This window comes from Macrobrachium rosenbergii, chromosome 3 (assembly GCF_040412425.1).
Source record: "Macrobrachium rosenbergii isolate ZJJX-2024 chromosome 3, ASM4041242v1, whole genome shotgun sequence".
In the NCBI taxonomy this organism is placed as follows: Eukaryota; Metazoa; Arthropoda; class Malacostraca; order Decapoda; family Palaemonidae; genus Macrobrachium; species Macrobrachium rosenbergii.
Window position 1 is genome coordinate 85,143,953 of NC_089743.1, and position 72,089 is coordinate 85,216,041.

General features: G+C 38.0%; 2 protein-coding genes and 1 long non-coding RNA gene across 7 annotated transcripts in view; all 3 read left to right on the forward strand.

The window, feature by feature from the left end:
• The window catches only part of LOC136826645 (atrial natriuretic peptide receptor 1), a 137,913-nt gene extending 120,243 nt beyond the window's left edge, over nucleotides 1-17,670 (forward strand). The window contains exons 13-23 of one of the 2 annotated variants that reach the window (XM_067083984.1): nucleotides 486-563; nucleotides 1,678-1,857; nucleotides 6,760-6,925; nucleotides 8,690-8,845; nucleotides 9,574-9,742; nucleotides 10,854-11,003; nucleotides 12,531-12,654; nucleotides 13,087-13,155; nucleotides 14,595-14,868; nucleotides 16,055-16,149; nucleotides 16,644-17,670. In XM_067083984.1, the coding sequence (XP_066940085.1) occupies nucleotides 486-563; nucleotides 1,678-1,857; nucleotides 6,760-6,925; nucleotides 8,690-8,845; nucleotides 9,574-9,742; nucleotides 10,854-11,003; nucleotides 12,531-12,654; nucleotides 13,087-13,155; nucleotides 14,595-14,868; nucleotides 16,055-16,149; nucleotides 16,644-16,706 (1,524 nt within the window). In that variant the 3' untranslated portion in view covers nucleotides 16,707-17,670. Of the gene's footprint in view, nucleotides 1-485; nucleotides 564-1,677; nucleotides 1,858-6,759; nucleotides 6,926-8,689; nucleotides 8,846-9,573; nucleotides 9,743-10,853; nucleotides 11,017-12,530; nucleotides 12,655-13,086; nucleotides 13,156-14,594; nucleotides 14,869-16,054; nucleotides 16,150-16,643 lie in introns of those variants that run through there. The other variant, XR_010849673.1, reaches the window with a different exon arrangement.
• An 11,972-nt stretch (nucleotides 17,671-29,642) lies between these two features.
• On the forward strand, nucleotides 29,643-55,343 carry LOC136826650 (neurofilament heavy polypeptide-like). 4 transcript variants are annotated; one of them, XM_067084010.1, is made up of 9 exons: nucleotides 29,643-29,808; nucleotides 38,096-38,191; nucleotides 38,750-38,797; nucleotides 40,192-40,242; nucleotides 40,407-40,457; nucleotides 43,107-43,160; nucleotides 46,075-46,173; nucleotides 48,665-48,736; nucleotides 53,113-55,343. In XM_067084010.1, exons 2-9 carry the CDS (start codon nucleotides 38,098-38,100, stop codon nucleotides 53,985-53,987), a joined length of 1,344 nt encoding a protein of 447 aa, XP_066940111.1. In that variant the 5' UTR covers nucleotides 29,643-29,808; nucleotides 38,096-38,097; the 3' UTR covers nucleotides 53,988-55,343. The 4 variants fall into 4 exon arrangements, with proteins under 4 accessions (XP_066940111.1, XP_066940124.1, XP_066940104.1 ...); XM_067084003.1 differs by having other exon boundaries at nucleotides 29,654-29,808; nucleotides 40,404-40,457; XM_067084023.1 differs by lacking the exon at nucleotides 43,107-43,160.
• A 12,856-nt stretch (nucleotides 55,344-68,199) lies between these two features.
• LOC136826674 (uncharacterized) overlaps nucleotides 68,200-72,089 on the forward strand; it is a 15,297-nt gene continuing 11,407 nt past the window's right edge. Inside the window, exons 1-2 of the long non-coding RNA XR_010849683.1 lie at nucleotides 68,200-68,310; nucleotides 71,629-71,718. This is a non-coding gene — a long non-coding RNA (uncharacterized lncRNA). The remainder of the gene's footprint in view (nucleotides 68,311-71,628; nucleotides 71,719-72,089) is intronic.

Consider the following 72,089-nt stretch of genomic DNA (forward strand, 5'->3'; position numbering starts at 1 on the left):
TCTAAATTCAACTTATGTAATGATAATATCCCGGTGTTTTTACTTATGCATACAACTTCGATAAAGCCACCTTTCACCAATCTGGGATAAGGCCTAAGTCAAGGCAGGTTTCCTTTATTTATTTATTTATTTATTTATTTATTTATTTATTTATTTATTTATTTATTTATTTATTTATTTGTTAGTTTGTTTGTTTGTTTATTTACTTATTTATTTATATATTTATTTTGCTGTCTTACTTTCTAATCTATGAAGTAAAAAAGTTGATGTTCGTATTTTTCCAGCCGTGAAAATCACCTCTTGCTGCATATAATGAATCTAACCCTTCGGGCCAGCCCTAGGAGAGCTGTTAATCAGCTCAGTGGTCTGGTTAAACTAAGATATACTTAACTTTGCATATAATGATGAAAGTAAAATCATGTTTTACCACGGATTCAATATTGGGTATACGCAAACTGATTTATATTTCTTTCTTCATCTCTCAGGGCGTGACCGTTGCCATCAAGAAGGTGTCCAAAAACAGAGTGGATCTCGGGCGTCCTATGCTGATACAGCTGAAGAGGGTGGGTTATCCTCTTCCCTTCTTTCTTCGTAGGAAAGGGAGGGCATTTGCTCTTTGCATCTACGTTGTGTTCAGTCTTACACTTATTCATTCTTTTCAAAGTGAGTTATGTACGTAACTTGCCAAAGCTCACTCTCATGAAACTGAATGATCAATGTCTCACGATCATTTTAACATCAAGAGCCAATATTTTTTGCAAATTCTTCGTCTCTGGCACCATCAACGATTCGTTGTGCATCGTGTTCGCTATGTTTTCTGGTTGTAATTTAAGACAAGGTCATTTTTTCCTTTTTTGAAAATTGGCTTCTGAACAATCTTCATCCATGAATGTTGCGTAAAGGTATTGGTCTATATATCTCTAATATGAGTCAGTGGTTACATTTCCAAACCTTTTCTGAATGAAAAATCTTGTCCGCCTTTCTGTTAACAATTTCTTTTCCCTTCAGGAAATATTTTTGTTTGACTCAAAAGCGTCCTTGATGTTTACTAACTTTTTTACTTTTATTTTCCGATTAACTGTTTATATCCCCATTTATATGAAGAGAATTTCTTCTCAATAAACAAAAGATTCTCACTAAACGTAAATCACCAACTTTTAGCATCTAAAGGACCCTTCGTCCGGTCATGGAAAAGGTTCGTCCATGGATTAAGCCAGGGGTTCTTAACCTTTCGATGATTCCAGACCACCAATGGATTGTCCAATATGGTCCCATACCCCCTTCACTTGGCTGTCGAAATAATTATCACCAATCCTATTATTTGCCAGTATGTCTTCCAAATATGTCAACAGCTTGAATTTCCTGTACTTTAGATATGGATTGCCAGGGATAGAACATAAGCATTGATAACTTTATTATACTTTTTAGTGAAAGCAAAATGAAGTTACAGTCCATTAAATAAAATAAATACCAGTACCCAGAGATCGAGTCCCATACCCCCAGCATTTGGTTCCCATACCCCCAAAGGGGTATGGATACCCCCGGTTAAGAACCCCTGGATTAAGCATTCCCAATCCTGATGTTTAGAATAGACAGATTCGCCCCCATTTATCTCGACAGAGAATTCCCATTTTGAAGATAACATCCTCGTTAAGTTGCTATCATTGCATTCAGCAGCTGAAGGACCTCCAGTACGACCACCTAGTGCGTTTCATAGGAGTGTGTCTGGACCCTAATCCCTACTGCGCCATCTTCACCGAGTACTGTCCGAGAGGATCTCTCCAGGACATTCTGGAAAACGACGACGTCCAGTTGGACTCCATGTTTAAGATGTCCTTGATGCACGACGTCATAAAGGTGAGATTCGCTGATTCTTCATTAATCTAATTACAGGAAGGAAACCACAAAATACCTCCTTTATATTTCAGCGGACTTAATCAGGGGGACCTGCTGGTTATGACAGCTGATAAAAGCTGGTCTGGATTTTTTTTTTTTCCACCAGCCTTTATTTAAAGGTGAGGTACGGTGCTAGGACGCTTCTTTGCTGAAATTATACCGAATGTGCGTATCGATAGGAAATCGACTTTTGTTGGGTAGGAGATTGCGTCCATTGTAATATATATACTGTATATATGTATATATATATATATATATACAATATATATATATATATATATATATATATATATATATATATATATATATATATATATATGTATTTATATTTCTATATATTTGTATATATATATATATATATATATATATATATATATATATATATATATATATATATACAGTATAAATATATATATATATATATATATATATATATATATATATATATATATATATATCCCAACTGGCAGACCTACAAAACATGAATATATAAAACGCTTCCTAAATGGAATTTTATACTGAAACCTCAGTATCTCAGGGAAAACTAAACTAAAAGGAAGCTCATATTAAAAAAAATAAAGATGATATTGTATTGGGAACATGCTTTACACCCTGTTAAGTAAAAGCACAACAAACGAAGTTAGTGGCATAACAGCCCATACCTACAATCTCTTATATTTTTTTCTAACCGCCTTGTTAGCGTTCATTTGTGATAAAGTGATCTGAAGCCATTTAAAGGTATTTTGCTGCAGTGCAGTATTGCTATTTTCTAGAACGCAGTAATCGTATGGAACACCTATTTGTCTAGAACACAGTAATCGTATGGAACACCTATTTGTCTAGAACACAGTAATCGTATGGAACACCTATCTGTCTAGAACACAGTAATCATATGGAACACCTATTTGTCTAGAACACAGAAAACGTATGGAACACCTATTTGTCTAGAACACAGTAATCGTATGGAACACCTATTCATCTAGAACACAGTAATCGTATGGAACACCTATTCGTCTAGAACACAGTAATCGTATGGAACACCTATTTGTCTAGAACACAGTAATCGTATGGAACACCTATTTGTCTAGAACACAGTTATCGTATGGAACACCTATTTATCTAGAACACAGTAATCATATGGAACACCTATTTGTCTAGAACACAGTAATCGTATGGAACACCTATTTATCTAGAATACAGTTATCGTATGGAACACCTATTTGTCTAGAACACAGTAATCGTATGGAACACCTATTTATCTAGAATACAGTTATCGTATGGAACACGTATGGAACACCTATTTATCTAGAATACAGTTATCGTATGGAACACGTATGGAACACCTATTTATCTAGAATACAGTTATCGTATGGAACACCTATTTGTCTAGAACACAGTAATCGTATGGAACACCTATTTGTCTAGAACACAGTAATCGTATGGAACACCTATTTGTCTAGAACACAGTAATCGTACGGAACACCTATTTGTCTAGAACACAGTAATCATCTGGAACACCTATTTGTCTAGAACACAGTAATCATATGGAACACCTATTTGTCTAGAACACAGTAATCATCTGGAACACCTATTTGTCTAGAACACAGTAATCATCTGGAACACCTATTCATCTAGAACACAGTAATCGTATGGAACACCTATCTGTCTAGAACACAGTAATCGTATGGAACACCTATTTGTCTAGAACACAGTAATCGTATGGAACACCTATTTGTCTAGAACACAGTAATCGTATGGAACACCTATTTGTCTAGAACACAGTAATCGTATGGAACACCTATTTGTCTAGAACACAGTAATCGTATGGAACACCTATTTGTCTAGAACACAGTTATCGTATGGAACACCTATCTGTCTAGAACACAGTAATCGTATGGAACACCTATTTGTCTAGAACACAGTAATCGTGGGGAACACCTATTTGTCTAGAACACAGTAATCATATGGAAACACTTATTTGTCTAGAACACAGTAATCGTATGGGAACACCTATTTGCCTAAAACACAGTAATCATATGGAACACCTATTTGTCTAGAACACAGTAATCGTATGGAACACTTATTTGTTCAGAAATACAGTAATCGTATGAAACACCTATTTGTCTAGAACACAGTAATCGTATGGAACACCTACAGTATTTGTCTAGAACACAGTAATCGTATGGAACACCTATTTGCCTGTCAAACTCTCTCTCTCTCTCTCTCTCTCTCTCTTTCTCTTCTTATATATATATATATATATATATATATATATATATATATATATATATATATATATATATATATACACATGCACTGTAATGTTTTTGAATCCGTAATCCTGAGCCTGTTAAAGGTATTTCACAATCAGTGATATTCGTTTGTTATGATATACGAAAATTTACTCAGATATAATGATAGCATAATGAAAAACAAGTCAGTTGCAGTTGTGAGAACATCTTTCTGTCTGCTAGTGTACAATCCCTCTCTCTCTCTCTCTCTCGCACGCACACGCGTATACACACAATGTATTTTTGAAAACTGAATATCAGTTCTGTGCAAATGTATTTGAAAATTCCAAATTTTTACGATAGCACCGTCCAAAGTACGTCAGTCGTATGGAACGTGCGCCGCCTGCTTAGTCAGCAATTTCTCTCTCTCTCTCTCTCTCTCTCTCTCTCTCTCTCACGCACACGCGCATACACACAATGTATTTTTGAAAACTGAATATCAGTTCTGTGCAAATGTATTTGAAAATTCCAAATTTTTACGATAGCACCGTCCAAAGTACGTCAGTCGTATGGAACGTGCGTCTGCCTGCTTAGTCAGCAACTCACGCACACGCGCATACACAATGTATTTTTGAAAACTGAATATCAGTTCTGTGCAAATGTATTTGAAAATTCCAAATTTTTACGATAGCACCGTCCAAAGTACGTCAGTCGTATGGAACGTGCGTCTGCCTGCTTAGTCAGCAATTCTCTCTCTCTCTCTCTCTCTCTCTCTCTCTCTCTCTCTCTCTCACGCGCGCATACACAATGTATTTTGAAAACTGAATATCAGTTCTGTAAATGTATTTGAAAATTCCAAATTTTTACGATAGCACCGTCCAAAGTACGTCAGTCGTATGGAACGTGCGTCTGCCTGCTTAGTCAGCCTCACGCATACAGCGTATTAGTGATACTTTATTCTAAGTCAGTTTAAGATATTTTACAACATTAATTCAAATAAAGTAAACTACACAGTGCAGTAATAGAGTATTTACCTTTTTTTCCTTTGCTTGTATGCAGAAGCCACGAGGGGAGAACTGTCAGCGACGTCTTGCGTCATTTCAGAAGCGATCGTAGCAGATGTTAATGACAGCGCTTTCAGCCCTAAATAAAAATAAATAAGTTTTCGGATCTAAAATATGTTCATTAATAAATTATTATTCATTTCCAAATATATGATAACAAAAATCAGATGACACTTCCACTTTAAGATTTGTCTTTATTTGTTTCCCTTTAGCTGATTGAATTGTTAGATTATATAAGTTTTAAAATAAAAACTGTTGAAATTCATGAACATGGCTAGATCAAATACATGCAGTTAGCTGTCCCAGAGATATTTAAACGGTCAGTCACCTGCGATGGTAACCTTTGACCTTTAACTAATCTCTCCCTTAATTTAATCATGTTTAAAAGGCCACCTAGTAAATGTTTTCACCAAAATTTACCAAATTCTGAAAGATAGTTTTCATGGCATCTTACTACCAGATCTTTGCTCTAGATCTCTGACTAAACGCCTTGACCATTTTTCTTACACTTCAACATCTCAAGAAAGTTACACTTTATGTAATCCTGCTTACGAGCAAACTAACAAACAACGCAGAATCATAAATTCCTTGTTAAAAGCAGTAAACGGCAGCTAAGAAACAGATACAGTAAAAATCTAAAGTAAAAGTTACAGTGCAGTTTCATACAACACCAGCTTCTCCAACAGTTACATGACGACTGATCCTCAGTTTTGCATTAAAGGGAATGAGAGATTTAAGTTACAAAATGCTGTGACACTGTGACTCCTCTCTAGAATGTTGAGACTCTTGCTCTGAGAAAGGAATGCTAGATTTCACTCTAGCTCTAGAAATGTTGGTAATAAAGGCAATATCATAAATTCTTTATGAAAATGAGGTCTCCGCAACATGGCGAGAAACGAAATCTTATAACAGCCATGTAAGGTTTGTTAACAAAGAAAAAATAGAAAAAGTCACTTCTTGCCGTTTTGTTTAGGAAAAAAAAAGATAAATGGATCAGTTAACAATAACTTCTTTTGGGATATGGACCACCAACGACAGAAATGCCAGACCAACGCTTCATCCACTCATTCATGGAAGGTATAAAATTGTGGTTAGGTTACCAGATATGCAATTGTATGTGAAGGGGAACGTAGTAGACACCACTAATTTGCTTCCCCATAAGCCGTTAACTGGTTCATTAAATCTCCTCTCAATGGACCAGAGGTGATTTATACATTCCAAGCAGCGGTTCACATCCCCTAGGGAAAGGTTGTTGTTAACACCTATTTTCAAGCGATATTTTCTACGTACAAAGTATCGTTGGGTGATGTTGTTCTCCAGATCGAATTTTTTTTTCAGAACTGATGTCAGTTATCTGAAGCATATGTCATTACTATTACAACCGCTTTGTCTGAATGATACGTTTCAACCGCTGTGAAAAAAAAAAATATCTTGGAGCGGAAGGTAAACACTGCGTAACTACCAAATATCCAGAATCATTACGTACATTAATTTCTTTTCAATTACAGATTACGCACTGTATAGATACTCACTTCGGATAACACTTTTCTTTTTTAATGGTATGACAGGGAATGGCCTTCCTGCACTCGAGTGAAATACGCACCCACGGGAATCTGAAGTCGAGCAACTGCGTTGTGGACTCGAGGTTTGTTCTCAAAATCACTGATTTTGGCCTCCACGGGCTGGACGACCGAGAGAGGAGTTACAGCTCGGATTCATACGCTTACTGGAGACGTAAGTGTTTAGTGTTAACCTGTTTTGCCAGTTAGCGTCTCGAAATATTTGTATGTGAAGGTTGAGTAGAAATACTTCTAGGTAATGAACTTTCATCTTTTCATTTTTTTGTGGTTTGGGAGCAAATAGTGTTCGGAAAATTATGGTGTAATAAAATATTAATACCCATGGCAACGCCGAGTCCGCAGGTCCACCACAAGGACCCATGCTGGTATAAGGCCAACTTCATCTGACTCAACCAACAAACCAACAAACCGATATAAACTCAGCACACATAATACACTCAGGCATACATAGCCTACAGACAAAAGGCTGGCTTGATCATTAACACCAAAAGTGACTTTGAAGATTTCTGTCTTCTGTGGTTACATTCTCGGAATATTTTTAAGTAAGCTGAATATATATAAGTGAAAAATGCGCCGAAGTTTCTTCGGCGCAATCGAGTTTTCTGTACAGCCGCTACAGCGTATAATCAAGGCCACCGAAAACAGATCTATCTTTCGGTGGTCTTAGTATAATAATGATGTATGAGCTTGAACATGAAACATTAACCACTGCCCGGTGGTGGCCTGTCCTATATTGTCTGAAGCACGATTATGGGCTAATCCTTAACCTAAATAAAATAGGGCATCATTGAGGCTAGAGGGCCGCAATTTGGTATGTTTGATGATTGGAGGGTGATGATCAACATAGGCAATTTGAGGCCCTAGCCTCAGTAGTTTTTAAGATCTGAGGAGGACAGAAAGAAGTGTGACAGAAAGAAGTGCGACAGAAAGAAGTGCGTGACAGAAAAGTGTGGACAGAAAAAGTGCGACAGGAAAAAAGTGTGACAGAAAAATGCAGACAGAAAATATGCGGACAGAAAAAGTGGACAGAAAAAGGGACAGAAAAAGTGTGACAGAAAAAAGTGTGACAGAAAAGTGTGGACAGAAAAAGGTGGACAGAAAAAGTGTGGACAGAAAAGTGTGGACAGAAAATGCAGACAGAAATATGTGACAGAAAAAGGTGGACAGAAAAGTGACAGAAAGTGGACAGAAAAAGTGGACAGAAAAGGTGGATAGAAAAGTATGACAGAAAAGGGGACAGAAAAAGTGACAGGAAAAGTGTGGACAGAAAAAGTGACAGAAAAAGTGGACAGAAAAATGCAGACAGAAAATATGCGGACAGAAAAGGTGACAGAAAAAGTGACAGAAAAAGTGCGGACAGAAAAAGTGTGACAGAAAAGTGGTGGACAGAACATAGTGACAGACAGGCAAAGTTGGTACAATAGTTTTCTTTAAAGAAAACTAAAATTATTCAAAGGAAGAACTGTTTATGTTTTACTATGCCTCAAATGGCAAACAATTGGATTTTGATAGATATATGAATAAGATTGTTTGGGGGCGGAAGGGATCTTTTATCGGGTCTTCCAATATTTATCATTCAGTCACCTCATTTCCCATTTTTATTTTTTTTACTTCTCAATTCTTTCATCAAACTCTTCAAGCTATGTTTTTTTCTCTGCCATTTACTTTACCTCCGTGAAATTACTATGGTCTATGTACTGTTCATCTTTCATTTGATCACCCTCGATAGCCACTTCTTTATATTTATAATGATGATATTCTACAGTTTGTCCCGAATTTTCCATCATCATTTTTATTCCCTTAAGCCTCTTGGTAATTCTAGGTGTTCACCTCAAAATGTTCGTTGTTTTCGTTCGTCGCCATCTTTTGCAAACCATTTTCAATAACTAACCGTAAAACTCACTTTCTTTATCATCAGGGAAGCTCTGGACAGCGCCAGAAATCTTAAGAAGCATCAACCCTCCTCCCGAAGGGACCCAGAAGGCGGACGTGTACGCTTTCGCCATCATCGTTCACGAGGTCCTCTACAGAAGAGGTCCCTTCTACGTCAGTTTTGACGATTTCTCGCCAAGGCGTGAGTATTGCCTCAAAAAAGTTTTTTTTTTTTCTAACCGTCTCGATGAACGAAAGCTGAATATTTCTATGATTAGCTTTGGGTAAAATATGCTTCATGTGTTGGATGGACAGAGAACATAATATAGAATTGTCTACATATGTTCTTGTAAATACTGATATTTAACTGGCACCTACTTTCTGTCTCATTTTTGCCGTCCTGTTGGATGGGCTACCTAATATAAAATTATCTCCATATGTTATAAAATAGTGTCGTTTAATTGGCACCCATTTGCTGCCTTAGTTTTTGGCGTTCTGTTGGATGGACTGGTAACCTCTTATAGAACTGTCTACATATGTTCTTATAAAATAGTGACAGGTAATTGGGACCTAGACTCTGTCTCAGTTTTTTGGTATCCTGGCTTCGCATTGCAAGAATCGTGTGGCATGCTATGACAGTAAATCTATTAGAAAGTTTCCCCACAAAGTGTTATGATAATTGCGTTTATCAATAGATTTGGCACATGAAGATAAGAAACACGAATGTGCTGCCAATCTGGCACTAGGGACTGTAATGGCATTCTCATTTCATTATAAATGAGAATGTAAATATATGTCTGGTGATTCTGTCGCATCATTGGGTAAACATACACGACTTAAATAAACAATGTAATCCCAGTTATGTCTGTATACATCTCTCCTTTATCTGTATGTGCAGTTAATCTCTAAATCAGTTCCTGCCATCTGCAGAAATCATCGAAAATGTCAAAAATGGGGGCTTCCCCGCCTTCAGGCCTTCTACCGAAGACGAAGCTGAAGAGGAAGAGGTCATTCAGCTCATGAAGAGGTGCTGGGCGGAGGAACCGACTGAGAGACCTGATTTTCATCAGCTGAAGAACATCATTAGGAGACTTAATAAGTAAGCTTGTAATAAGGTATGTATATATATATATATATATATATATATATATATATATATATATATATATATATATATATATATATATATATATATCAATTTAAGGGTAGAGGACATTACAGATATGCTAAGCGACTTTATATCAATGTTTAGTACTTATCAATTACTTATATCATCATTTGCTTTTTAAAATGAAAATTAAATTCTTGTAAAATCGTAAAAACAAAACTATGTTAAGAATTGAAAAGAAAACTTTTGGTCTTAGTTTTTACGATTTTACAAAATTTTATTTTTCATTTTAACAGCCCTGATGATGTAATTAATTTGATAATTACGAAACGTTGGGATAAAGTCAGATTGTATATCTGTGTGTCCTCTGCCCTTCATTGATGATTTTAAATATGGATTGACTCCAACTCCTCTGACACTAAGATATATATATATATATATATATATATATATATATATATATATATATATATATATATATATATATATATATATATATATATATATATATATATATATATATCAAATAAACAATGATCCTTACGTTATAAAAAGAGACAAATGTAATCCCAGTTATGTCTGTATACACCTCTTTTTTATGTGTGTATGTATACATATATGTATCTGTATACATAGTACATGTGTGTGTGCACAGATTGGCCATACACTTCGGCCATGGCCGAGAGCACTGATGAATGTTTTTGCTAAGGCCCTTTATGCGTTTCAAGAAATAATAATAACACACACACACACACACACAATAATAATAATAATTACTTACTGGCCCAGGGCCATATCCATGGAATATACAAATACACACACACAATCTAGATATTACGGTAACACGATAAAAATAATTATCGGTAGTATCCACATTGCTGCTGGAGAAGAGAAAAAAATAGAATTCATAATAACGGTAATGACAGTAATTATATGGATAATAGAAAAAAAATTTTAAATGATAAAAAAAAAATACAGATTGCAGACGACTAATTCCCATCTGGAATAGACTACAGCAAGACACATTTCCCAGACAAGACATCAGCGAAACCCGCAATGCATCCACGATTTTTTCCTACTGATTCATCTCTCATTTTCGAAGGGGCAATGAGAGCGGGAACATCTTAGACAATCTGCTCTTCCGAATGGAGCAGTACGCGAACAACCTCGAGGCTCTCGTGCAGGAGAGGACGGCCGACTACTTGGAGGAGAAGCGAAGATGTGAGGAGGTCCTCTATCAGCTCCTCCCGAAGTATGTTGAAATGGTAATTTTTGTTGTTTGTTGTTAGCGCTTGCAATCTTGAGGGATATATGAATGGTTATCTCGCACGCTTCTACAGTCCGAAGGTTGCAGTAAAAGGCTTATTTTCGGTTCTGTCCCTCCAAATAGATTTCTGGGGCGTAAAATTGTCCAAAATGCTTCAACTCTTCTACATGTTTCTGATATCTTCATGGCTCATTTCAAATGCCTCTTGTGATTGCAATCTTGAGGAATATATGAATGATTATCTCACACACTTCTACAGTCCGAAGGTTGCAGTAAAAGGCTTATTTTCGGTTCTGTCCTTCCAAATAGATTTCTGGGGCGTAAAATTGTCCAAAATGTCTCAATCTTCCACGTTTATGATATCTTCATGACTCATTTCAAATGCCTCTTGTGATAATCACCAGTTTAAGACACTAGGATTCAGCAGAATACAATGTCCCCATAAAATAGCATCATTTACTTTTTCAGGTTTTAGCTCTACAATCAAATACGATTTAGGAAACAATGTATGGTGGTGCAATGTAATCGTGCTCGCCAATATGTGGAGCCGAAAAAGTAATTTTCCAGTTACTTTTTTGACTGTTATTAAGTTGGTCTGCATTAAAATAATTACTAGTTTTTAACAATATAGAATTTATCAGTAATATTGCAATAAACCATATGTCAGTGCTCAACTTACACGAATACCGTATAATTTTAGACAAAAAATATACATGAGCAAAATGTACAAAATAAACGCAAATGTTTTTCCTTGTCAGCAACTCAGCTGGTACAGTACGTAGCCGTCCCATTATTGCTTCAGACACCATCGATGATAAACCTATGTTGGTTTTTCTCTTATTCTCTTATTATTTAGTAAAGGAATGTCCACACTGAGAAACTTTTCTTCATTTTACGTACGCCCCAACGAATGAGAAGGATAAAAGATCTTGACCCTGAATTCCAACTTACTAAGAACTATCACCCTTCGAACACAAAGGATATTAAGGCCACACGTGCATACTAAATAAACCCTTATATATAATTGTACACACTGTTTTGAAAATATATTTTAGTTTTCTGTAAAATAAAACTATTGAGACGGCTATTTGTCTGTCAGTCCGCACTTTTTCTTCCGCCTCAGATCTTGGTGGTTCACATTGAGAAGGCGAGGCTGCAAATTGGCATGTTGATCATCCACCCTCCAATCATCACATACCAGCTTGCAGCCCTCTCAGCCGCAGTCGTGTATTATTTTATTTAAGGTAAAGAAGCTATGATCGCGTCTGGCACCGCTATAGGTGCCAACAACAGGCCACCACCGCCGTGGCTGAAAGTTTCATGGCCGCGGCTGAGAGTTTCACGGACCGTGGCTGAGAGTTTTATACAGCATTATACGCTGTACAGAATACTCGATTGCGCCAACGAAACTTCTGTGCATTCTTTTACTTGTTAAAGACTATCTCCACCCACACATATAAGTGCACATGATCTTGTAAATGCGTCTTCAAATCACACTTCTACACTTTCCAGATCTGTGGCGAGTCAGCTGATAGCTGGAAAGAGTGTTGTGGCAGAGACCTACGACTCTGTTACCATATACTTCAGTGACATAGTGGGCTTTACTGCACTTTCTGCTCAGTCGACGCCTCTTCAGGTTCGTGATTGTTATGGGTACGAGGCTTTGTCATTTTTAACACCCAGGGAATTGGCTAGAAACTTGGTAACCGATGATTGTGAATTTGTGCATTTTATTACTTCTATAAAACTAGTTCAGGTCAAAAATGTGTTAGTAGGATCAACATGTTATTTCTAACATCGTGATACTCAGATCACTAATGTTTCTCTCGTATTCATATGTATACCAACAGTAATTCACTTAATTAACTAACAGCACTTTAGCATAACATTTAAATAAACAAAATTACACTATTACGATTGTGGATATATATATATATATATATATATATATATATATATATATATATATATATATATATATATATATATATATATATATATATATATATAATATGTATATCTCATATATACAGATTTATATTTATACAAAAGATTTTCTCATTTCCAGGTCGTTGATCTTCTGAACGATCTGTACACGCGCTTTGATGCCATAATCGAGAATTTTGATGTGTATAAGGTGAGCTAAAGCAAACTCATTTCAGTTAATATCAAGAGCATATTTTTTATCGTAACTCTAATTCAAGTAGAGTTTATTTGTGACAAACTTTGCCGTTAAAGCCATTAAGAGTCTAAAATAACTTTAACAATTATTTCTAATTACTGTAATTGACGAAAGTTAAATTGTGGCATCCATCATTTCCATAAGACACGGCTCTTGATAAAGGACGAGAGGGCTGGTATTTATTTTATCAATAAAACCACTTAAATGATGATTGATTTATCAAATTTAGGCTATAATACCGAGCACCAGAACACTGTCAGCCATTCAGGTCTTAAGGCAGTGAAAAGATTAAGAGATCCAGAAAATTAATACGATTGAGCACAAGTATCTGAAGGTCGAACTTGGAGAAAACGACACCGTTACACTAAGATGCAACAGTTAGAGAGACTGGACAGCCAAACTGAAGGAAGAAGGCGGGACTGGAGGTAAAGTAAAAGGCCAAGAAGTCGTTGCAGCCAGAGGCCGACCGGTCGCTGCTAACACCACTTAGTAATGCCTACAGTGTACCACGTAAGGTGCAATGACGGCACTACTGGGAAAGCCACTATTACTTTACTCCAATCCAACAGCTCTGTCCCGAACAAGAAGACATCTTTGGTCTAATTCAAGCGTCCTCAATCTGAGGCTCTCATGTGAACACCCAGGGGTTTGCAAAGTTTCCAAAGACTATTAGAGACTTGGTGAAAATATACTCAAGTCTGTTGTTGTAAACCCATCGGTTCTGCTTCTATTAGCGCCATTTGTAAAATGAACGAGCTTTTCATCTTATTGATCTTATTTTCACTGTCAGATGAGGAGGGGTTATGGGTTGAAAAGTTGAAAACTCAGGTGGTACTTGGCGAAGGGTCTGTTTTTATTCATTTTTGGGCGAGATGGGCACTTAGCACAAACACTTCAAAGCACCGGACGAAAGTGACCAGACGCATTTCGCTCCTATTGTGAGTGAAGTGTCTTGGGATTATTCGGATGAAAGGTTCATTTTTGCATGCATCAGTCCAACCTCTCAGTAGGCATCAGCTTGACTATCTAGAATTTGCTTAGTTCATGTTTTAGCATTTGTTTATTTTAAAATTTTCGTTACAAGACCACTAAATTATATATTTTTTTTCTTCCTCGAGTAAGCATATAGAGATGATTTTCTTTTGCGCGGTGAAAAGCAACTCACGTTCTGAAAGACATTCATCGGTTCATGTGCAACTTTTATGAGAATAACTCTGAAATTACTGTCGTCATTTAGTAAGCATTTTATTCATCTACATTATTAATATTCATGCCAAAGGAAGTCTGTCTATGTCAGTGCAAAGAGAGCTGGAAAACCCATGTCCGATAGTCTTTTCTTGTCTCAATGTCACTTGATTTTTTTTTCCTAAACCATCTGCTCTAAACACGCGCAGGTCGAGACCATAGGAGACGCATATATGGTAGTTTCGGGACTTCCTGTCAGAAATGACACTTGCCACGTCCGCGAGATTTCGGGCATGTCCTTGGCTCTCCTGAAGGAGGTGGAGACGTTCACCATTCGGCACAGACCTGAGGACAAACTCAAACTGAGGATCGGCATTCACACGGGACCGTGTGTGGCGGGGGTGGTAGGCCTAAAGATGCCGAGGTACTGTCTCTTCGGCGACACCGTAAACACAGCTTCGCGGATGGAGAGCAACGGATTGCGTGAGTATTGTCAGCGTAATGTCCTTCTCCGTTTGTCTGCTTAACTCGTGAGTTTAGAGATAATAATATATCTTGTTCATTCCCCTGTTTCATTTATAAAGTCCCTTTACGCCCAAGTGTTAGAGTAACGATGTGAAATCTGCGTTTTAGTGTAATTTCTAACTTCTGACAATTTTCAGTAATTAGGAGATTCCCGCCTTTATTTCTGAGGCTATATCTGATCTTAAGAAATAATTATGTTATTACGTTAAAAAACTGTTTTATTATGCCATATAATCATTTCAAACTAATAAAAAATCAAAGAGACATGGATCAAATTGTAGAAAATGATTGTAAAAAACTATCAGTTAAGTCCATCTAAAAGAAATAGCTGTTATTGAAACATACTAACAGAAATCTATCGTGGTAACGCTCTTAGAGGCATTTCAGTGGCGATCTATTTCCAGCTTGTGTAACAAGATATTTAGCTAAATTCCAACTGGAATATATCTTCCTTAGCAGCACCATACCAAATTGAAAACTTTTGCACGAATTTGCACAGTCGTTGTCAACTTTTTTATGATACAATATGCTTCTTTGTAGCATAGTTGGCTAAGTGAGACCTCACTCTCACGACTGTGCGTGGGTTCGAGTCCCAAGGAGGAGGGGGGGAGGACGTTCCCTTCTGGATTCAAGGCATATGGTAACAAACTTGTACAAAAGGCGTGGGGAAATGAAATTAAGAGGTCATTTTGGCCATTGGAATGGAATGAAATATGAAATATAGACCAAAGGCCAAGCGCTGGGACCTATGAGGTCATTCAGATCTGAAAGGGAAACAGAGTAAAAAAGTTTTAAAGCTGTAACAGGAGGGAAACCTCGCAGTTGCACTCTGAAGCAATTGTTAGGAGAGGGTGGAAAGTAAGATAGAAGAAAGAGAATATGAACGGAGGTCCAACAAAAGGAATGAAAGGGGTTGCAGCTAAGGGCCGAAGGAACACTGCAAAGAAGCTCGAGAATGCCTGCAGTGCACCACGTAAGGTACACTGACGGCACTAACCCCCTATAGGGATTGTGGCTATGACAATATAAATTTGATATGTTTCCAAGAAGCTTTAGCTATCCCGCTTAACAAAGATCACCAGCACCCTAACAAAGTGTAACTTTCTGTAACCTTTCACTGACCTGCCTCTCGTTTTGTTTCCAGCACTCAAGATCCACGTTTCTCCAACTACTTGTAGTTTGTTATGCCAGCACTACCCCTCCTTCGTTTTAGAATGCCGTGGAGAGGTCGATATGAAGGTGAGAGGCACAACACAGTATTCGTTTTAATTCTAGTTTTAGATGAGAATGTCTTGTTCTCATATCATTCCAGCTTTAGAGAGCTGACTTGTTGTTATCGTATACAATTCTAGTGGAAAACAAAACCCTTTTTTTTCTAGTTTCACAGAATTGTGGTTTTGAAATCATTGTAAATGTAGACAGTCCCCATATTTTGGTCTTATGCAATACTGGTTTTAAATGTGGCTCTAGCTTTAATGGCCTATAACATCAATTTCAGATAACCCATCATTGGTAGGTCTTAGTCATTTCTTATTCTACTCTTATGTTCCATATGACAAGTATAGGCACTGAGGACAAACCTTCTGCATTCACCTAGATCTAACAGCAATTGATAATTATGTATCATGATACAGTTGTACATATCCTTCCTGGTGGAAAAAATGGACAGTACAGCACTGTAAACCTCTGTACAGTCTTTCATATAAATCAGATTTTTTCATCTTTATTTCCAGGGCAAAGGAAGAGTCACAACTTACTGGCTACTGGGAGAACGTGAAGATGATTCAGTGACGTAGCATATTCTGAAAATTGTGCTCTAAAATTATGTGTTGTAATATAAAGACGATCAGTGTATAAGAACAGATGACACTAGATGTGGCGCATTTCATTTGATTTGTAAATGAAAGAAAAAGTTTGTGAGAAAAGGATAGTTAATGAGATTATGAACTCAGTGAATTATCCTTCAGTTTCCGTGTGATGTACAAGCAAAGAGGTTTAACCTTGGACAAAAGTGCTAGCCTCAAAGATGATTATGTCATTTCTGTGTAATATTCCTAAACCTATAATCACAAATGCGTGTTTGCATATATATACATAAACACACACACACACTATATATATATGACATTTTTTCAGACCATGATTTATATCCAATCATGAAGCTACAAATGTCGTTTAATCTCAAATTCACGCTACTTTGGGAATATCCCCGATGGGGAATTATCACCGAAGGGGAATTTATATGTGATAAATGGATCGGTATTGCCGGGTCTCGATCCCTCGACACAGTTACCTTCCAACGACTCCAGTCGACGGTCTATCCACTGAGCCATCAAGAGAGGCGTAAGTTAATGCCGAATCTGCTGTACTTGTTTACCCGTCGAGAGCGGGAAAATTGTACTTAGCTTCGGCATTAACCCACCTCCACCATGTAGCTCATTGGTACATTTAGAACACACAGCTCTTATTATGAAATTTTCATCACGCCGTGATTTAATACAATCATATATATATATATATATATATATATATATATATATATATATATATATATATATAGTATACAGTGTGTGTGTGTTTGTGTAAACTCTTTGAGGCTTTAATATTCCACTGATAAAAAATTATTAACGTTGCATGTTAACGTTGTTCCTGAATTAACTATCTTGTGGTCGATGTTTTCTGTCTCCTTGTACAATTTCCAATTGTTTCAGTGTTAATAATACCATGAAAATATTAAAAAATACAAAGACAAAGACTAAATCAGTTTGTTTCATGAGAACCTTCTGCTACCCTAGGATTTCGTCATTAGGAATAATACAGTTAATGAAAGAGGAGATGGGAGTTTATTGAACTCAACAGATAAAAATAAAGATTCCTGCTGATTAAACGCAAAGTTAGTTATTCTTATGATAAAAGGGTAAACCCAGAATCTCTATTGTTTTGTATGGGAAGAAGGCTTGATCGTCAATCATTTATAAGTATTCAGTTTCACCTGGAAATAGATGATAAGGACAAGTCTTCTCTCTGTGGAACTGAACTGCTGACTTGTGATTTGCAGATCACACTATATCCACCAAACCACAGGGAAATAGAATGAGTGGAACTAGATACACTGAAAGTTAGGAAACCTACTGTACCCATATATATGGTTTTACCCTCTCCACAGCCCATCTACTCACTGTTGGTGGAGTGGGCAATGGGTAAAATCACAGATATGGGTACAGTAGGCTCACTATGATTCTAAAGTTTGTGCAGTAGCATTTCTGGTGCTGAGTGCATATAGTGTTGGCCTGAAAAATCACGGGTCAGCTATGCTTTAAATCCCCAGAGGAAGTTGAAAAATCACGGATCTGCTACGGTTCAAATCCCCATAGAGTAAGTTGAAAATCAGAGTCAGCTGTCGTTCAAATCCCCAGAGAAGGTTGAAAAATCACAGGTCCGCTACAATTCAGATCCCCAGAGAAGGTGGAAAAACCATGGGTCAGCTACAGTTCAAATCCCCAAAGAGGAGATTTGTCTTTATTATTGCCAATAATGTTGCCGTAGTCAACATTTTTTCTGTGTTGACCCCATGTTGCTGTCAGCAGTGGTTAACTTTCCATCATTTTGTAGTCATAAAACCATTACTAGAAAGATGGTCTACACTCTATTTCTGCCATTATTGTTACTAGAAATTTCCACTTTGCACTTTTTTATTGGTGCATGTTAGAATAGTAAGAGTAGAAGATCTCAGTTCGCAGGGTGGGGGTAGGAGGGAAGGCAATAGCCAATACATAACAAAAAGATATTTGTCTTTTAGATATGAGCTTTTGATGGGTAAATTGAAGGGCATTAAGCATTATTTTTGGGAAGATTAATTTAACTATTCGGTCTTTGTGGCCTCTGACATTTTTGAGAACCTGAACAGCTAAAATCTTGCTAGAAATGAATGGCTTAATAATACTTCAAGCAAAATAATAACAAATGAATATGAGAGTGGAAAAAGATTTGGGATGACGTTGTGTCTTAGAGGCATATAATTTAATAGAGTAACATGACCTGAATTTCCAGTTTGGAAAAAAGCAATTGTCTTCTGAGATGAACAGCAGAAGAAGGCTGGGAAGTGAATGTAAAGGAAATATGAAGGGCTGAACCACTGGCAAAAGCATAAACTGCACTGCATGAAACAGGAGAGGACAATCAATAAAGGTAAGTCATAAACAGAGCTGTGAGAAACACCACTGCGCTGTGAAAGTGATTACATATTGCACTGGGAGCACTTACAGACATAAACAGAATAAAAATAAAGCTAGTAAAGTTTAAAGAGAAAAATAATAAACCCAAAACCAGGATGTCTGGCTGGTGGAGTCTTGTGGTGTAGGCCATCAAATGCTTTTGAGACATCCAAAACTGTGATAAAAGACTCTCAGTAGTCCTGCACAGATGACCAAGTACCAGTGAAATAAGACTCAAGGTAAACAGTAGATCTGGACTTACAGAAGCTATACTGGTGATCAGAAGAAGGAAAATTGGAATCACTGTTTCTAAGGAAGTGGAATATATCAAATTTTCAAACATTTTACCAATAGAAGTAGATGAACCATCAGAGTGGAAGTTGAAGGAGAATGTGACCACCTTCCTTTTACAAGAGATAAGTATTAGGAAGAATAAGTGAAGACGTAATAATCAGGAAAAAATGGCAGCAAAACACAAGAGCTAGTTTGTCCATTAAAGAGCAAGCGTCCTGCAGTCCCTATGAAGGGAGAATACTGGGAAGGGTTATGTAGGAGAATCAATATTAGGATGATGTAATTAAAAAGTTGGACTTACGAACATTCTTAAGAACGTTGTTGACGAAGGGCTGGAAATCTTTCTCCATAGGAGACAAAATCAAGATATCAGGTGTTCTTTAAAACTAGTAAGACTCTTGGGGCCATGTATACTTATATGCATTTACAAAAAGCAAACTAAGACTGGAGTAATGGTTAGAATATTGTCTATGACTCATCATGCCATCACCACTGGAAGTGGTTTGCTGTGCATTACAGCCAATGCCTGGTATGAAAGCAAGATTAACTACAAATCGTTTCAAGCAATCTGAGCAAAGACGCAATTCGAATGTTGGTTTTAGAGCCTCCAAATTTGAACCCTCTAGATTGCGCAAAAGTTTCCATTTAATATTAGTATTGAAGATAGCAAGTCAGACATGGAGAAATTCAAGATTCTTTTTTCTGAGCGCTATAATAGTTTAGATTTGACAGCTGATACGGGTTATGCCAAATGATTGTTGTGATGTTTTTAAATATATGTGTACATTAGAAATAAATGCATGGATCCTGTAGGGCACCTTCGTGGGACCAGATAAAGATTACAGTAAAATAAAGAGCAAGATATTGTATATGTCCTCCCTCTCCTCTGCACTGTGTCCTCTTATTCACTGAGGTAATGAAATGGCAAACAGTGGCATGTTATGAGTGAATCAATTATCCATCTCAGAGAGAAATCTATCTAATATGTCAAAATAGATTCTTTTGCACAATACCTCAGGAGCAAGACTTGTATTGTCCTCACTCACTCCTACAGTTGAATCAGTTAAAAAGTATTTTAACTTGGATGAGACCTTTTGTATCAATCTCATATGCAGCAGAAAAAATCTTAGCCTTATCAAAGATATCAGAGAAACCTTTCATCTGTTCTCAAGACCTGTAGTTCTTTAATAGCTGACTGCATGAGAGAGCAAGTCAGATAGCAATAATTCTTTGCTTGTAGCTGGTCTGACAAGCTGTTGGCAACTAACTTCAAGATTTGTTCTGCAACATGAAGATTTACTACAAACTGAAAGGCAGCAACTGTTTGTAGAGTCCACTGCTTCAGCTGCAGCTTCTGAATCAGAGCCTTCTTCAACTTTTGTGAAGCACTGCTAACAAACTTCCATAACGAAGCTTTAACCCTTGGCAACTGACCGATAATAGTAAGAACATCTTGTTATAGCAGGTCTTTCTAATGTCAAAACTTGCAGGTCTTCTGCTTTCTGTGCCTCTATGAAAAGTTGGTACCTTGTATTTTGTTAGTTATAAATGTGTACAGTGTGTTAATAACTGAAAAGAATGAAGAGAGACCATGATATTCTTTACACAGTCACCCAGTACCAAATTAAGTATGTGGGCATGGCAATGTAGGCTATGTACACTGCTTGGGGAATTTTATCTCGTAGTCGTGCCTGAACGCCACTAAAGCATCCACTCATGACACTTGCCCCATCATAGCACTGTGCCACACAGTTTGACCAAGTTAAACCAGATTGTTCTATCCTCTTATATATAAATCAGCTAAACTGGCTGCATCAACCATTTCCATGTGATATGTACCAATGACACGTTCCTTCACAACTGTTCACTAAAGTACCTAATAAGAATAGCCAACTGTTCTTTTTTTGACAAGTCTTTTGTCCATCAACCATAACAGAAAAACTGAGCTGATTGTGCTTCCTGCATATTGTGTTTGATATGAAACCAGTAACTGATATTAAGTCATTCTGATACTGAGGACTAGTGTAATGGCCATATCGTCTATCTAGCTTTTCTTTAGAGAAGGATTAGATTCTGCAATGAGCTCCAGAGTTTCTACAAAAATTTGAATATAATGCATTATTACCCTCCTTATGACCACGAAAAGACAATCCTTGCCTTCCCAGTAAAGCAGCAACTTAAAAGAAGTTTTACATGTTCCCTGTTTTCCTCAATCTCCTTGTTGCCTGACAGAAGATAAAGATGATGCTACAGACTCAGGTGGAACCTGACTGAATACCTTTGAAATTACAACAAGCTACCATACAGTTAATGTGTCTCTGCCAGCCTGGTGTTGCTTGCCAGAGCTAATATCTTTCCCATTTCTTTCTCATCCAACATCACAAAACGGTCTCCTACCCATTCCTTCACCTTTCGAACAGAATTTCCAGCAAAATGCCTGCAAGGAAAGCAGTAACAAGCATCTTGCACAACTGAGTACTCTAACCAAGAAACTTATCTAAATAGATACTTGAAATTTTCGGTTGTTTGGATTACTTGGGTAGTTTTGCAGCTTTGGCTGACCGGGCTGATCATATAAAGCAGATATATCAGCAACTACATTAATCCAGTGCGTGATCCTCCCTGTTTTTCAGTTGGCACGACAGTATGATCCAATACAGCCTCTGGTTTATCAACAAGAATATTATTTTGAATCCTGAACAGGGGCTGAAGTAGTGGCTTTATCTGAATCCTGAACAGGGGCTGGAGTAGGCTTTAGCTGAATCCTGAACAAGGGCTGAGTAGTGGCTTTAGCTGAATCATGAACAAGGGGGTGGAGTAGTGGCTTTATCTGAACATGAATAGGGGCTGAGTAGTGGCTTTATCTGAATCATGAACAGGGGCTGGAGTAGGGGCTTTATCTGGAATCCTGAACAGGGGCTGGTGTAGTGACTTTATCTGAATCCTGAACAGGGCTGGAGTAGTGGCTTTATCTGAATCATGAACAGGGGCTTAAAGAAGTGGCTTTATCTGAATCCTGAACAGGGGCTGAAGTAGTGTCAAAGTTCAACTGTACTGTCAGAATGTCGGGACTGTCAGTTGCCTTTAGAGTTGATGAACTTGAAGATCTCCATGGTTCAACTAATAAAGTGGGTATATTTTCATATTTATATAGTTGTGATACCCGGACATTGCCCGAAAAAATATAAGAATGATCACCTCAATTCCATCCCAACCTATGCTCCCAACCCTCTTCCCACTCCCATTCCTATTCCCGTTCCGGCCTCTGTTCCCTCCCCTTTTTCTACCATCTACATCTTTCCCTCTCTGTCCCCCATTCCCACCCACATTCCTGTTCCTGTTCCCGCTCTGTATATAGCTGGGAGAAGGAGGGGTGATATAGGTGAGTAAAAGGTAATCTATGGTTGCAAACTACAAACACAGAATTTGCTTACTTTGTCAAATGCTTGGTTTTGTATTTTGAAGAAATGTCTGTTTCTTTTGTTTTTTCCCCTCTAGAGCCTATTTTCTTGCTGCTTTCTTCGACCCTGAAGGATGCTGCCGACCACTCATACTGCTTTCACAATCTAGTGATATAAAACAAAATAAACCGTATCATTATATCTATATAATGGGAACATTGCAATAATTACACTTCCAAAAATCTTGAAACGATTAAAAGATCGAATATATCACAAACTAAAAATGCCATTTTACGTTACATGACGCTTAATGTTAGTTTTAGGTTAGGTTAGATTAATACTAACTTTCTGATACGAAAGGCCATCACTTAAATGGTGTTTGCAAGTTGTAACTTATTGAAATGAGGCAATAGAACAGAAATTGAAGGAAAATGAGGTTATAATAGATGAATGAGACAGAGGAGATATAAAGAATAAACTGAAAGTCAAAGAGAATGCAGAAAATAAAACAAGAGGAAAGAAAATGTCAACAAAACGGCAAATATGAAAAATGTTTCTTTGATACGTCAGGCCCAAATGCGTATGCACAGAATTTCAGAAGGGCAGGGCTTCATTTGAATAAAAAGGGCACTCCCTAGGCGTAGTACTCTAATTAAAATAAATTATGTTAAAAAGTAACTGACGTAGATACTTGCCACAAATCCCAATGAACTATAACCAGTCTATAAATTGTCAACTGCTTTTAAAAGATACCTAGGTGTAGTACTATAAAAATAGTAAAGATTAAGATATAAAAATTTTGATAACCATCATTATGGCCTATGTATGTTATGCAGTGACTATTGACTTGTCACGTAGACCGAAGGTGTTCCATCCCCGGAGCCATGAAAGGTCATGGACCATGTTTGTCTGCAAGGTGAGTGAACTCGGCCTAGTTTAGCTGACATACCTTTTAATAACATTACACATGACATTCACAAACTAAATTCACCTTGGGAGCTGCTCTGAAATGATGAAAATGATATTCAGTATAATATTATCATCCACTGTTGACGAAATCTCTCCAATTTAAAAAAAAATACTGGTTAGAGCGTGCGTCGGGGTGTTCATGGAGTCGTGTGTCGTCAACAAAGTGTGGCATTCGGTAGAGATTTAAATTTTCATAACGTGACATGTGAAAAAGTTTTACTCAATTATCAAATGAATAATAAAGTATAGATTAGGCATGAAAATATTGACCACTATCAACCAAACACTGTGACTGACAGGTCATTAGTTCATTTGTAAATAATGTGATTAGATGTCTCAGCTCTATTAAAGAAAACTGCCTTGTCTTAACATTTTTAACGGGTAACTATTATATGTTGTGTATTATTTATATTGTTCCAAACATGTTAAAAATAACTAATTTAAATTAATCCCTCTCTACACTTCATCTTATCTATATTTTTTTGACACTTTGTTGGGTGAATAATATATAATAATTATATATGTAAATATACATACATACAGATTTTTTCCTATCGCTGATTTGGAAGCCCCTAGAAAGCTTGGGGTGGTGGGGGAGCGCCCCTCACTGGGCCCCCCCATGACGCCCCTGCTCTCCGGGTCCCCACCCCAACATTAAACCGTTTGTCAGAGCTCTATAAATGACTGTTAATGGCATTGTTACTGCCTTGTCTGCCCAAGCAGTGTTGCCATCCATACGGAAGGTAATCATTTGCACTTTGGTTGTGGACTTAGGATTGGCATGTAAGAGACAGTACTTTCACTTTGTTTCACTTTGTTTGGTTTTATGTACAGCCCTCCACAGGGATAATGCCCTCTCTGGCGAGCCCTTGTACGTGTTCAAAATAAGGTGCTTCTTATATTTTATAAATGTCTTTCAATGTTTTCTCGTCAGTATCCTGCAGGATAGGAGAGTCTTTTGTTCTTTTTTTTTATTTGCTTTCTTCTTATTAAATTGCATAGAGGATTATTAGTCAAAGCAAAGCCATGATCCGTATTGTTTTTCATCTTTATATACTGTACACTTATTGCCATTGTAAGGGCGTCAAATGTCGACGCTTCCCCGGCTGAGAAAGTCCACGGGGAAACACTGGCAATACCTGGAGAGTTTTTCCCGCCGTCGGCCGACGGCGCCGACACCCCACTCCCGAGGTTGAGGGAACTCGCGCAAAGGACCGCACCCTGCCACAAGACCTTCACCGACAGGACCGTCACCTACAGCCCACCCGCCTTACACTCCTGTGCCTACGTCTTCGTCAGGGTGGACGCTCACCGCCCGCCCTTAACCAGGCCCGACAGGCTGAAACCCGCATTCCTGTTAGACAGCGAAGTTTGCGAAGAAGTAGGCAGACGCCCCAGAGTTCCCCCCGCAATACCTGCCTGAAGATGCACCCGCTTCTCCACCAAAGCGGGGCCCGGGACGGCCTAGAAAACTCATCCAGTCAGTCCCCAGGTGTCAGCCCCACCCCGCGCCTGGAAGGCCCCACAGGGGCCTGCCTGGCTGCCTCAGCACCCATTGTTATGGTGCTTCATCCAACAATTGCTCCTCTAATTATTGTCTTTGGGGGTGGGGAGATTTGTGAGGGCTGCCAAATCGCGCCCCCATCCCTTGTGTTTCTTCAGATGTACATTAATCATGCCATGTATTTTACCTGTCCTTTTTTCAGATTCTTGTGTATCTTATCTTATGTGACCAAAATGCCTTGCTGATATGTATATCTACTTTTTATATATCATGTAACAAATGTTGTACGTATTTTCATGCTGCTTAAAAGCACAAATTCTGTATGGACGCTTAGGGGATCCTGGGTCGCCCAAGGTTATCTGTCCACTTTTGTCTTATAAACACCTGTCGAGAATAATAAAGAAAAGGGTTACGGCCGTTCTAGAGATAAGAGTCCGAAAGGGCACAAGGCCAGCTAAATCTAAAACAACAACATAACAAAGAATCAGTCCCTTCACCTCTGACTCTTTCCTTGAAGCCTCACACCATCATATGCTTTATTTAGTATCACTTCAAGGACCTTCTTTACACAATTTACACTTCTGAAAATGTTGCCAGTGCACATTCATTTGATTTGTATTTTCACCACATCTAGGCAAACTTGGTCATTTTTACAGTTTGCTGCGCTGTGACCAAATTCCTGACATTTATAGCATTGATTGATAGGGCATGTAACAATCGAATACTTTGCAACAGCTATACAGTGTACATAATTTGTCACCTCTATCATAGATAGCCTTTCGTATTTGTGGTGTGCATTTGATGATACAGTGTTTATATTTGTCATCTTTGGCTATCAATTCCTTTACAATTTTCAGGTCGTCATTTTCAGAAAAGAGGCTACCTATCCATGGATTTTCGGGACATAGACTACTTTTATTTTTGGTTTTCAGTTTACCCTTCTCGTTTACTGATATATAGTTGATATTTTGAATCTCCATTTTTGCCTTTTCCTAGTTTTTCCTGTCTGGAAATCTCACAAATAAGTGTCCATCTCTTGTTGTTTTAACCTGTTCAACTGGCGCCGTTGTTTTACTCACAATTTGTTGCTTTTCATTAGCTGCTGTGCTCTCTTCGTTTGTAGATTTGATCTGAAGCACTTTTTTTTGTCATTAGTGATTCAGCATAAGTTTTGTCCATGTTTGTCATGGTCTTTAAATCTTTATCAACATTATCAATTTTGCTTTGGATTTCTCTATGTTGATCATTACGTCAGTAGTTTTCTGAGCCGAATCCTGAATCAGCTTTGTTAATATCTCCGTGTTTTCTTTTATTTCTTCAAGTTCATCTTCAATGAGTAACTTTCGTGTGTTCTTTATTCAGGCCTCTTGCAGTTATTACAGATGTACAATATGTTATCACTACGAAGTATGGGTGTGTATCTGACCTCTATGCCCGGACATTCATAACGAAACCAAGCGTCACACATTTCACAGCAAGTTCCTTCCTCATCAACTTCCCCAGAGCAATGTCCGCAGGTTGCTGACTCTCTCGATTTGGGTTGACTCATCTTTCTCTAGTATTTTATTTAGTGGGCCATCTTTACGTGCTGCTTCGATAATTATGAGATGATGTTCGTATGATAGTTTGATCTTCCCTTTACTTGATTTAACTTCTACAGTATTTATTTCCTCTTTTTCCTTCCTCATATTCACGTTGAACATCGCGCAAGTCAGGCACTTTCCCCAGAGCACTTCACAGACACGCGCTACTCGCACGAAAGCTACTCTACTCTACTATACGATGGTCTTCATTATATTCATAATCTATTGTATGCAGCTATTAATGAAGTGAAGCACAAGTGCAAGTTTCATCATACTGTGAGGTCATCACATGATTGCTATGTACCAATTCGACTATCCCATCCTGATGCTGTCTAGATGAAATGTCACGCTCGCAAAAAATAAGTTTGAACCCTCTGTAGAAGAAGCAGGGCTACTTGTGGTTAGTTTCTTTTTTCATCTTCTTCTTCTTATCTCAGGTAGCACACTACTGTAGGTGTCCCGCGGGACCTGCAAACTCAAATTGTCAACTACACAATACTGCAAAGATTTTGAGATTTATACAGCATGCTCCATCTTATTTGTCAATCCACACTGTCATAACACTGCGAGAGTAAGAAAGTCTTAAAATTTTCCTTCAATTCTTTCCGATTTCAGCTGGGTGCTTATTATAGTTTTGGAACTGCAAATTGAAAGACTTTAAAACTAATATTTGAAGTAGGCTACATCTTGGCGCAGTTAGCTTGAAACCACTTGTAGCTAATCTTGTGTTGACTTCGTCTGTTGGCTGTATCGTACCTAACGTCTCTCATATATTTTAGACGCCCAGTCCCGATAGCTTGGTGATTCATTAAACACATTTCAAACATTATTCTAGCTGTGGTAGGGAACTATGGCAACTCAACCAATACATGAGTAATCCTGTCCCAGGTTGCCCCACACTTTTAATAATATTGTTACTCTATTCATTCATCTGTTTTAGATTAAGCCAACATTGCGCTGGCTTAGGCTCTTGCTCTTGGGCAGCCTGTAAAGGTCTATTCAATACATTTTGCAGCTTCCTAAGTTGCAACTTAGGTACAGGAATAGATTATGAAAGATAGTTGCAATAGTCACAACATTCGCACTTTTTATATTAGAGGACTGATTAAGACTTTTTTTAACAAAGGGAATATCCCCAAGATGATGGTTAAAGACCCATATAACATTATTGATTTGAGTACTGAGAGACAAAATAGCCCAGTAGTACACCAAAGTCAGGTACTTTATCAGTAATTGGAACTGGATTACTATTTATATTTAGCCCTAATATCACCAGCCCAGATTATACCCAAGTTCAACTTCCTCATGATCTAGAACAATTAGTGTGAAGGAAGCATCTGACTCCCTGTGATCATTTGAACAACCTCTTGGAGAACCGGTTTAATATTTTGTTTAATAATAATGTTGGTATTACTTCTTGTGGCTTGATATGTCAATTGTCCTGACTTACATTCGGAGGCTACCCTTCATTTTAGGGCAATTAACTCAGACTAGCCTATACATAACAATTCAATCCTGGGCATAGGCTATTACAAGTGTGACACCACAGCCTAGTAGGTTAATAAACCCAGGACTACTCTTAGCTTGAACTGGTACTTGACGTCGTAGACGGACGAATCTTCATTTCTGGTCAGGGTTGAGGAAAAGGCTGACTCCCGCGGTTTGTCTAATGTTTCTTAGTAGGAGGATACATGGTGCAAACAACTTATTCCTAATGTCCCTTCCATAATAGTTAGAAGTGGTTCCTAAACAGGTTCTTATAGAGGTTCCTTTACTTATTCCTATACTGGTTCCCTTTTACAAGGAAGAAATATGGCATTTCAAATGAAAATAAGGGGAGCTACATTCATATCTCTCTCAAGTCGTCGTACACGTCTTAAATAGTAGGCCTACGATTTGAGCTTACGCAGCTGCGCACTTACGTACGCACACTCGATCATAAACAATCTCAATTTCAAGTGATTAATTCAACGTCTTGGTAAGATGAAAACCAATTCGTTTTTCCAGTCCACCAATTATGAAAGGTATTGTCATTAATTCAAAAGAAGGGTTTCCTTCATTACACCGGGAACACCATCGGCTATGCGCCGAGCACTTGAAAAAGTTCATGGTGCGTCAGAAGCATTTGCTAACTGCTAATTAAACAATGTGTGAAACTGCAACACTGCCTATCTAAAATAAACTTCTCAGTACAGTACCATTTACGGCCAACTAGTAGACTATCAGCAGACATTCTTGGCTGTATTGTTCCTGTCCCCTTCTACTTCGATAAACCAATTACCTAACCTAAGTAACCTAGACTTGCCTCTCGTATTACACGAAAATCTGAATATTTACTGTGACTATTAGTACAAATACTCTGCAACTAACTCTGAATGGGTCTGGTGAAAGAATCATCGATTTGCAGAGTAAAGCCTATTGATTCGAAGGCATATTCAGTCCTTTGTAGTACGCCTTTAATTAACCAGGCATTTTTCGAAAGGGTAAGAGTGAAACGGAACATTCATAAACTCGATTTTTCTGTCACTATAATTAACACCTTAATTAAAAATAGATACTAAAAACTTCGCAAGAAGAAAACTGACTCTCGGCGGTATAGTATCGCCGACAAGCACAAACATAACACATGAGCCGCGAAAAGGCATAAAAAAGCATAAATATGACGATAAAGATATTTTAAATCTAACAAGAAATACTATGAAATACCCAAAATTGGAAAAAAATTACATTATTACAGTTGTTATCGTCGTTTTGACCTTTGAAGTATGTCATTAATGAAAGACGACGAAGAAGAAGCAAGCAACGCGTGCTGTTTGTTTACAAGTTTACAAGTTTGTCACCAAAGCCAGTGTCTCGTACAACCTGATTAGTACAAATAAAATAGTAGTTAGCGAGTGAGTGTGTGGCAGATTTCAGTCGAGAGTTCTCCTCAAGTGAGTAATGAGAAGTGTCATAGCGTGTAGTTATCAGCTGAAGTTATTGAGGAAATAGACTGAGCTGGAGTTGAGCTTATTTCGCCAAGCCTGGGATAGGCAGCCGTAGCTACGCTTTACTAGCCTGTCCAGTTTTTCCGATTAATAACTGTCTTAGGGTTGTCTTATACACTTCTAATGTTGCCAGAGTTTGTAGTACTCGATTATAATTTGATACAATAATTCCTAACCCAATAGCTTAGCTATATGAATCATTAACTTTGCTTGTAGCCGAATTCATTGTTTTTGGGTCTCTAGCCGTGAGGCGATTGTTTATGCAGACCACTTGTTGGTGTGGTGATGATTTAGTCATTATAGCAGACACAGACGAACTTTTTGAAATGTTTTTAGGATGGAAAAGAGCCCGGTTGTTTTTCGGAAGACTCCAGCCACCTCCCACATTATAATTGGGAATTCTAAGCCGGCTGTCCGTGGTGAGGTAGACTGTGGCAGTTGACGTTTTCCTATGTTATTTTACTTGCTTCACAAGAATCTAAAGTAATATTTTGTCGGCCAGCTGTAACTAAACTGTAATTGACCTTTGAAGGCTACACAACGGTACCAACGGATCCCCTGCACCAACCTATATGGTTCAAAGGTAAATTACAGTTTAGCTACAGCCAGCCAGCAAAATGTTACCTTAAACTCCTGTAAAACAAGTAAAATAACACAGAAAAACGTCAACTGCCATAGTCTAGCTCGACTGGACACTATTCGAAGCTTTCAGTCGGGGCGAAGAAACATAAATAGTAAACAAAGTTTACAGTTTAGCCACATCCAACCAGCAAAATATTACCATTTCTGCTTTCAATTTGGGGGTGGCGGAACGGCGCTTCGCGCCTTATCCGCATTTTGAATATTCTTGGCAAGCTTGTATGTTCTGGCAGGCGGTAATGTTGCGCTGCGCATGCTATATTACTTTAAATTCTTGTAAAGCAAGTAAAATAACATAGGAAAAGGTCAATTGCCACAGTCTAGGAAAAGGTCAATTGCCACAGTCTAGCTCACCGCAAAACACCGGCATAGAATACTACTCTCTCAGTTGGAGGCATCGTGTGATTGGCTCACCTGTTAGACTGCGCATGTGTGATAGGGCCTGGAATCAGCAGTAGTAGTAATACATAAAAAGTGCCTTTGAAACGGCTCCAGTTGTCCATTTATTTGCCCTTTTTTTTACGCTTGTATTTCGTGTTCCAAATGACATATATAACAGGAAATACAACAATAAAGTGCCCAAGCCTTTTCCCAAGTTATTTACCACCCAGAACCCCGAATTCTCAACGGGTCCCCCTTACTGTTAGCTATTCTTTAAGTGTTTTACCCCAACCAAAACCCCAGATTCCCAACATGTCCCCTTTACCATTGGCTACAGTTCTAACATAATTTATAGCTTAATTACAGCTGAGCAACAAAACATTTCTTTAGATTCTTGTTCAGCAGGTAAAGTTCTATAGAAAAACATCAGCTGCCATAGTCTAGCTCTCTGCTGACAGCCGGCTTAGATCTACCTTATAATTATGTATTTTTCTTAGGTAAAACATATAAAAGCATAGAAATACCAAAAACAAAAAATTTCTTCTCAATACATAACCTTCACAAATGCTTAATAACAGAGGAAAATAATTCAGCAAATTACGACTTACAAGGTAAGACAGTGTGACCTCCACCCCCCTCCATAGCTAGCACGGCAAAATTGTAACCAGTATACACCCCCAGGCTACGTTAGGTTGGTATTTTTAGATTCTTTTAGTGCCCTGTCATTTCCTAGCCAGTTTTGCATGAAAAACCCAAAATGGTTTTTCATGCAAAAATGGCTGGCTGGAGTCTGCCGAAAAATTACCAAGAGCCCTAGAAAAGAGAGGATTGAAAGTGAAGATTGGAAAGACAGAGCTAATAATTAGTTGTAAATAAGGACATGAAGAAGTAAACATTCAAGTGGAAGATGGTACAGTGCTAAAACAGAACAATGAGTTCAACTACTTGGGATCAATAATAGCAGAGGAGGGAGGTACTGAGAAAGCAGTGAGACAGAGCATGACGAAAATGGAGGAAATTAACTGGAGTTGTTTTAGACAAGAAAATGCCATTAAGGCTCCAAATGAAAATTTATAAGACAGTTATCAGGCCTGTGCTGTTATATGGGGCAGAAACTTGGGCACTAAAGAGGAAAGAGGAGGGACTGTTGGAAAGAACCGAGATGAGGATGGTGAAATGGATTGCTGGAATATCACTGCTGGAAAGGAGGGAGAGTCAAGATATAAGAATGTGTGGTATAGGCTATGTAACGTGAAGGAGAAGGCTAGGGAAGCTTGTCTGAGATACTGTGGCCTTGTAATAAGAAAAGAGGAGGTGGAATTGGTAAAACTTTACAACAATTGCACAGCCTATTTCACGCTAGAAAATGCACAAAAAATGTTTATTTTGGCGTAATTACTGTAAACATGCAGTAAGTGAATATTCAAAAGCCTATAACAAACGGTAAGGGGGATGTTGTTGGGAAACTGGGGTTATTGGGTGGGGGGAATGGACATAACGGAGGAATTCACGAAAACTGATGTTTTTGCGCCAATACATGCAGTAGATGCATATGCATAACCTATTACAAATTTCGTAATGACCCGATTTACTGACCCTCTTCTCTACATACATGAGGTTGACCTGCTACTCTACATACGTGAGGCTGACCTGCTACCCTGCACACAAAATGCTGTCCTGCCACTCTACTTACAATAGGCTACAACATTCGAATAGTCTTACCCTGATGCACCTACGGACACCACTAGACTAGGCTACTTCTAGCCTACATAAGAAACCTGGGTTAGGCTACTCCTTACCTACATTAGAAATATTCTGTACAGTATTATTGAGTGACTGACCTGCCACTACATAAAGTAGACTACTTTATCAGTTAAGTGTGGACACATTGGTTAGGTTAGCCTAATGTACCTTGATAAGAACTGTTACTGATTGAAAGAATGAACTAGAGACGACAAACTGTATGCTAGGCTCTGTTCAACTGGTTACTCCAAACTTAGGGGTTAACCGTATGTTCGGACATGATTGGCCTAGGCTACTTCTTACGTATGCCTAAACAAACCCCCAACATATGGTTATCGTCAGGCTGAGTTCGTAGTCTGAACACGTGGGGTGTTCTTAGCCCGAGCAGACGGACAGCGTGAGCAGCCCTGACTTCCGCTTGCCAACAAGAACTCTTACCTAAAATATGCTACCTATTTGCTCTTAGCCTTACTTAGGGACCATTTACGTTAGCCTACATATACATCAATGAACTTACCTTATTGTTGGGGGTCGTCAGATTCGTGTTCCGCTGGGGAAACAGGAGGTGGGTAGATGGTGGCCACAGCACGCACGAACACATGAAACCGGGCTTTGTACAACTAGTATTTTCGGCAGAAGAGGTGATGGGCCAGGTATTTGTCAAAGGCTTCTTTCCTTCTGCCTGTATCTTGGTACATCAGCCCGAGCATCCTTCCAGCAACATTCGATGTTCTGGGTTGATGCCCCAGTGTCTGGATTCACAAAGTTGCGTGAGTGGTTCATGGTTTCATGTGTGTACCCTTCCAGCTGGTTCCCAGCAGTATCCACTTATGAATTTCGGCCACCAAAGTTTCCTCCATATGGTCGCCTACTGGGACCATGAACGTTTTTTTGGAATCTCATTCAAACCCTCCAAACACCCACACTCCTTTGATATACATACCTCCCTTTATTATATTTTCTTTTTCCAAATTTGGCCTCGTCTATTTCGACTACTTTTCCCGGCCCACCTATTGGGGTGCTGGTACTTTCAATGTGGTGCAGTACAACATCCCAGCAGAAGTTGTACCGGTCATTTATGGTACGCTCACATACCTTGGCTGCACGTGCAACCTATAGTTGGGTACACTGGCTACAGTTAAAAAAAAACCTAAAGAAGAATTTGCTGAAAAGAAATGTGGACGTTCTCAAACCAAGTTCCTGTCGTCCCTGATATATTAAGGCGACAGCGTGCTCAGTGACCAGCTGAATTCTTGAAGACTTTATCGCAACGGAATCGATTATTTTTAGTTAATTTGTCAACATTAAGGCAACAAGGGCATTTATACATCAAATTTAACACTTTGTTCCATGCAAAAAATTCAAGAGTGGACTCCCTATCCCTAGATATAACAGAAATATCTACTATACTTAAATCACAACCAAGGCAAAGATCCATTACATTCATGGGCGGAAATCAAATGGACGAATTCAGAGAAGGCCGACAAACCAAACCCTAGCGGGTATAATCCTAGGCCTATGATTGGTTGGCCTGGATCAAATCTAAATCGGAGAATATGATAGGTCAATTAGAAAAAACTGCGCATGTGCAGTAACCCAAACCTGGTCTGTGCATGCATACAAGCCTTTGACCCAACCTTTGAAATGAACCTGACTGTAAGGACATACTGCAGCCACCAAATAGCTAAAAAGAACTAAAGTGGATTTTTTTGATAGTTTAGAAAAACCCTGTAAAAATGCATATACCTGAGTATTTTAATAGTTTTATCACAAAAAGTGCATTTATTCAAAATTATGGGACTTGAGAAAAATACACGTTTTTAACGAAAATGGGATATGTTCAAGAAATGCGTGTCCGCGAATCAGTCGGGGTTTTACTTGAAGAACTAGTGGATAGTGGCATCTTGTCACTAGTTTTGGGACTTGAGAGAAAACACGTTTTGTAACAAAATGGTATGATTAAGAAATTGCATTTCAGTCTTGTATGTGTCTTAATGGCCGTATTTTAGGATTGAGAGTAAGTTTTCTTCTGTGATGTTTTGCATTACTGGGAAATAGGATGCAACTGTTGTAAAGTTTTACCATGGAACCAATCAAGAGAGCTAAGAGTACATGCCAATGATGGGAAGAGGAGTGTGGGGCATCAGTGGATCAGGTGGATGGATGCCATGAGGAGGGATGTGGGTGAGGTGGGACTTTTGTGGGGAAGCAGATGCAAGGAATAGAAATACATGGAGAAAGTTGACTAGAACGGCCGACCCTGCTATACAGTGGGATTAATAAGGACAGAAGAAGAGGACGAAGACCACTCCTTGTTGTGTTGGGTAGTGTGCAGAACGAGGGGATCAGGCCTTTCCGATGTTTAGGGTTACTTTGGGGGAGGCACTGTGGGGGTGAAACCCCCAAGCCAGGTCAGGGCACGGCACCCTAAGTGAGGTTAGGGAGATAAGGTCCGTTTAGGCCAGGACTTGACATTACAAGACAGGTCAGGTTTGTCTTCGCCTGCTGAACTTGTTCCCATCTTCTACACTCACCCATTGTGTTTTTCCCTTCCCCCAGTAGTCAGTAATTATGGGGAATACCAGAAGTGTTGATTAGCATTGTGAAAATATAGCCTGTTAGGCAAGGCTTAGTTGTAAAATAACTAATTTTTTGTGTTTTTGCGAAGAACATAGAAAAGAAAGAAGTGAAGTAGCATAGATAGTTGAATTACAACAACTGTATGAGGAGGACACGTGATGTAAGCTAGTTGGAAAGAATTTATTTAGTGAAAGTGATACTGTAAAGAAAAACAAAAGGCTTAAGCTAGGTAGTCTGTCAGTTGTGGAAAAAAAAATATAAGAAAGCAAAAGCATGAGATAACCTAGCCAAAACTGGCCCACCACAAGAAAACTGCACAAGCAGCTGAGGTGCCAGTGGAAAGGTAAAGCCTCAACCTTGAACCTGAATCTGATTGGGGAACCAGTATTTTTTGGGTAGGGAAAAAAAAAAAAAAAGTGCTCTTCACCTGTTGAAAAGGTTGGAAATGCTGAAAAGGTTGGAAATGCACAAATCATAACATATTCAGTTAAAAATGTTCACAATTTATCTGCACAAAGAGTAAGTCACCAAAAAAAATGTATAAAAGCTTGAAACTGTATCAAGGGCAGTTACAGAGGTGCATCATAGCCCAGTCTAACCTTTTCAAATCAGTTACAGTGCAAAATAGTTGCTCGCGCATCTGCTGTGGGTGATTTCACATTGCCTTGGCTATGTTGGGAATTTGGAGAAGTCTGGATGATGACAGGTTAGAGTTTTTGGGAAGGGAGTTTGACTGCATGGCTTTTTCATGACAGCGCCCTACCCTTGTGTAGAATAGTTATACATATGTTGTTCTGTTGTGTACAATATCACATGGCTTAAGTTGAAGATATGATGAAACCTGTTTTTGACGTGTAAGGTAATGTTAGGATGTATCTCTGTTGAAACATATTCAATCTGTTTTTAAGCTGGACGTCACCTACAGAAATAGCACATGTAACTCCTCAGCACTTTTGCTTCTGAACCTAAGCTAGGGCTGCTCTGTATTAATGGATGGAGGGATACAAGAAGTCAGATAAAGCTCATGGGATGTTAGTGCAAACTTGCAGGTTAAGAAGATGATATGTGAAAGCAGTGTAGGATGGTAGATGTTTGGAGGTGATACAATAGTGATTGGAGATAGTGAATAGAATTGAAAGACTTTGCAGGTTATTAAGGTAAATGGCAACCAAGAAAATGGCGCACTCAATATTAATATGGGTGTTAGAAGAATGGAAGCAGTAGGTTTGTAAAGATATTTGGGAATAAATGTTTTGAAAGGGCTGGATGAGAGAAGAGGCAGGTCACAGAATAGGTGCAGCAAGGAAGGTTGCAGAATGTACAAAAGATGAGGAGGAAACTCAAAAACTTTTGAGTGTAAGGCAGCCAAGGTTGGAATGTATGAAGGGTGTTTTGAGCTAAATGTGCTACTATGGAAGTATGGATGATAAATGCAAATGAAAGACAAAAGGTCGAAGCTGTAGATATGAATTGTTTATGTAGTATATGTGGCATAACAAGAATTTAAACGGTTTGAAATATGGAGATGTCTTAAATGAGATGGTTTGGTCCTATTGAAAGAATGAACGATGATAGGTTGATGAAAAGAGTATACAGTTTGTAAGTGTTAGTACGATGGAGGAGGAAGACTTAGAATGGTCTGTTAAAGTGAGAAGGAGGTATTGGAAAAGAGGGGCCCAACATTTAGGAAGTAAGAGAGGGCCTGCAAGATGAGCAGTAAGTTGTGATGTGTGTGTAGGTATGCATGAAGTGGCTAATGTTATGGAAATTTCCTTAGAGGGTTAGATCTTTTTGTAGTGAATTATTCATCCAAATTTCAGAATGAAAAGAGAGCGAGGGGTAAAGAACTCAAATGTAAGTGCCATTTATTTGGAATCTGACATTCAGCCTACTTCAGTGTGTGCACTACATTGAACTTTCTTGATAGTTCACACTAATATTTCACATCAGAAGTGTTTATTTGACATTGGACATCAGTCACCAGAATTGGTGATGATAGATTTTATGGCTGAAATTCCTGGGTGACCAAGTAAATGAAACAGCCTTTTAACAACCACATTTAACCTTAAACCCTTTAACCATTAGACTGTCATGGTACTTCTTAACATCCCTGATATTTAGAGAAATGTTATACATAAGACAGCTGAGTTGATTTAGTGATGTTCTGGATTCTCATAACTTTTGCTGCAGTGCTCATAGATCATTGCAAGCTTTCAGAATTGAACTTTTGATGCCTGCATAATGAGAAAACCATCACTGGTCAGTTCCCGATCAGTCAGAGATGGAAGGCAACATATTTTCAGTGCATGAGAGGCAGCCAATGTTTTATGGAACCTTTTGAGAGGTTGTTCATATTGTTCAAAAGAACTTATTTCCATTCACTGTCAGGTGGTGTGATTACATTATTATTCAAAAGATGAACCCTATTCACATGGAACAAGCTCACAGGCACCTTTGACTTGAAATTCAAGCTTCCAAAGAATATGGCGTTCACTTGAAAGAAATAACAGGAAATACAGAAAGAAATGATCAGTTGTTAAAAATAGAAAAAAATAAATGAAGAAATTAAAAAACTAATAGATTTAAATGTAAGAAATTATTAATTTACAAGGAGAATTGTTTTAGGGTAGGAATGCATTGCATCTCCGCTTGAACCAGTTAGGTTCTGATTGTACATCCCCGGGGAGACTGTTCTATAGTCCAATGGTCTCCTTGAGGATGGTTGTGATACTTGATTAAATGAAAAGAAGATTAATCCTGAACATGTATACTTATGTAAGGGTTTGTGGAATGGGAACATGAATTTTATAACTACATGCCTTGTGTTTAAAGTTTTTTAATAACAGAGTTCATCACGAATCCACTAGTCATTGCTCTATTTCTTATACAGAAATGATGACGCCAACTCGAAAGAGTGGACGGCAGCCGAAGCCCTCTGCCAAACTGAAGGAATACCTCTATGAAAATGAAATTGAAAAAGTAAAAGGTAAGTTTAACTGTAGTTTTACTACCAGGTTTATATCACCTTGATTAATTTCTGTGATTAAAATCTTTTTATCAGCCTTGTTGTTTGGGAGAGAACTGGTATGGTATTGTTAAGATTTCCAAACAGTATGCTATTAAATCAAGAGAGAGCAGAAAATTTGTAAGTAATAATCATAGCTGTTACCTCACTGGCACAGTAATGTAGTATATATCAGTTTTTAATGTTTTGAAATAGCTACTTCTCTGCTCTTGAAAAAAATAGTTTAAGTAAATGACAGGTGTTCTTACTAAGAATCATCACACTAATTTGAACGAATTATATTTTTCAGTTACCTAATGTTGAGCTTTTATGTCCTTAATAGATCCATTTCTTTAATTTTTTTGTATTTACAGCAGTTGACAGCAGGAGGTTTATTTATATAAATTATGCAAGGCTGTGTTTCAGTGCCTCACATATTAAGTAAACTGTACTGATTTTTACTTGTTAACAAACATTTGAACTTGAAATTGCTTCATGGATTTTTGTAAGTTTTGTATTAATTTACATTGAACTTTTCAGAAAGTACACCTCGAACATCAGAGAAAAAATCTCCACAGATTGTAAAAGGTATGTCTTTGATGAGGGGAATATTATTTCAAATGTACTTTAGCGTATTGTATCATTAATTAAAGTGTTTAAAGTACTCTAAAGACAGAATTTTTTTTTTGTGTGTTCCAGGTGATAAAAGCTGTCCAAATAATTTAACCTTAGAAAGAAAAGTTCAGTTCTCTGACTTATGTTATAGATGCCCCAGGGGGGAGGGGAGTGAGGCCATCAGTGTACCTCACGCAGTACACTGTAGGCATTACTTAAGATTCTTTGCAGTATCCTCTCAGCCCCTACCTGCAGCCCCTTCCATTCATTTTACTGTACCTCCATTCATATTATCTTTCTTCCATCTTACTTTCCACCCTCTCCTAACAATTCTTTCATAAGTGCAACTGTAAGGTTTTCATCATGTTACACCTTTAAAACCTTCTTACTCCCAGTTTTCCTTTCAGCACTGAATGACGTCTTAGGTCCCAGCACTTGGCTTTGGCCTAAATTTTATATTCCAGTTATACTACAGTATATGTCATAGGTGGATGAAGGCCTCCTCCTATGGTCATATATTCATTTGGCTGTGGATTAGCTGGTGTAGATTTCTTTTTGGTCTCTTACTAGGTGTCCATCTTCTTTAACATGACCTTGCTTCAACTTTTTCTTTGTTATTTAAGAGCCTGCCCAAATGAGGACTGTGGGAGTCTACGAAGATAACTTAGTAGTCGCGTTATAATAATGTTAATGTCTTAATCCAAGAAAAAGTACACATATAACTCAAATCAGTGTTCCTGCAGATTCACCACACTCACACCACCATCAAATATTTCATTTCAGTGCTAAAATGAATGCATGTTTGTGATTGGTTTTCTTTGATGATGTTGGTGAAAATAACTGGCCAATAACGTGACCCAGTGAAAGTCACTTGTCAATTAACGTGCACGAACATTATGCCTTTTAATTGATTACAAAGTTTGAAAAGCCTTGATCATATAGTATGGAGCCGATAGTAAATGCCACCATCATGCCATGTGGAAGATAGTAATTAACAAAGCATAGAAACCCATCACCATTTTGACATGGAGAGTCACCATTGGACTTCATCTATTACATTCATTGAATAATAGAGGTTTGAACAATCCTGTAGCAAATATGCAAGTGATTTTCATATTGAGGTGGCATGATGTTTTTCTATGCTAATCAGATAGAGGTTTGGAAAGTCTTTTAGCAAATATGTAGGTGATTTTCACATTGAGCTGGCATGTTGTTTGTAGATGTTTTGCTGAATTGTTGGAGTCGATGCATATCTAAAACAGTTTTTACTAATAAAGTCTGTTACATTGTTATAGGTTAAAGAGGATATTTATTGAAAAGTGTTAATTTAGATTACTATATTGTAACTCAGAACTTCTTTTTGTCAGGTCCAGTTTCTAAGGAGGCTCCCAAAAAGAAGGAATTGCAACAAACAAAAAGTAAGATTTTATGAATATTACAGTATTAGTGTTTTAGTAATTACTCAAAGTTTGTTTAGCTATAAAATGTATGAAAAAATTTGCTTTTATTTGTGTAGAATGGTGAAAGGAAATAAGCTTTACATTCAGCATATGTTTGTTAATTCTGGATTTCTTTTTAGCAGCTCCAGTTGCCAAGGAAGCTCCCAAAAAGAAGGAATCACCTCCAACAAAAAGTAAGAGGCTATAAAAATTATTATCTTTTCCAGTGATAACTCAGTTAACAGTTATTCAATGTTGTCTTTTGTTATATCTAAAATGCGTAAACTAAATGAGCTTTTATTCGTCTGAGGTGTTTATAAAGAGAATGTGCCTTACATTTAGCATATGTTAAGCAGAGTTATTACAGACTAAAGCCAGAAAGGTTCAAAGATATTCCTCACAAATGCAAGAGTATTGTCTGTAAATGAAAACAAACTCAATATTTCACATCTAGATGATGTGAAGGAAGTGATGAATTCTGGTTGTAAACAAGTGCAGTATTGATTGTTTTGGATGGGAATTCCTATCATATAGGGGAGTCCTTTGTCTCGGGTGATGCTCACATTTCACTAGTACTTGGTTCCGGTTGCAATAAGGAGAGGTAGTAGTGCTCCTCCTTTTCATCCTCAGTTCACTCTTTGGTCATCAGAATTGTTTGGTTGCTATTTTGTATGATGTAAGAATGGTCATCAGTGGAAGTAAGTGTAATAATTAAATTTGCTAGACATGAATGTCTAAATTTTTATTATCTTTGTTTTGAATGCTTACAACTGGAATTCCTCCAACTGATATCTAGTTTTTTCATCATATGTTTATATTTATGTACTGTACTTATGTTTATTTTTTGTTTGTACATAGCAAGTATATAGCCATCATGTTTTTTTTCATTTTTGTTCAACTATATTATCACCTTTTAGTTTTCTGTAAAAGTAAAATACTGTGCCAGCTTTGTCTGTCCGTCTGCCCTCAGATCTTAAAAACTACTGAAGCTAGAGGGCTCCAGTCATCAAACATACCAAATTGCAGCCCTCTAGCCTCAGTAGTTTTTATTTTATTTAAGGTTAAAATTAGCCATAGTCCTGTGTCTGGCAACGATGTAGAACAGGCCACTACCAGGCTGTGGTTAAAGTTTCATGGGCTGCGGCTCATACAGCATTATACCAAGACCACGGAAAGGTAGATCTATTTTCGGTGGCCTTGATTATACACTGTACAGAAAACTCGATTGCGCCAAGGAAACTTCAGCACAATTTTTACTTGTTTTTTTATTGTGTTAGATGGCTGATAAGGTTCTCTCCATTCTCATATATCTTGTGCACACCCTGACTGAATTCTCATTTGGTTGAAATAGTTATCTATTAACTTTCTACTGAATCTAACCAATAATAATAATAGTAATAATAATAATAAATAATGATTACTTTCCTACCACTTCTTAATATGCTGCTTCCCAACTTGTTATTCATCTACCCTTTAAGTCTGGTGCTCAAACCTTCTCATTCTTTGGGGTCTTAATCTATTTACCAGCTCCTGAAGTATTTTGCATCTACTTCCTCTTGTGATATAAGCTTTCCAGTGCACTCCCAACCATGAATCATAATTGTGGTCACACTCATCTTATGTTATTTGTAAGTGCTTGTCTCCACTTTGTAATGATTTACAATTCTAAGGCACAAAGTGTGTAAATTGGTCTACAGATGGATGTTCAGGATAGTTGGGCAGCATCTTTCAGTTATATCCAGACTTTTGTTACTTGTTACTTATTTCCTTCCCATTGTAGCCCCTCAGCGATTATTACAGAATCATCTTCTATATCTTCAGAAGGAATTCTTGTACATACTCAACATAATAATAGATATCATCTGCACTTTCCTTACAGCATCTGTATTGCCACTTCAGTGGCTGAACCCTCCCTCGTGATGCCTACCACAACACTAGTAATTTTGTTTGTTCTTGGGTTGATTTTTAGCCTTATCAATTAAAACTCAGTCTTTGAAACATTTTTGAAGACTTGCCTTTGATTTTACCGTTAGTATCAGGTCATTTGACTTGTCTACTTTAGCATCTAGAAGTCTCCTATTTTGCACCTATGCTTAGTTTTCTCTGTTAGCATCGTAAACTGCTGATGGTTACTGACATTTATCTCAGGTTTTTATGACATGCTTGCCACTGTCCCACTGTCTTTGCTCTGGTTTTTGTGTTATGGTATCCTGCATAACCTTCACTTAAACTCTAATATTGTTGTTAGATCAGCTAAATCAAGAAGAACAGAGTGAGCTCCCAGTCTCACTTCATGGTTGCATCTCGTAATATGCTTGCTTGCTTAGTGGAGGGATGGTCAGCTGTTCTTCTTCTTTTCACTATTTCTTAGACAGTACAATCAGTTCAGGTTAATGGTTGCAGTTAGATCTTCAGAGGCATAGGATATTCATCATTATAAATCACCAATGATGGAAATTTGTCAACTTCACTATTTTGTATAATCTTGATTTACAAGTAGCTTATTAAACTATTAAACTAAATAGTTTATGTTGTTGTATTGGTCTCTTCTCTTACCTTTGCCAATCTTTTTCCTGTGCCATTTTAATTCAGTTATACAATTTGAATTTGCTTTCATAATTTTCTTACATGTATTTCACTAGCCACTAATTGCAGTAAATATATGCATCTGTTACGTGCGTGGTTTTTTCAGATTGGTAATCTATACTGCAAGTCTTGCTGTCTCTTTCTGCACCTAGCATAATTTTACAGTGATAACGTTTTATTATTTTTTTTTTATAATTGCAGCATTCTTTCACTTTAGCTGAAGCTGTTAGATAAATTAACCTTTTTTCTTTCATTAGCCACTGGACCACGTATGCTTGAGAAGAAAAGTACTACTGTCCATGTTAAAAAAGGTGATTATGTTTGCACATATTTATCTTTACCTCCCTAGATAATAGAGTGAAAAATACTGCATGCAGTCACTTATTTGTAACTAAATATTTTCAAGTCCTTTTTTTGTAGTGGTGGGTAGCTAGCAACCAATTTGCTTAATCTTGGTCTTTATTATCATTATAAACTGTATCCATCATTTTGTTCAGATGTCTCTTACTATCATAAAATGTACTTGGTTACTGGGTTTTGATTTTTGCCAGTAGATGACCAGGAAACTGGCAATATTGGGGTGGGAAGAACATTGTCTGTCATTATCTTCAGAAAAACCCTCCCAACTAAGGAGTGAGTCTCCATTTAAAGAAAGTCTGTATTCTTGGAAAAATGTGCAGTTTTTAAAGATAAGCTGCAGTTTTCATAGATTTGTGAACTCAAAGTCTTTATGGTTCCACCTCCAACCACCTCTGTTTTTGTCTCTGTAACCAAAGATAAAAGTGAATATAAATGACTCACCCACTGCTGGTTAACTACCTTGTTACCACGATTTATCAGTTGAACCAGCTTTTGTTTAAGGTGCCACATAAAAGACTTCAGGTATATATCCAGGGAAAGTACAGTCCATCTCAAATATTGCAAAAAATAATTGAGGAATGGGCGAGCTTGCACATCAGATGTGCAGTCATTAGTAAAAGCAATATTGTAAACTGAGAACGCTAAAGATTTTGCATTGATGTTTCTTGTTGAACTTTGACCATATACATCTATCATCTGCTGGTAAGTTGTTGCTACTTGAAAGCCTAACTAGTAATATGATCCATTGAGAATTCATAATTATTTTTTCTATTATTATTATATTTGTGCTAGTTTTTATGAACCTTGCAAAATGCCTTCAAGGCTCTGTTTTTATCTGAATCAGCCGCCAACAAATAATTTTGTAGTGGCCACAAGAGGCCTGATTACCTCCTGATACCTGATGTTTCCAGTTAGAAGAATTCCATGCACAAGATCCTTTGCTCTTTAACAAACAAAATATCTAAAGTTAGCTAATATAAAGTGGGACTGTCCTCCAAATGATTGTTACCTACAATACTGTACTTAATGTTAAGCTCTAAATTTGATTTACTGAGACCAAAATCTTATACCAGTTGGCCCACAAAAACTCAAGAAAACAATGGAACTATCACTAACACTGTATAAAAAGTGGTGTTCCTTGATGACACAAAGGCTGAACGTTCACAAAAGTCACTTGGAAAACAGAAGCTGGCAACTCTGGAAACTGACATCAGCTATAGAATACTATTTGTTGCAATGTTAGGCAACTAAAAGTTGATCTCCAATAAAGGCAAAGGGGAAAATTAAGGTGAAAATTATGAAATGAATAGAAATGTGGATATAAATACTGAAAATAAACATCTTTCTGAAATCCTGGTGTAAGGAACAATCTAGGAGTTCTGCTCAACTGTTAACAGTGCAGCAGATGCAAAAGGCAAGGTAAGTTGAGGAGCACATGTGTTGAGCTACTACTAAATTAAATGTTTATTTTATTCATATCCTTTCTTGCAAGAATGAAATCTGTGTAGTCAAGTTTCAAGGGTTCAGTGGTTCTGGACTTACTAGGCCTCATTATAAATGTGTTGGATGGTTTAGTGTTCTTTACAAACATTCTTTCATGATGTGCATGTTAATTGTCATGCTAACAGCATTGGTGGTGATGCTTGCAGATGCATTGGGCCCTTTAGAAATTTTATGAGAATCATCAGCATTTCCATTCTATTCAATTTTTTAATTTTTAAGAAGCTATAATATATATAAAATGAATGAATCTTATTCCTTCAGGCCAGCCCCGTGAAGGTTAATGCATTTATCGTGTTAGTCTTGAGTAAACTTTTATAGACTACTTATTTACAAATTTATGTAGTTATACTTTTTGTAACCAACTGCCTGTTCACAGAATATAAAGTTTCCTACTTTACCCCAGTTGTCAGTGTTAGGGCCATGTATGTTGTTAGAGTGCAAAGTTCACTTGATGTATTATGGAAGTACTTTCCTTTCTACTAAATTTTTTCCTGGTTTTGTACTTTCTTCCATTTGACTGATCCACCTCTTCTTTTCTTTACACAGTTTTTATGGAAGTACTTGAGAACTTGTTTTGCCTTGCATGGTTTACCAGCTTTCTGACTTTTTTTTTAGGCTACTTTATGGGGTTTTCAAATGTTCTTTTGGTATAAATTGTAGAATATTTTGTATATTGTTGATTTCTCTAACAACATCGAACTAAAACAAGGCCTTGCACATTTTAATAGAGAAACATAAGAGCCTTTTTCTTAAATTCATAGCCTTAGGGAACATTTCTCCAGTTGTTAGTATTTAGTGTGAAATGATTACTTGGTTGTGTGCCCATGTGGAGGAAGGTTAGATAATTTGGCTGGTGTGGTAAAAAGCTCCTCTGTAGCATCCTGGAAGCCCCAGCTACATTGTTTTCTGTCTTATGTTTTCTGTCTGTTCCTTTGGTTTCTTCCCACTTAGCTGTCCACCTTCTTTAACTGTATCTTGCTTGAGTTTTCGTTTATTATTTAAGAACAGATTCCTTGGGTGAACACTATGAAAGTAGAAATTAGATTCAGTGGTATTGGTAATCTCTTTTCTATTAAGTGAATGTGTAGTGTGCGTTAAGGCATAAATAAGATGACTGTACGAGTGTTTATAGATTTTGTATGTATTTATAGTCATGAGTATTTATATTTTGTATATTTATTCAGTTATTTTACAGTAGAGATTGGGAATACCAGTATATTCCAGGATAGCATTGTAACATTATGTTTATTAATTTTTAAATTTTATTTATTGTATGTATCATTTGTCTTTACATAATTACTTAATTACTGTATTTGTCTTCTTTCTTTGCATAATTAATTACTGTACTTCTTAAATTTACAGTAGAAAGCCCTGATACAGCAACACCCGCTCGCAAAAGTGGACGCACTCCGAAGCCTTCTGTTAAGCTCCAAGAATATTTGTGTGATGAAAGAGATAAAAGTAAGCATGTATTAAAATTCTTTGTTAGGAATTAGTGATGATCAATACAAAACAGGTGATCATCTACTTTACAAGGCTCACATTTTAATCATGTTAAATAGTATAGATACATTAACTTAATTGAGGAAAGATTTCCTAATCAGTTCAAGGATAAGTACTGCTGGGATCTATTCAAATGGAGTATTAAACCATTAACAAGATTATCTTGTTGAGGTGACATGTGCAATGAGACTTAAGGGGCACACTTTAGAAGGTGTTAATGGGTCCGTGTATTGTCTCTTCTTAGGCCCTTAATAGTTGCTTTGTTGTACGCCATTTACTTTAAATCCATTCCTTTTGGAACAAACCATTTTAGCAAGGCCTAAGAGTTTCAGAAAACAATACTCAATCTCTTTAAACATTAATAATTGACAGTGAAGGAAAAACAGTGACTTTAAAGACACTCTAAGGTTGTTGGATTATATACTTTCTGATAGTGTGCTATATGAATTATATAAGTTATTTAATACAGTTGACCCCTTGTATTTGCATTCTCATGATTTGCGGACTCACCAATTTGCAGATTCCTCTGTGGAACCTATATACACATTATTCACGGAAAATTTGCCTATTAGCAGAATTTTTCACTGAGATATATTCACTAATTACTGTATTTTCGTATCATTTTCACGACTAAATGCACTTTTTATGATAAAACTATTAAAATACTCAGGTATAAGTATTTTTAGAGGGTTTTTTTATGGTTAAACTATCAAAATAGGTCATTCTAAGTGTTTTTAAAGGGATTTTAAATATTCACGGATTTTAGTTATTCAGCAGGGGGTTGGTGTTAGGCATCCCCCACAAATATGGGGCGTTTACTGTAAACTATCCTTCAAGAATGGAGCTCTTGAGATTGTGTTTCCCTTAATCTTTGCAATGACTAGCAGTGTTAGGGACTTGCTCATAGCTGTGGTAGAAGCGAGTCATACCCATTGAAATAGTATCCTCATTAGACTTTTGATGAAAAGAATTTGTGTTTATGAGGTAACTGCTTTATCATGATCAGTTACAGAGGAATTTATTGTTTACTGAAATATTAATACTGGTATTTGAGAAGGTAGTCTGTTTTCACAGAGCTCTGATTAAAATGTATTGCTTGATTCTTGAAAACATTTTTGATATGGCCAGGAGTTGCTCATAAGCAGGTGATTAATCTTATTCGTCCCCGTAGTGGAGTAGTGCTGTCAGTTCCACCTCATGCGGTGCACTGTAGGCATTACTTAATGTTCTTTGCAGTGTTCGTTTGGCCCCTAGCTGCAACCCTTCATTCCTTTTACTGTGCCCCCGTTCATATTCTCTTTCTTCCATCTTACTTTCCACCCTCTCCTAACAATTGTTTCATAATGCAGCCGCGACGTTTTCTTCCTGTTACGCCTTTCAAACCTTTTTACCATCAATTTCTGTTTCAGTGCTGAATGGCCTCATAGGTCCCAGTGCTTGGTCTGTAGCCAAATTTCTGTATTCTATATTCTTCTCTCTTAATCTTTTTCAATCATCTGGTCTCCCCTCTCCTGTTTAGCTCTGAGCACAGTTACACTATTATGAATTTTCAGTATGGTGGTATTATTAAATTTGGGCCATATAATCCAACTTTAAGCAAACTGTTTTTTGAAATGACTGTCAGTTCAATCTAGTCTGTTTTAACACTTATTGCAGGTTTTGTAATTTATATTATATGCAAGCACTTACCTTGTATAAATAATGAACTCCTGGAATTACCACAGGTCTAGTAAAGTTACAAGCACAGAATGCCATGTTCAGTTATTTCCAAATAAGAAAAGTACTTCAAAGGACCATTCTGTTACCTACTGCCTAAGTAACAATTTGCTTGAGTAAAATATTCGTCAATTATCTGGCTGTGCAAGATTGTCAGTAGTAACTGTAATTATTTCCTTGGAAATGTCCCTTTCCTAACCCATCAGACTGGCAGTCCTACATGATATCACTTTGATTTCTTGACCCTGCAATGATGATAATAGTTAAGGCAGACAGACCTCTGTATAGTGGGAGGAGGTTGTATTTAAAACTCAGTTTCCACTAAGTGGTTTGTATTTATGGAACCAGAATTGTTCAAAATTTATCATTTTTATGGTTAATTTTCTGTTGATTTATCACAGTTAACAATTTTGTATACTGCATGATTATTAACAGTGATCTTAAACATAAAGGTTTCACTAAATATCTGACAATAAAACATTGAATTACTATCCCTTAGGCCAAAACTCACTTGTAAATTACATAAAATATTATTTCATCATCCTTCAAGGCAAAACTCGCTTGTAAAGTATACATAAAGTGTAAAACAAAGTGTATGAGAGCAAAGGTTGCTAGAGGCATTAGGTAAAGTTCTGGAAATATCTACACTGTACCTAGTTTTCTTTGCATGTTTTTTTTTTTTTTTTATCTTAAACTCAGGTACAGTAATTCTCAAAGCATGGTTTTTTTTCAGGTAATGACAGTTTATTGAATAAAAGGACCCCAAGAGATTCAGAGAAAACAAAACGAGGTTTTAAGATTAAAGGTAAGACACTACATTTTTTGCTGCTTGAACATCTCTGTTTTGTAGAATTACTATTGTTTTTACACAGTGCTGTTCTCTAAGAATACAAACCGATGTATTTACAGATTTTCTCTTTGAAGTGCCACTGACTTAGACAAATTGTCAAACTCAAAATTCTCCATTCCCAGTATAGCTTGTGAGAATGCTCTTATTGCAGCAATTTTTTTTCTCTGGCACACTGAAGGTGGTACAGAAGGTTCTTTGCAACCTGATTGCAGCCTCAGCTGGCCTGCTGTCTGCATTTTACTTTTCATCAGTTTACTTTGATCTCTTCCACCTAGCTGCCTAACTTCTCTAACTGTACCATTTTCTTATTTTTACCTGTGTACCTTGTAAGAAAAAGAGTGGTTGCATGTGAGCCATTAGTCCAGAAATGTGACTGTGGTCTTGTTAAACTAATTTGTAGTGATGCTAATTCTTCGGTGTTGTTATTCCAGTTATACAACACAAGTGCCTCATTCATTTTTGTAATTACCTGGAGTTCTCTAGTTCTCAGTGCTGCAAAATTGTGGAACAGTCTTTTAGGCAATACTGCACACTTTTGTTTTCGCTCTCTGTAACTGTATTCGTTTTTGTCTAACGTTTGTTGATTGATTTATTTATTTGTAAATTCTGTAATCTGAACATAACACTATTTTCTAGTGTTTTTTTTTTTGGCATATGGTATCCTACTGTGTAGAACACATCATAATGAGTTAATTGCTATTTTGCATGCTCTGTATTAAAGAGTATTCATGTCAAATAATAATAATCATAAGAATGACAGCTTTATGATCTTGCTTTCTCTGTAAGACACTGTCACCTCTTTGTTGGTTAGAACAGAGAAAAGTAATCCATTTTGAGGCTATGTTTGAATCAAGGAATTAAAATTCTTATTCACAGTCATCGTAAACATATAGCAGTCAGACCTCTTGATAAATCTCACATAAATTACAACAGTAATGGTAGAATTTTGTTGTTTATGTAATTAATATCACAAACCCAATCCACTGTAAATCCCAAAGCACTAGGTCTACACGTGGGAAAATGTATTTTCTTATATTGATCATATCTAAAGATGATTTGAATTGTAGATATTTTCTTTCATTTGCAAAAAGACTGGTATTTATAGAAAATCTCCATTTTTACCTAAGATTATCAATGAGATTAGATATGAATTTGTCTTTCTTCTCTGTCATTTTTCTTTCTTGTCTGAAGTCCTGCTACTCCAAATCGACTACTTTTTGGAATAACTGCTTCTCTACCTCATTCTGTTTTTTTTTATCTTCAGTAGATTATATTTATCAGTAACTTCCTTATCATGTGATCTTCCTAAAGAGTTCCAGAAATTCAGTATTTTGTTTCCACATATCCTCAAAAATATTGTTTTTACAATGCCAAGGCAGTTGCATCATCACTGCCTGGCAGTATAGAAAGTACAACAAGCAGAATTTTCCTATCAGGGAAGCCTGCATGAACTGTTTGAGCCAAGGCTGTTGTATCATCTCTGCCTGGCAGTGTAGAGGTCCAGGATAAATCATTACCCCCTAGAAGATACAAACACTTAAGATGTAGTCGGATGGGGTCCCCTCAATACATGATTGCTGCATGGGAAAGGAAAGATTTTCATTTGAAGTATTTGTCCCCTAGATCTTCTAGATTCAGAAGGGAAATTTCAGTGGCTATATCCAATTCATGTCAGGTATCAGTGACCTCTCTCCCCAGGAGAGTCTTCGCCTCCATCGGAGGAGTTAAAGTGGGAGTTCCTATAATCCACTGCTTTTGGAGTATTGGCCCAAATGTGGATTCTGCTTGGAGAGGGACGGAAACACAATGCCATAGTTCTGCTGGAACTCCTATTGAAATCTGACTCCTAGAGACAGTGTAAAAATAGCTCTTTCATCATTTAAACTTGCTGCCAAAAGCATGTGGCATATTTTACATATGTCCAGCCAGCAACCAAATTCTCCTTTATTCCTCATTGCAGGTAGTTATGAACCATTTCCGTAAACAAAAAGCAGACTGAGCGATTCTCTATGGCACAGGTAATTAATAGGTCCTGTGTAATAGTAGCCCAGTAGTGATAAAAGGGACAAGCATTTAATAAAAACTACCTAGTTTTAGCTATGCATATCACTGTATAGGCTGCAAACACTTCAAATTAACCCTTTGAGGATGAACATTGGCTTATCAAAAATAGGTTTTTCTTACATCAAAACCTGTTTTTTACAATAAAGTAAGTTTTTATATGAATCCATTCATTATAAGGTGGCCATTCACTGTGTGGAATACACTTACATGCACAAAGCAAAACATTCAAGTAGAGAAACAAAGCTACTGCACATGCCTGGCCAGCTTCCTCACTGTACACAATCTACAACTCATTCAGATGTGCCAGACTCCAACAGGGAGAGAGGCGAAGGGGAGAGGGCACTTAAAGGTTTTGGTAGAAAGATTTGTATATAAAACTTGTGTTATTGTGAAAACAGTTTGTTAATAACAAACTATGAATCATAAAATAGCCTGAATTGCTACTTAGTAGGGAGGATGATTTAGATTGTGTAAGAAAAGAGAGCTGCCAGATGTGTATTCCTAAATCTTGGATAGGGAGTTGGTACTGATAGACCCAGTGGAGAGCTACTGTGAGAAGCAGTTGTAATGGAAGAATCTCCAGTTAGTGGGGATTTCTATAAACAATGGGTTTCTAATGAAGAAAAACTCAATGATGGCCACTTGCTAAGTAACAGAGGCAAAGGTAAGGTTACTCCAGATAAAAACACTTACTTATGCCATGAGGATGATAAATGATCCAACCCATGATCTGAGAGAACAAGACTTGCCAAGACTTTGGGTTTCAGCAAGTAAATGTCCTAAGTGGCATCACAAAGATAAAACTTAGCAAAGGTACTTTGTTTTCATAAAGGAAGGAAGAAGTCTGTTAGGATTGGAACAAAGGCTTTGAAAAAGTGCCGAGCCACAAACCATGCCCAAGTTGTTGATTGTTGGAGGCCAGTAACAGGAGGCAGTGGCCAGTGCACTTATCTTCACCATTGTTCTTGTGACCAAGGTATGCAAATCTGTGCATTGTTAAGAATGGCGTAACAAATGGGAGTCCTGAATAAATGACAACGGAAAGGTGCTCCAGTATTTACCTCCACTATTAGCACACGTATGCTGATACATAATGAAAGTGGGACTGTTGTATTGATGTTTTATGTTCATGGATCCTAGACGTTGTATCATCCTGAAAAGGCTTAAAAAAGAATTGATAGCTTTTTATGTTAAAAAAGGCTCTGTAGCATTCTTTTTGTTAGACAGTCCTCTTTGTCAGTGATTTCTTGTAGTCACATTGAAAATTACTGCCTTTCCTGCAACCTCAATTTTTGAAAGTGCATTTCTTATAATGATTAAACTAACTGCTATGATGCTTTTTACTTTTACCTTTCATTGTGCAGGTTTTTTTTTTCATGTTATAATTGCAGCATCCTTATGTTGGTGGTCATGGTCAACACAATATGGTACCAAGTTATGGAAGATAAACTTTGGGATATTTCACACTTATGTATCATCTTGGTTCCATAAGAAATCACTGTTTTTTGAAGGAAGACTCTCCCTCTCCTTGACATGGCTGTTTTTCAAATGATCATTGTTAACTTGAAATAAAATAGATGCTGTATGCAAGTACAGTGGTGACAAAAAAAGGCAGTAAGGTATATGGTTATATATGCAGAGCTGCTTGGGCTGACTGAATAGTTACATGTTGCAGTGTTACATGGTGTCTTGCAGTCTGATATTATGCATTTCCTCCTCACTCCATAGTATTGTGTTAGACTTTTGTGTATGTTAGGATTTTTTTTACATAGGTGTAGGACTACGTACATAGTGGTTTGACCATGTAATTTTTCCTACTAAAGGTCAAAGTCCTATAGCAGCATTTTGAAAGATAAGAATTAATACATTCTTATACATGGTGTTGTGATGGTTTGTATATTGTAAAATGTTGGAAGATTTTATTTTATATAGCATTTGTTTATTGCACTATTGCCTGCAAAATTTAGCGTGTGTAAATCATAAATTGTCATTTTTTTTTATTTAATCTGGCAGCCCTCAGGACTACAGGATTTCACTTTGAATTTCAGTTTGGGTTTTTTTGTTCAAAATATAATTGTGATGTTGGTGGTCATTTTCTTCTCTTTTTCTTAACTGCATTATTTTACTTTCAAGTGGCTTAAAGCTTTTTCTGTCATGGACCGTAAATTTTTTTGCAAACATGACTTCATGTTTGTAATAAGTACTGCACTCAAGTTTGTAAGGGCTTGTGTTTCCAAGTACCAAACAGTATATTTATTAATTTTCAGAAGAAATAGAAGATGAGGAAGAGACTGATGGAAGTGATGAAGATGCAGAATTAGGTAGCGATAAGCCCACAAAGAAACTAATTAAAAAGCCAACAAAGGAGAATGTTTCATCAAAAAGATTACCTGGTAAGATGTCCACTCAAGAATTGTTAAGGATGAAGATGCAGACTTCGAGCAACATATCTTCCCCAAGAGCAAGAGTCACAAACTTAACATCCATCTCTGCAAAGAAGGAAAAAAATGCATCTCGTCTGACCATCAGGAAAGGAAAAATTTATACAACAACCCAGGTTTCATCTGCTAAAGACAGACTTCATCCTAAAACTGCTCTTCAGGAGAAAAGTCAAACCAGGAGAGTTGTTCAACCAAAGGACAGGGTATTATCTGTAAAAAAGCGTAAAAGAGAACCAGAAAGTTTCCCTACTGCCAATAAAAAGTTCATTAAAACTAAGGACCCATCAAAATTATTTGAGAGAGCAAAACGATCTGCAAATGAAACTAAAGCCAGCCTTAAAGAAAATGCATACAGAGTAGAGAAAAAAGAAATTGAAAAAGTTTTGCAGGTCAACAAAGAGGTCATGACACAGTTGCTCAACTTTGGAGCAGAAGTTGCAGAAGCAATGGCTTGCAATAATGAATCGATATTTAGCTTCAGCACTAAAGATAATCCTCTTCAGTCATTCAAGATTGACAAACAACAAGATGATTTTAGTGACGAGGAGGTTGTTAAAATCATCAAATGGTTCGAGGAAGAGGAAGAGCAGAGAAGAGCTTACAGAAAACGAATACTAGAAGCACTAAGGGCTTCGCACGAAACTAACATGTCTCTCTACACTCAAATGCTGAAAATGTTACAGTCAGTTACAGCATGCTGATTAGTTTATATTTGATGTGTAGTTTGTAGTGTAAGAATATTATCCTTATGTTTTCCCGTAAGAAACTATTTTACAGTTATTTTATTTTTTCCAATAAAAGTCATACATACAGAGAATACTTTAATGAAATTAACATTTTGCTTTAAAGATGTGATTGGTTTTATTGATCATGAGGGATGATCTTACTACCAATTTCCGGTAGTTGTGTTGGTATTTGAATTTAAATTATAATCAATAAATAAAGATGTCACGAAAGATGTGGTTTTGATTGATTACAAACTAGCATTAGATCAGGAAAGAGCATAGCTATCAATATACTATATTTCAATTTGTTTAACTTGAGTTAAATTTGTTCAAAGTACAGAATGCAGAAAAAAATGGGTATTGGTTCAGAGTAATGGTTGTCTTGTATTTTTCCTTGAACAAGGAAAGCATTGGCTGGTTGCATACACAGTCATAGTATTGTTACATCTCATTATCCCACTTTCAGTGGGTTACTGTCATTAGAATAATTCCTGTATTCAGTGTGATCCATCTGTAAGTACAAAATTAAGTCATTATAAAGTTATGATTTGATTTCTCTTGTCTTGCTTGTTCATTAATGATAAACAAAAATTGTAGTAACAGGTTGAATAAAGTATTAAAGATGCTATTGGACATGCTGCTTTTAGCAGCGAAGTTCAGAACTGTTAAAGATTTCAAAATACTTTTTACATTTTCATGTCTGAATACAACCTTATTGTGCTCAGCACTGAGGCATCGTAGTAGGTTTAAATGACCAGTTACTAATGCATTGTTTTTCGTTGATGAATGTAATTTTTTGTCCTCAAGTAACAGAGCTCATTTACTTTAGTTGGCCTTCTTTTTACACTCAGAAGCCACTTAGGTGATACTTTTTCATTTGATTGAAATAAAGGGTCTCAGTTCTGGGAATGTTGTATTCTTTCTTTGAATTGAATAATGTTCAGAACTTAAGAATTACCTCCTCTGTTAATGTTTGTGTAATATTTTGTAAATATGTAAGTGTAGAAATATAATAATGAAGTAATCCTTTTAATATTTGTTATAAATATTGTATATTCGTGATTTTTCTAGTTATTCTGTTTATTTATCTACCTGCTGCATGACTTTAATGCAATGCATTGCTTGGAAAAATGATGTGTTATACTACTGAGAGGAGCAGGTTCATTGTCATGTGTGGAGAGGAAAAAAGAACCATGTATAAAGTAATATTATGGAAGAAGTTCCCATAGAATAGAACTCTGGTAAAAAAAAAAAAAAAAAGCATTTCATATATTTACTAAATGAAGGTAAACAACTAAGTACTGTATGTTTAATAAATTATGATACCCTTACCATGCTAAAGTTTAACAAGACCATTGAGTAACACTTCTAAGCTCGAATAAGGCCCATTTGTGGTGTCTGTGTTTGAATGAAAGGTGAAAATTGAAGCAAGGAAAGGTTTTGTACATGCAACTTACCCGTCAGATATATACTTAGCTATAGTCTCCGACGTTCCCGACAGAATTTCAAAACTCGCGGCACACGCACAGGTAGGTCAGGTGATCAACCATACCCGCCGCTGGGTGGCGGGAATAGGAACCATTCCCGTTTTCTAATCAGATTTTCTCTGTCGCTGGTTCCGGCAACATCTGTTGTTGGTTCCTCCTGCTTTGATTTTCGTTTTCTCGCTTGCTGAGGATCTTTTTGGCCTGATTTTGGTGACGTATTGGATCTTTGGTTTGGCATACGCTATTGTGGACTGTTTTTTGGATTTGCTTTTGAATTGTTCTTTAAGATGTCTGACGTTAATGTTTCGCCTGTGTTCCGTGTGTGTGCTAGGCAAGAATGTAAGGTGAGGTTGCCGAAAGCTTCGGTAGACCCTCACACTGTATGTATGAGGTGTAGGGGGAATGATTGTTCTTCGGACAATAGGTGCAAGGAGTGTGAGAAATTGTCTGATCAGGAATGGAAGGTTTTGTCTTCTTATCTGAAGAAGCTTGAAAAGGATAGAGTTAGGAAGGCTTCCTCCAGAAGCTCGAGTAGGTCTCGCTCTGCTGAGCATGATTTTGAAATTAACCCAGTAGACTCTCCTAATCCTTTGGTTTCAGCCCCTTCTCCCTTCATCGAACCTGTGGATTCGTCCTCTGAAATGGCTGCGATGAAAGCGGAACTTCTTCGTGTGAAATCGCAACTGCGCGCGATGAAGGAAGGTAAGAGTGACAGTGATATGTGTAGTGTCCCCAGTGTTGTGGAGGGGGCGTCTGATCGGCTCCGCATTGCTCCTAGGCCTAGACCTCTTCCAAACTCCCAGGACCAGTGGAGGAGGAATGTCGAAAGCCGCAGGGAGGATGTAGAGCATCCCCAACGATCAGGCGTCCCTTCGGCAGATCCTGTTGTTGCGTCCCAGGCTGCCTTGGATCGCCATAGAAAAGGCATCCTGAAAAAGTGTTTCGTCGTCTGACGCTGCGTCTTCTCCGAGACGTGGTTGGAGTTCGGCTGAGGAGTCGCGCCTTTGAAGAGATCTTGGAAGGCTCCTAGAGTAGAGCGTTTGGACTCGAGCCCTGAGCGCTTCCCCGGAGGATTCTCCTATTGTCAGGAAGAGAGCTCAGAGATCCCCCTCCTCCTCTCCATCAGGGGTGAAGGATTCGACGAAGAAGATTTTGATCGGCCTCCAGGAGCAGTTATCGGCGCTTGTTGGATCTCTTGCTAAGGACTCCTCTTCTCGTAGGAAGGATGACTTTCTTCCTGTCAAGAGTTCCAGGAAGCTCTCGTCTTCAACTCGTCGCTCTTCTCCTGCCAAGCTTCCTTCGTCCAGCAAGTTTTCTTCGTCTCGTAGACGCTCTTCGCCGAACAGGCGCCAGTCTCCCAGCAGGCGCACTTCTTCCAGGCGCTCGTCATCGGAGAGAAGCGCTCTCCTTCCAGGCGCATTTCGCCTCACTGTACTTCTCCTTTGGGCAGGCGCCGTCGTCTTCCAAGCTCCTCCTTCCGGCAGGCGCCGCTCTCCTACCAAGCGCCCTCGTTTTAGGGCCTCCTCCTGGAAGGCTCTCATCAGTGGACAGGACCCCTCTCCTGACAGGCGCCCGTCCGGGTCAGGCGCCATTCTCCTGGTAGGCGCCATTCTCCTGGTAGGCGCTTCGTTGGACAGGAGTGCTTCTCCTTCCAGGCTCGCTTCTCCTGATAGGCGCTCTTCTTCTCTTAAGCCTTCCTCTCCGCCTGCTGCTTTGGAGGAAGTTTCAGAAGAGGATTCTCCTAAAGACGCTGGAGTTTCGGATTACAAACGGTTGGCTTCGGTTTTAATTCAGGAGTTTGGAGATTCTCTTTGTCATGCTGCCCCTCCTTCTCCGGGATCTTTGTGGGACAGCACCAAGTCAACTAGACCCTCTTCGCTTGTCAAGATGCGCCCTACGATTTCGATGAGGAAGGCCTTTAAAGGAGTAGGGGAGTGGATGCAGTCTAAGAAGGATGCAAGTAAGACGGTTTTCTCTTTCCCTCCTTTGAAACTTCTGGGAAAATCAGGAATGTGGTATGAGACCAAGGAGCCTATGGGGTTGGGGTTCCACATCTGCTGACGAGATTTCTCTAATCTAGTTGACTCCTCCAGGAGACTTTCCCTTGCTTCAGCGAAGGCGAGACTTGGGGAATGAGTGAAATGGATCATCTCCTCAGGGTCTTTTAGAGTTGTGGAGGTCTTCAACTTTATGGATTGGTCTCTTGGAGCTTTGGCCAACAGGACTCGGGATCCCGAATTCCTGTGTTTGGATGACTTCGTGAGTGTTTTGTCTTGCTTGGACAAAGCAGTGAGGGACGGTTCCGCGGAAGTCGCTGCCTTATTCGGAGCTGCTATTCTGAAGAAGAGATCAGTATTCAGCTCTTTCCTCACGAAGTCTGTGTCTCCTCTTCAGAGATCCTCTCTTCTGTTTGCTCCTTTTTCTCCTCACCTTTTTCCTCAAAACTTGGTGAAGGAGATTTCTCGCTCTTTATCTGAAAAGGCGACACAAGACCTTTTGGCCCAGTCTTCGAAGAGGGTCAGACCTGCCGTCCCTTTCGCCAAGAAGGAGAAGGCTCCCTTTCAGGAGCCCTTTCGAGGTGGTCCTTCGTCCAGACCCTCCTTCAGGAGCAAAAGACCAGAGAGGAGAGGAAGGTCTTCCTCTCGTTCTATCAGAAGGACCAAATGAAGAACGAGTACTCCAGACGACAGTGGGTGCCAGACTGCTACAATTCGCCGAGGTCTGGGCACAGAGAGGGGCGGACGACTGGTCCTCTCCATTTTAAGAAGAGGCTACCTTATCCCCTTCAGGAAAGTCCTCCTTTAACCTCAACTCCCAGGGAGTTATCCGCCAGCTACAGGGATCCCATCAAGAACCAGGCTCTTTTTCTATGGTGGAACAAATGTTAGAAAGGAAGCAATAGAACCGGTTCAAGACCTCCATTCCCCGGGTTTTACAACCGTCTTTTCTGGTCCCGAAATCCTCGGGGGTTGGAGACCGGTTCTGGATGTAGCGCCCTGAATTTCTTCATAATCAAGACGAAATTCAAAATGGAGACTACCTCCTCGGTTCTTGCAGCTCTTCGTCCAGGGATTGGATGGTCTCCCTGGACCTGCAGGACGCTTTACTTCCACATTCCCATTCATCCCTCGTCAAGAAAGTTCCTGAGGTTCGTGATTCGGGGAAAAGTTTTTCAATTCAGGTCCCTGTGCTTGGTCTTTCGACGGCCCCACAAGTGTTCACGGGCATCTTAAGGAACGTGGCACGCTGGCTTCACTTAGAGGAGTGAGGATATCAATGTATCTCGACGATTGGCTGATTCGAGCTCAATCAAAGGACAGTTGTCTGGAGTACTTTGTCGATCACCCTAAATATGACGAAGTCCCTTGACTATTAGTAAACCTACAGAAATCCCAGGTTGTTCCGCAGCAGAGCATTGTTTACCTGGGGATTCTGATGGATTCTCGGGTTTTTCTAGCCTTTCCATCCCAAGAGAATAGATCGCTGCATAGAAAAGGTGACAGTTTTCTAAGGAGAAAACATTGTTCAGCGAGGAGTGGATGAGTTTGCTGGGGACCATTTCTCGCTGGAACAGTTCGTCTCCTTAGGAAAACTTCATCTGAGACCTCTTCAGTTTTTCCTAAAGGAGAGTTGGGACCAGAAGTCTCAGGACTTAGCAACTTTGTTCCAAATTTCGGACAAGATAAAAGAGGATCTCAACTGGTGGTTAGACCCTCGAAAATTATGCCAAGGACTGTCTCTTCAGTTACCGAGCCCTACCCTAGTGTTGTTCTCAGACGCCTCGGAGTCGGGATGGGGGGCAACACTAGGGTCGAGAGAAGTGTCAGGCACCTGGGAGGGAGACCAGGTGAACTGGCACATCAACAAGAAAGAGCTATCAGCAATTCATTTGGCTCTCATCAAGTTCGAGTTCCTTGTCGCAGGACAAGTAGTCCAAGTGAACTCAGACAACACGACTGCCCTGGCTTATATAAGGAAACAGGGAGGAACACACTCCTTCTCCCTTTACGAAACGGCAAAAACGTTGCTGTTATGGGCTCAGGAGAGGAGGATCAGACTCCTCACCAGATTTGTACAGGGAGAGAGGAATGTGAGGGCCGACCTTCTCAGCAGGAAGGATCAGGTCCTTCCCACAGAGTGGACTCTCCATTCAGAAGTCTGCGAAAGACTGTGGAACCTGTGGGGGAAGGCCGAATATCGACCTTTTTGCAACCCACTGGAATGCAAGGCTAGAAAACTACTGCTCTCCGATATCGGACCCGAGAGCAGTTGCAATAGACAGTCTTCTCCTAGATTGGACAGGATTAGACGGATATGCCTTTCCCCCATTCAAGATCCTAGGAGAAGTGGTGAGAAAGTTTGCATCATCGGAAGGCGCGAGACTGACACTGGTAGCTCCGTTTTGGCCAGCTCAAGACTGGTTCACAGAGGTACTGGAATGGATAGTAGATTTTCCAAGATCGCTTCCACACAGGAACGATCTTCTCAAACAGCCCCACTTCAACAGATTCCACAAGAATCTCCCCGCTCTCAGTCTAACTGCCTTCAGACTATCGAAGGTCTGGTCAGAGCGAAGGGTTTTTCGCACAAAGCTGCGAAGGCTATTGCAAGAGCCAGAAGATCCTCAACCCTTCGCGTCTACCAGTCGAAGTGGGAAGTCTTTAGAAGATGGTGCAGGACCAATAAGATATCCTCTTCCAGTACCTCTGTGACAAACATTGCTGATTTCTTTATCTTCCTGAGGGAACATTGCAACCTCGCTGTATCCACAATTAAGGGATACAGGAGTATGTTATCTTCGGTTTTCAGACACAGAGATCTGAATATCTCGGAAAACAGAGACCTTCATGACCTTATAAGGTCTTTTGAAACGTCAAAATTCAGGACTTCGAAACCTCCCAGTTGGAATCTAGACATAGTTTTGAAATTCTTAATGTCTAAAAAATTCGAACCTCCTCATCAAGCTTCCTTCAGGGACCTCACCAGGAAGTCACTTTTCCTCTTTGCCCTTGCCTCAGCTAAGAGAATAAGTGAAATACAAGCCTTAGACGGCAAAGTTGGTTTTAAGGGAGGTTCGGCTATATGCTCCTTTAAACCATTATTTCTAGCGAAGAATGAGAATCCTTCTAAACCTTGGCCAAGAACCTTTGAATTAAAAGGTCTTTCTTCTGTGTGGGACATGAGTTGGAGGACTCTATGCCCTGTCAGGAGCCTTAAATTCTACTTAGAAAAGAAGAAATCTCTGGGAGGATCGGTTGAAAGTCTTTGGTGCTCTGTCAGGAATCCTTCACGAGCGATCTCAAAGAATGCGCTGTCATTTTTTATTAAGGACGTCATCAAGGAAGCGCATATCTCATGTGAGGATGAGCACTTTAAGCTCCTTAGAGTGAAAGCACACGAAGTGAGAGCCATTGCTACTTCCTTGGCTTTTCACAAGACGTTGTCTCTCCAGTCTATTTTAGAGGCAACCTATTGGAGGTGTAATTCAACGTTCGCATCTCATTACTTACGAGATATTAGAGTAACGTATGATAAGTGCTTCTCTCTAGGAGCGCACGTATCTGCGGATTGGTGCTGGGACAGGGAGCTGAATCCAATCCTATTTAGTTTAGTTAATTTAGTTGTTTTTAAGCTTGGTGGTGTGTGTTTTTATGGTTGGTTGAAAGAGGGTGATGGAATTATGCTTCCCTTTCAATTCTTATCACTAACAAGGTTAGGATTGGTCAGGTGGTCGGGATTGGTTGTCATGTTCCTTGTAATTTGTATGGACACCTAGCTCTGTCATGTAAGAGGGATAGCCCCATTGATACGATTCAGGTGTAGGCTCGGTCATGTAAAGTGGGTCAGCCCCTTTGACACGATCCGCTATAGGCTCGGCCATGTTAGTGGGTCATCCCCATTGGCACGATCCAGAAGGGCTGTCAGTCACAGGTCACATCTCGCTGAAGCTCCTGAGGCAAGCAGACTCATAGACAGTATCCATGAAGTCTTCTGCCCAATCAGGTAAGAACCATGGTTTTTGTTTTTCCTACAACATATGTTGTTTCCCGTTTTTTAGTTATTTTCTGTCTCTTACCCTCCTCCAAGGGTGCCATTCAGCTAAGTATATATCTGACGGGTAAGTTGCATGTACAAAAATGATATTTTTATGATAAAATAAAGTTTTGTACATACTTACCCGGCAGATATATACGATTGATGGCCCGCCCAGCCTCCTCAGGAGACAGGTGGAAGAGAAAATCTGATTAGAAAACGGGAATGGTTCCTATTCCGCCACCCAGCGGGTATGGTTGATCACCTGACCTACCTGTGCGTGTGCCGCGAAGTTTTGAAATTCTGTCGGGAACGCCGGAGACTATAGCTAAGTATATATCTGCCGGGTAAGTATGTACAAAACTTTATTTTATCATAAAAATATCATTTTAAGAAGTCAGACTGCAAAAACTGAGCCAAAGGAGCAGATGGAAAGTTAAAGCAGAAAATAATGGAATAGATAAGTAACCTAAAAATAAATCTAGAAAGGTTTCCATGTCTCTCCCTTCACTAAGTTTTTTGATGCAGTATTATCAGCATCAGTAATTGGCTTTAAACTTTGCCCATCAATAAAGTGTAAGGAAGCGTAAGTATTCACTCAATATGATCCTGCCAGGAATTGTGCAACATGCCCTTAAGCTGTGGTTTGGGACTTCATTTGTTTACTACCAAGTGTAAGGCAACAGAGTCTGGCCCCTATTCTTAAGTATTCATAAGAAGAAAAACAGACTCATGACTGTCGTTAAATGAGGATTTTATTTGAATGAGCATGATTTGAGCGGTTGAACTGTAATCATTTTTGTTTAAAATTACAAAGCACAGGTACATTAGTAAATTAACATTGTAAGCCCTACATTATTTGATACCCATCTTTAAAAGCTAAATGCTTCCACTCAGAAGGGAGGTCATGGTAACAGATTTCAATTATACACAAATGAAGTAGATTTTGTAATATCCCCAATATACTGCTTGGCTAACAGTGACCTTACAAGCAGGTGAGGGGAAATATCATAGATGTATTTTTTTTGGCTTGAAAATCAACTTACGTAAATGCTATCTATCTTAATTTGTTAGATTGAACAGCCCATTTGTCAGCTTGGCTTCTTGCTTGTACAAACAAGCTGCAAACTCCATAAAACAAGTCATTGCCATTCAAATCTTGGGCAGAAGTAAATTGCTTTACTGTATGGCTATTTATTTCTTATGCCCTTTGGCTTAATTAATTTAGAAAAAGGAAAGAAGACCATAAATAAAAACTAGTGTGAGAACCTTCTCAGCTTTTTGAAGGTCACAAACTTAAACAAGTTAAAAAGTAGCTGGAATTATTGATAGCAAGACACCCATGATATGAACCCTGCCTTAGTGGCAACATGAATTCTAATTGGCCTGGGAAGACATAGGACTTCATATATGTACAGGCCCACTTAAGAAGTATTTGAGGTGGTCTAGTTTTCAACAATAAAAAGTTGGTGGTAGTGTGGATGAAGCAAGACTACAAAAATACATCCTCTGAAGAATTCCAAGTCAAGCTATTAAAGCAGGAGTAGCTTTCTTGAAGAAACAGCCCTTCTCTAGGATGGTAACACAGGAGGGTGTTATTAAAATCAGATTCAAATTAAGATGTAATTGGGAGTAATGCAGAATCAATACAGCACAAGAACTTTGCATCCAGATATAGACCGAATATGAAAATGTATTGGCATCCAACATAAAAAAGTTAGGTATACCTTAGTTTTACCAGACCACTGAGCTGATTAACAGCTGTCCTAGGGCTGGCCCGAAGGATTAGACTTTTTTATGTGGCTAAGAACCAATTGGTTACTTAGCAATGGGACCTACAGCTTATTGTGGAATCCGAACCACATTATAGCAAGAAATGAATTTCTATCACCAGAAATAAATTCCTCTAACTCTTCATCAGCCGGCCGGAGACTTTAACTCAGGCCTAGCGAGTGCTAGTCCACAGCTCTACTGACTCGCCCAATGAAGAGCTTTGCATAACTTGTTTCAGTGATGGGTAGATAAGGCAGCCAGAATTGGTGTGAAAACCAAATTGCTGAAGCTTAATTGACCTTGTTTCTTCAGGCTATCAGGAATACAGAAGCATGGCTAGGCTGGTAACAACACTAATAACGCTCCTGGAAAAGAGACAATTCCAGGTAAGACTACAACTGAGATTGCACTCTCTCAATAACTGAATCAATGCAAGAACTGGAGGGATATCCTTTACTCTACTCGCTTGCTAGTAAGGGATGAGAGTTATGTTATGCACTGTCAAGGAATTACACACTGGGATAGTAGATTCACGGGTTAAGTTGAAGAGGCAAGGAGTTAATGAAACTATAGACTGTGCGAGAGAGAGAGATGATAACGAGTCAAAGAAAAAGATACTGGCCAACCAATTTTCCGTTCTGGTCACATATCTTCGTTGCTTCCTGGTTTTGCTTGCACACACAACCTTATGTCGGTGTGACCAGAGCTACTCTTGGTCGGTGTCCTGCCGTAGGGTCACCGTGGGTCCAGCTTAAGTGAGAAAGGTGAGTTCCACCTCCTGCCAGCGGCTTCGGTCTTCAAACAGACAGAGAGATCACCGCAGTGGCGAACTGACTAAGTGTGAACTGAACTGAACTTGGTGGTGACCCCAGCTTTTCATCTTGGTTATGGCTGGGGGCATGCTCCAGGCTGCAGGGTCGGCATGTACCTGGAATGAGGAAAAGAGGCGCAGCCACAGAAGGATCGAGAGGAACTCAGTTGGAGATAGATTGAAACTTAAGATTAAGACAGGAAAATAGCTTCCTACCCCCAACTTATGTTCCTATGGGACACATTACAGCCAATTCCTGAAAGAGGGTGAGATTGCTCATGGTCAAAACTCTCCTCTCGCTTCTGGGTCTATGGGTATACCTATCTTCCCTACTGTCTGGCATTTTTCCTATAAAATTTCTTAAGAGTGAGTGATCCGTGGCAATATCAGTAAATATATATATATATATATATATATATATATATATATATATATATATATATATATATATATATATATATATATATATATGTGTGTGTGTGCATACATGCATATACAAATATATGCACACAAATATATATATATATATATATATATATATATATATATATATATATATATATATATATATATATATATATATATATATACATACAAATGCACATACAAATATATATATATATATATATATATATATATATATATATATATATATATATATATATATATATATATACATACACATATACAACCCAGTACTGGAAGAATGTAAATGACAGGTCAACAAGACAGTGTTTCTTTAGTACTAATATGACGCTTGCTACAAACCTTTTCTTCGTTTCCATTACAGCATCTTTAAACTACTATTTAGGTTTATTGATTTCACACTCAGTCCTCAACATACTTAGGGATTTAGCCAGTTCTAAACCCACGTTTCAATGGGCCTTTGCACAAATGGAAACCACGATCCATGATCCATGGCCAACATATTACTATAATACCCGTTGGTTTAAAGTATTTTTTTGTTTTACATATCCTTTATAATTTTGTATTTAAAAGCCAAATACATATCTTAATCTTTCGTGAAAATTTCAGAGAAGATAATGGCTGGATCTATTTCAATATTGTTACAATATCGGATATAGATCATGAATTTATGATAAACTCGGCAAACATGTAAATAATATATATTATGTTGAGCAATGGTTTTCCACTTAACATACTAGTCCTTAGTGTTAATAAAAGCTATGGCAATCTCTGAATGGGACACATGAACAAAACAATTCTGTATAATGTGTGAACCCACATGTATCTTATAAATTGTGACGTCTTTTAATTTTCTCTACAGACATTTTGTGGAATTCACTCAGAACAAACACACGACTACATTATATTTGTAGCCAAACGGAAAATTGTGGAAGAGGGACTTCAGTAACAGATCTGTTGGTGACAGCTGACAAGGACCGTTTTTGCCGAGTGACAGGGAAATCAGAACAGAATTTAGTAACAAAAATAAATAATTTGTCTGGCCCTTGTTTCAGATGGTTTTCAACTTGGCAGTATTGCGGTAAATAGTTGATCTCTAAATAAGTCTATGTAAAATGGGTACAAAAAATATACTCTGAATTAAGTGTCTATAATAACAATATTTTTATTGGTGACACATGCCCATGTTATATTTCGTTAAGCTGATTCTCTCTAGCGTTAATTCTAGTATATGTGAGTAAACTTAAAATTAAACAAAATTCTGGGAATTGGTGCAGTATTTTGATATTGCTTGTATATCAACTACTCTTTCTATTAGCTAAAGAGAAATTATATTCTCTCATAATTCCATAGAAAAAAATATAAAATTTAAATGGTTTGTTACTTATTGCCAACATCTACTTTGATAGACATCTTTGCTTCAGGGTGGGTGGATCATGGAATTGTAGTTGTTATTCAAATAAGAAATCATTTGGGAGAGAAATGAGACGTGAGAGGATGACCAAAGTGCGGAAATGAGACTACTTTGGAGCTTTTGATTGAAAGGGTTTGTCATGAGCCTATTTTTTTTTTTAACTGATCAAAATCCTTTTCTACTGATCGCAAGATGTTGGGTCAGAAGAAGAGTTTGATTTCATGACAGACAACTGCAAACACTAGTGGAATAGTGATTGTAAATATTTTACCAGTACGTAAAAGAAAGTAAGTCTATTTTACCTCTTCTGGCTAAATGGTTTGAAGATAGTCAAACCCTGATTAGTTGGGTACATAGGCTTTTTCCTAGAAACCTGGAATTGGATTAAACTTTAGGCAAAGTGTTTATGGACATGCCTCGTAGGTATATGTGAAGTGTTTGCGCATTTGTATTGTAGGTGTCGATAGCGTTTTCAGCCTTGTCTTGTACACGTAGAGTTAGCAGTCATGCCGTATTGGTTTATTAGTGTCTTTGAGGCAGTCTTTCAGAAATCACTGCAACAGTTCACCCTGAGCATGAAATAAGTAATGATTTTGTAACAAACGATTTGTAGGCCTACTTAATGTTGGCCAAGAGCATTGATATACTATGCAAAAGATGGCTTATGAGCTGACTCATGTATTTATTTATTTGAATAATGGTTATTCTTGAAAAATTATACACGTCTGTTGAGGATATTTGTTTCAAATGAATAATTGTAGCAAATGTAATCTTTTAACACCAGCAATAATGATATTTTCCGTAAATCTCGAATAAATATTTAGAACTTTTAAAGTCCGTATTTCTAAATTGGGAGTATCATTTCTGTTTGGAATAAATTCAGTAATAAAAGTAAATATGACGCTAGGATTCCTCGGACGAAAATTCCTGATGTATGCTAGTATTGCACCAGCCCCGGTTTTTTGCCATGCCCCTAGGTTAGCTTAGCTTAGGCTAGGTTAGATTAGATTAGATCAATATCCCAGTAGTAATTTGGGTGTAGGAAGCATATTGAGATTATTTTCAAGAAAATTCTATGGTTTATTTATTTTTTGAGATATGGCGTACCGCTCTTTTCAGGGAAAGGCCCTGGTGCTCGGTTACACCTCGGGAAAATGCTCCCCGGATTCAGTTTTCCCAGCAATTTTTGAGCCCCCAAACTCGTTGGTTATATTCAGGAAATATTTGCCTCAATGGCGGCAGTGACATTTTGGGAGGGTTTTTAACTCATGTTTCTCCTGTTCCACTATCAACTGTCGAATCCACACTGTCATAACTCTCAGAGAATAAGAAACTCTTAATTTTTTTCCAGAAAGACTTGATATTTTCAGACTATTTTTTTAAAATTAATAACATGATGAAATAACCGGTTCCTTGCTTGCATGAATAACTTTTTCTCGGTATGGAAAAATTCCAGGAATACTGACTTTTAATAAAAAAATAATAAATCATTAAACAAATAAATAAACAAATAAATAAAAAGAAAGAAAGGAAGCTGCATGGAACTGACCATTTTAATACTATTTTGTTAAGAATATTTCCAACGTTAAACTTCAGAGCTTCGCAGCCCCTGTTCATATAAAAGGAATTCACTTTGATAAGTCGATTTATTCAGAGATTATTTCCTTCATATAGCTTTAATCGCTGGGTTTTAAGGAATTATCATAAAAGGCCCTTTAATTAAATTAAAGGTTAAGCTGGGTTTTGTTGAAAATTGGCGTGATGTGTCACTATTGCTAACATTCGACGAAGAAAATTTTAAGCATAATTTCTGCAATCAAGCAGCTGTTGCTCTGAACTATATATTATCAATTACTGTCAGACTGCCTTTGGTTATGACTTAATCATAATTTCTCTTTGTTCTTTTATGTAAAGTGTTGCAACTCTTTGCCATTTGTTTTATTTATATACATAAAAAAATGTGAGATTTGTATGTACAAACTAATTTTATGGTGAATACCTAATGTACTGTGTATGTAAAAATCGTAGAAAATTCTTAAGAAAGTAGTCCTTCAGAGTCTTGAAAATTTCCATCGTCAGTTATTTCCTCTTTCTTATAATTATGCGAAATTATTTACCGAGTTACTCCTTGTTTTATGCTATATTTGTACGAATATATTCACAAAGGACCATTAAAAAACAATTTGATTAGCAGTGAACGTTTGCACTTTCCGGTTGATTGTATTCTGCCGCCGAGGTGTTACATTTTTGTCAAAGGAACTTAAACGTTAGGGTGGCAGAGCGAGAGTCTCGAGTCGAGAATATTTCTCGTAGTTTCTCGTGTTTCCTGTTCTGTGGGATCCCCAGTTATCTAAGGTTGGTGATGTTAATTTTGTTCTTATTAGGCCATGAATAATATGAAAGCTTAGGGGTTATTTTTCTTAAAAAAATAGAGTAGCCTTAATTTTGAAATTAAGAGTCATAGCCTATCCTACTGCCCACGTTCGAAGGTAAAATTATCATGGAGGTTGTTTTAAGAGTTAAATAACCTACAGAGAACTAAAATTTTAGTTTTAAGAGTTAAATAACCTACAGAGAACTAAAATTTTAGTTTTAAGAGTTAAATAACCTACAGAGAACTAAAATGTTAGTTTTAAGAGTTAAATAGGTAGAACTACAGGGTAGCTCCGCGTTGCCGACGGGACTATAACTTGACTTTTTCTACAATTTTGTGGTTGCTAATTATGAATTTACCTTTCATTTTTGGCGCTCGAGGCTAATTAACCAGTAATTAACCCCTAGAGTCCATCCAACAAGGGGTTTCCATACGCGATCTTCACAAGACAGCGCACGGCTACGTCTGTTTTGAACGGTTCATATCCCGTCCAGCAAGTGCAATAACTTAACGTATGGGTACCCATCCCCCCCAGGCCAGTACTAAACACGGTGAAGGGACATTCCATTTGGCCGACAACAAACAGATGCACCGCCAGTATCAGAACCCATAAAAGTGTAGAAAAAACCAGTCGAAAAGGTAAAAACAGGCGCGGAGCTAATACATAGAATTACCAAGGGGTGTTGGGGGCTGGCATTGTCTTGGTATAAGTCGTAATTTTATTAATTATTTTTCTCTGTTATCAAGCATTTGCAAAGGTTGTGCATTGAGAAGAAATTTTTTTTGATGTGTTTTGCCCAAGAAAAATATAAATTATGAAGTGGGAGGTGGCTGGCGTCTTCTGAAAAATAACCTTTTCTTTGTTTTGTCAAAGCTGGCCAAAAGACTTGGTAGAACTAAGTATTAGCTCCGCATTGGGTATTACCTTGGAAATTGACCTTTTCTGTAGTATTTTGGTTGCGTATCAGGAATTTACCGTTATTTTTTGTCAGCGGCTGTAATTAACCTGTAATTAACCTCAGCACTGATTGCATTTTTGTATGCTGGCCATCCTGGAATGTTATTGCACATGTGCAGTGCTATAGGGGAACTTTTGGTAAAAAGTGGTTTCCTTCACGGGGGCTGGGTTTGGTAGATCCCCCCTGGCAAAATAACACAGTCTAGTAGGTTAGGTTAGGTTAGGGTACGTTAAGTTTAAGTTTTATGGTTCCTTGTATAATAGATTTCCTTAGCTAATCACTTCTTAAACATATGGGGTATTATTTCATAAGTTGCCGCCAATACACGATATGAAATTGTAACCTACGTTGTTGAAAAGGGCTCTTCACTTTGTTATTTTGAACCCCATAAAGACTGTGTAAATGATAAATTAATCGAATTGCGACTTTTAAGGTAAGACAGTACCGCCCTCCCCCCACCTCCGTAGCTGATACGGCAAAATTGTAACCAGTAAACACCCTTAGGTTACTTTAGGTTGGTATTTTTAGGTTCTTTTAGTGCCCTATCATTTCATAGCCATTTTTGCATGAGAAACCCAAAATGGTTTTTTAGCAAAAATGGCTGGCCGGAGTCTTATTGGCAACTTTATAAAATTTTACTGAAATTGTTACCTACATTTTTGAAAAGAGCTCTTTATCAGATTACGACTTATAAGGTAAGACAATACCGTCCTCCCCCCCAACCCTCCATAGCTAATATGGCAAATTGTAACCAGTAAACACCCCTAGGTTACTTGGTATTATTTTATATTGGCAACTTCTAAAATTTTAACCATATGGGTCCCCAGTGACTCGTATTCCCGGAACCATTCCGTGCAGTCTGTGTGGAGCTATTACATAGAAATACCAAAGACTTAAGACTTGAAATACTATAAAATGGTAAAACTATAGAGCAGCTTTGCACGGACTAGCCTATTACCTTGGAAAATGATTTTTCCTATATTTTCTGTTGCTGATGAAGGAGGTAGTGGTGTTTATTGTCAGTCAGTTATTATTAACCACCTCTCTTTATTCAACATGACTGGGGACCCTTTTTGAATGCAGGGTTTTGGGTAGGGGAAATTGCTGGGAGAAAGACTGGACTCCCTGCTATGTTTTTATGGAATGGTTCCGCGCATGCGCGAGTCATTAGGGAGCCATATGTTCAAGAAGGCATTGGCTAAGGAAACCTATTTTAAAAGGAAGTGTACTAACCTAACATACCCTAACTTAACCTAGCTTAGTAGAGCGTGTTGCTTAGCCGAGGGCCTCCACCCCCTGAACCCCCCGGTGAAAGAAACTCCATTTTTTACCAAAAGTTCCCCTGTAACACTGGTATCCGCCATAGCATTCCAGGATGGCCAGCATACAATAACATATCAGTTCTGAGGTTAATTACAGGTTAATAACAGTTGACCGCCAAAAAGTAATGGTAAATTCTGGATGAGCAACCAAAGTACTACAGATAAAAGTCAATTTTCAAGGGAATACCCCATGTGGAACTGTTCTGTAGTTCTACCAAAATAGTTTATCAGCCTTAGGGTATAGAATAGCTTAATAGCCTAATATAGGCCAGTTCTCTTTGTGCCCATCAATAAGCTGCTGGGGCGGTTGTGATTGTGACATTTTTTTAGTAATTTTTTTTTTTTTGCCAGGTTATTTTAAGTACAATTCATAGATAAAATGGACGAGGCTTGAGAATCAATGTAGCTTAGCTGCATCACAGCTAAGCAATCTGAAGTTATACATAGGCTAATAAGCTAACGATCATTATCCATCGCAAATTTTATTGGTCATTGTAACATGTATTTTCATTTTGGTATGCCAGATTGATTTATCACTAACAGTTGAATGATGATTTGGTCATACGCAAAGTGTAAAAGGTAATTAACAATGATGAGTTAAAATAAGACTAATTTCTCACCTATTATAAATTCATTAATGCCAAGATCTTTGACATGACACCAGTGTCACATAAGCTTTTATTTATTTTTACAATTAAGTTGTGGAACGTACGGGAGGCTGCTTAACCATCTGGATAATTCTACGGAAGAGCTCTGCGGATGAATATCGTTTATTAATACTATTTTTACTGTGCAATATAGAAAGGTGTATATAGTGCAGTAGCCTACAGGTGAAATAATTTGAGCACTTTTAATAATTACCAAGAAAATTTATAATAAGGCATCTCTCATGGATGCTTTTAGATTCTTTCTGGATAAAGTAAGCATCTCATGACTGCTGTTCAGTTTTTTCTTGATAAAGTAGGCATCTCTTATGGATGCCCTTGAACTTGAGGTAAGTTCATTGTTTATATTTCAGTGGCCATGCAGAATCGTTTGTACGTTGGTTCTTGTGTGTGGCGGCTCCTACTGATGAACTGGCTCTACCCAACTTAACCTACCAAATGAGGTAATAGTTTTGGTTTTATTTATTTTGTAGCTAAAACTTGTTATATGCAGTGTTGTGTAGTAATGCGTTTGATTTTGCAGTTTGGATGCAATTTGGCCATTGATTTTGGTGTATTGTCATAGGCAATGTTGTAAATTACAATAATCTTGAGTAATATTAAAAAGGGATTATGGTAGGCAAAGGCATAGACTGCAAACCGTGGACGGGAAAGAACATTTACAGTGCCCTAGGTTAGGTTAGGTGATAAGTTAGGAATGGATGCTGTTTGAATTTATAGTGCCCTAGGATAGGTTAGGTGGTAAGTTAGAATGTGGTACTGTTTGAATTTACAGTGTTCTAGGATAGGTTAGGTTAGGCATGGTAGGTTAGGA

Coding starts and splice junctions, on each gene's coding strand:
- LOC136826650 (XM_067084003.1), top strand. CDS start 38,098: ATGATGACGCCAACTCGAAAGAGTGGACGGCAGCCGAAGCCCTCTGCC. Junction 38,798..40,191: donor ATCTCCACAGATTGTAAAAG/GTATGTCTTTGA, acceptor TCTTTTTGTCAG/GTCCAGTTTCTAAGGAGGCT. Junction 48,737..53,112: donor ACGAGGTTTTAAGATTAAAG/GTAAGACACTAC, acceptor ATTAATTTTCAG/AAGAAATAGAAGATGAGGAA.